The sequence below is a fragment of the Opisthorchis viverrini genome, assembly GCF_000715545.1.
Source record: "Opisthorchis viverrini unplaced genomic scaffold opera_v5_440, whole genome shotgun sequence".
NCBI lineage: Eukaryota > Metazoa > Platyhelminthes > Trematoda > Opisthorchiida > Opisthorchiidae > Opisthorchis > Opisthorchis viverrini.
The window spans coordinates 94,850-156,258 of NW_008752103.1; the positions used below are offsets into that span (position 1 = coordinate 94,850).

A 61,409-nucleotide genomic window follows, 5' to 3' on the forward strand; every position below is an offset into this window, starting at 1 on the left:
CCCATCCACCTTTATTCTTTTCTTTACAATAAGGCTTTCAAATAAGTCATGGCTGTACGGCAGTGAAGCATTGGTGTTGAGCACTGATGTCATGCTGTCGTTGATGATGATGATGATGATGCCAAAGCAACGAATATCACTATTACCACAACATTTGGCTCGTCATGATTTTTACTTGTGAGGAGTTCATGAAAGGCTTCGTAGAATTTTAACAATAAATAGAACGTTAATTTGCTATATATGCTCGGCGACAGCGTTTTTAAGTGTTTGTTCCAGTCGCTCTACCCCTCGGTGTAAGGTCCCAGTAAACACAGTGCCATCGGTGGCTAACGGTGGCTAAAGGTGGCTATGTTTACCACTGATTTTGTTAGTGAATACAAGTGAACATAGCATTTTGTTGCATGAAAGCCTTCTGAAAACAAATGTAACAGGTTACTCTGGATCCCGGAGCTCTATTTACGAAGTAATTTTTGAAACCGATTTGTCTGAATGCACCACCGATTAAATATATCATGCAATTTTTGGGTTGCCACCTTTGGCCGCTTTTAGACACCGGTGGTCCCATCGGTGGTAGGCGTAAAATGCCACCCCTATTTGCCACCTTTTGCCACCGGTGGTACCGCGGTGACGTGTTTGCTGGGGTGTAACCTTTTTTAAATATGATTCCGGGCGACTTACACGGTCTCCACTTGCATGTGATGAGAGTGTTGTTGACACAAATCAGTGATACCTACTGCGACATTCGGTGACTATACAGTCGAAAATGAGGTATTTATCTTGCAGGTCCGATTTGCATGTGACGAACTAGCATGAAGTTGTCGACGAGCTCGTGGTAATAGCATCATCCCAAAGCAACTACCCACTTGGAACCTAATGCGATCATAGTGGACGGCTGAACGAGCCTAGCTGACGCACGTAATTAACATATGACTCTGGGTTCATGATGCCTGATCAACTAGCCACATCAAGCCTACATCAACCCGGTCCACCGATTTTTAGCCAGGACCGAAGGTATATCATCTGCCACAATAGGACCAAACTATGTATCGCTTACCCAGAAGAGATGGCCAACAATACTGGCGTTAGTTGTATGTTTCTTGAGTGGTAAGAACCTTGCCAAATCCATCGGCCACAAACTGTCGAACTTCACACGTGGGTGTTACATACAGCAGCAGGTCTTGCAGGCGTCTAACTCATCTTTGGTTAGCCGTCGATTTACCGGAAGCCTATCATACAAAAACTTGAAAATATTATGATTGTGTTCGAGATAATGAGAAGTGACGGAGAGATGATTCCCCTACCTTCTTAGACAAAAGCCCACTGGACGGCCGGTGCTTTACCTACTCTTTACTGTTAGAAAACACTGTCAGCTAACTAACTCCCTCGGATCCCTCAACTTTTCCTTTGTCTTGCAGGCCACCTGCTGCATTTTTAGTACACCCATTTGTAACACAAAACTGCATTGGTGCATAGATTACTAGATACACGCACCAATACCATAAGCTTAGCATGTATTCATTTAACGCCTTTTCAAACGCAGTGAAGGATGAAACGGATACAGCTCCAAATTTCCCAAAAAACATATGTGAAGGCACTTATCAAGCCATAGAGCTGCAAGTTCAAAGTTGGATGAGCGCCACAAATTTAGAAAGACTAATTAAATCGCAACAAAGTGAAGGTAGAATGGAGTGGTTATTGTTTTGAGCATACACACAACAAATGTAACACTTTAGAGTAAAACATTTCATTTTGTTAGCAAGGCTTTTTTAGCTAAGAGCATATTGCCTATAAGGATCGGTTGCACTGTCGTGCCCAAACAACAGCAGAATATAATTTCTCTCTGTTGTCTGCACAAATGCCCAACCAGAGAGCATTAGCGATGTCTTCGGGTTGGAGGGTTCGCATATGCTAAAGATGTGGAGCCGTATATGGTGAAAACAGCTAGGTTTTTCAGATTTCTCATGGTGCATTAAATTACGTTTCTTCCGTGGCTACTGACAATTTATAAAGGTGGTTATCAGTCGTCCCTTGGAGCAGGTAAATCATATTAAGGGTACCGAATAATCCACGGTAGTTTTTTAATTTTCCGCTTGTTTGTTTATTGCTAAACCATAATGGAATTAAGCTGGCGTTCTACTCCATAACTGCAGTCAACAGGATTGTTTGTTTCATGGTGTTGCTGATGGAGAGTTTCCTTGTATGTAGTTCTTTAAGTTGAAAAATGTCCGCCAAACAGACCGGCCGTCTGGGTGGTGCCCTAGAGTCAATTTCGTCAAATGAGGCTGTCTGACCGCACATGCGGATGAGTTGTTATGGCATCGGATCTACATGATATGGCCATTTTTTTGAGCCGGAGAGTGCAATTCCGATTGCGTGACTCAGTTGATTTAGAGCATCGCGGTCTACGAACGGCTCTGTAGTGTGGTTGATGTGACAGCGACATATATAACCATCGGGGCTTGCACCGTACACAAGTGTGTAAAGTCATAAGGAAACGTGTGATTCGCTAACTGGGTGACAGAATAACTGCATCAGCATTTGTTTTGCCGACAGTTTGAGGTAATTATGAAACGTTTAGGTCAAGATTTTGTTCCCTAAGTGAATTCAACGTGCAGTTCCTACTCGCAGCCTCCGTTTGGGAAACCAGTCAAAAAATCAACCGGCTCATCATCTACAAACCGGTGCTGTAGACACATTAATTCCAGCTGCTACAGTCTTGATCAACATTTGGGAACCAGCGGCTGATCAGCACTGTGAGTGACTGTGATCAGACTGTGATATAGCGACGTTCATCTATCCGTCACCTGCTTTACATCATGTGGTCATGGGCTGACTGGCTACTTAAATGACAACTTCTCGGCTAGATGATGATTCTTTCATCTGAGCTATCAGTTGTATATCGATCCCATGAGAAAAATTTCAAACGCGATCTTTAGGCCTCAAATATCGTAAAGGTCTGCAAAGTGCAATACCTAACGTGCAATTTTCTATCTGAAATTAGACCGCTGTAGTAGAAAGAATGGTGAAATATGCCAAGACGTGTTAGAGTAGGCCGAAAATATACGACCATCAACGCTTGGTAGATGAAATTAATGCGGCAGTCAATAAGCTCGGACAATTGTCCCGTGTCAAAGAGAGGTGACTAGGTTACGATGCATCACGCCGTGTAAAAGCGAACATATCCAGGGGCTCCCTAAGTGCCAAACGCTTGATATGTTGGGCAGAGACTGACGGTGTAATCACTAGGGATGGCTTCAAAAACAATATTTATGTTCCGGATGGACGGCTGGTACAAAAACAATGCAGATGAGGGAGAGTATCACCTGGATGTCAGCCGGTATCCTGACTATTTATGGAAGCATGAAGCAGAAGAAAATTCTCATCCTCTGAGCAGTAATTCTCGATCGACTTTGCGTCTCTCATAGAATTTCCGTCTTTTTGCTGATATCCTGCTGCCTGCTTCACGATACGCAACTCAAAGAGCGCAAGCTTTAAACTTCAGAAAGGATCCAAGGGAACCCAGGTTATACCAAGAACTATCAATAGTTTGATCACTTTCGATCGTAAGTTCTGTGATGTAGCACTCGATTACGACGCAGCATCACAAGTGTTGTCTGTGTTACTGAACATGTAAACCTGGGAACAATGAAAGAGTATAGTAATATTTGTGAGCTTCATTCCGCACATCTGTAGCCATCATTCGTAAGCCAAACTCAAATAATTGACACCTGCCGTTAACACATCGCGTTTGAAAATAACGTATGTAAGCGAAAGAGTTTACTAGCTGATTCAAATGTCCGCGAAGCGGCTCCAGTGCACTGAACTAGTTCATAGCTATCTGAATATCGTCTCCAAGCAGAGAGTACAAGTTAACTTACTGTGAAGTTCAATGTGCTTGTCGTGTATATCTACTTCCGGAGTCAGTTGACGGTTGGTTGCGGAAGCAAGCCACCCAAGAAATTTTACTATTGATGCGAAAAGGTGGTAACTCGCTACACTGTTGCAGCCATTCAACCTGAATAAATATATGCAATTCTGGATTTCTTCCACAGTGAAATCGAGGAACTCAGTGGTTATTTAGTAGTCCTAACTGTGTTACGAGGACCTCGCAAAATATAATAATTCATGCAACACAAACTTGATAGTGCGACAGAGGACAGGACGACGCACATTCAGAACTCAAGCTACGACCGATCGCACACAATTTTCCTGGTGGGTAAAGATATCATGGCAGTTGTGTTTGCAAAAGTGGTAACTGACCCAATGAGAAGTCAGTTATTGAATTGGCCTATCTCGATTAACACACAAGTTGAAACGACCATGAGTTTTTAATTCCCGTATAAACTGAAATCTCAAACAGTACACCCTAACATGGGATGAGGATTTATGCTAATGTTTATCCTTAAAAACTGGCTCCAGTTTGTCATGCCGCTTATTCAAAAAACCTTATAGACAAGAATATATCCACAGATCATATGGCCACTTCCATTTGATGTTAGAATAATAGCATGATGTTAGTCATTACTGATAGTTCTATTAGGTTCGTAGTCTCGGGAATTTTTCGGTTCCTCGAGAGGGCGAAATTTGGGAAACTTCAGCATCCATAATTTACTGAGTCGTGCGCACGGATAAAACATTGGTCAGTCAACACCTGGATATCATAAGCAGCTTGAGAGATTAGCCTTATCACTTTTTCAAGACACGCAAACTCTTTCTCATTATTGATCAACCAATAGGGTTGCAACAAGTAGTTGCAACCTTGAGAGCAGTGAAGTAGTTTTGCTGAATATGTTTCGACCCAGTCACCCGTCTAAACAACGTGACATGCTAATCGACCGGTAAATTCCGCTTGCAATCTAATTGGTCAGCTTTCTCCCGGGGAAGGAAAGGCAAAACGAACAGGACAACGCCAGAAACTACTGCATTCCCACAACGGAAGTAATTTCATAGCTCACTGATATGCATTCTCAACAAAACCAGAAGTTTATCCACATTCAAATATTAAGGCCAGTGACGAGGGCTTACAGAAACCAACTAGAAAGTGAAACACAAAGTACTTGTAATGAATAATCTGTTTGAACGCTACATACCAAAACACCGAGATAGCAGTAGCCGAGTGTCTATAGGTTGATCTTGTTCGCAGCTTATTTTGAATACCATTAAGGAATAATATGATGTGCGCGAACTGATTAGAAATGCGTGACCGTTAATTTATCAAGTGAGCCCGGAAGAACGCTGTTAATTGTAAACTATTAATGAAAGTCGACATAGCGCACGTTGTATGGAAAGAGTTTGATGAGCTGTTATCCCTGTTGCAGGAAATTATAAATATACCCTGCGGTTTTGGTAAATCTATTCTAACGATCAAGGTCATTCTTTGTTAACTGCCGGCTAGCTGAGCAGCGGCTGGCAAGTAAAAATACCTAGTAAACACATTCGATTGGTATCGGGATTTTTGAATAGCGAACGTATTCTCAAGTTAACACACATTCACTAATTTCGCAAAGGATTCGTTTGGATGGAGGTGTATAGAAGCGGTTTATACCATTATTTCCCAAGCGACTCATGAATCACACATCTGGTGCTACCAGCAAGGTACTCCACAGCCAAGTTACATCATAGAATGTTGACAGGCAAGACACACCCACTGCGCAGTCAACAGTTCCTCTAAGAAGCGCAGGTGACGCAAAAGGGTATCATAAGCGAACTTTGAGGTGACCCATGGTGTTTGGCTAATTAGCATAAGGACACAAGATAGAACATTGGGTTGACTGAAACTAGGGAGATCCACCTATCTGATGGGGCCCGTGAAAGGAGAACAGGTTGAGGACAGGTTGTTGAAGAGTTTTCAGCAACCTTGTGAGTAGTTTCCCTTATGAAAATGCACTGCGACATCTGGAATGTCGTACAGGCTGAAGCATGGAACGGCCTTTGTACGGCACATTCAGCTGACGGATACGACAGACGGGAAATTCAGATGAGTCCGGCCTTCTTAAAATGCTAAAAGGTGTATCCGTCAAAATCTGTACAACTTGGATTCAAGAAGGAAATAAGGTTAAAGGAGATTCGGAGATCGCGTCTACTTGACGAGGACCAAGAAGGGTGAAACCCGTCATGGGCTGTCGGAGAGTTTTCAGAAACCTTATGAGTGGTATTTTCTGGGAAAAATTACGTATATACATGTATCACGATATCTCAAATATCGTACCAAATGAAACATGAGGCGGCCTGGTGCAGCACGTCCAGTTGCCTGGAAACATCACAAACGGGAGATTCAGCTGGGTTCCAGGTGAGTTTGGGATTCTAATGTATGAGAGATATGGCTGATGTAATGCATGAGATAGGTAAACATGTGTTGGCTCCCAAAATAGGTGCACGGTTTGCACTTTCTTCCAATCTATCCTTGACGATTAGACTTTAAGACCTTGTAACTTATCAGAGTGTTGGCTCCTATGATAACTTGCTATTAAAGTTGTCTTTTCGCCGTCTTTCTCAGTCGATATATCCTCTTGTGAGATAAGCTACCCTTTTTGGGAAACGGATAATCGCCGTACAGCTATTTTGTTTATATCTGGAATTATCAGTACTGCGTATCTCATGAACTCTCAGAGAGCTTCGAAATGACAACAGTCTGGCTATTAGTTGCATACTAAACCGCTCTGGCCACGAAGGGCTGATTAGTTGTGCGATTAGCTCGAACGTAGACAGGATACAGCGCCACTCATCTTTCACTTACGGGCTCCATATTAATTAGTTATGCTTTCTCGAGTGATGACTTCTCAGACGGAAGGTTCACCTGCCTTGCCTAGGTGCTTCTGACCCATGGGTCCCAGTAGCTTCATGAATATCAGTAGATGTCTTCCTTTGGCGAACAGGCTTCGTTAGTTATTTCATCCAGTTAAGCTGACTATTATCAACTTTATCAACAATGTATTTTGACAACAGCTTATGTCGTTAAACAATTAGTGGGTTTGAAACACGTTGTTTGTTTATGCGTGCATAAAGACCGAATGCAGCAGGCGAACCGGTGCGTGGACAGTGTCTCACAGTTTGTTTTGATCATCCCTGCGAACGATGACGTGAACTGGCATTCCAAGTAACTACGAATTGTAAACACGTCCCCATCTCCCCTTAACGCTCCCTCCTTGCACATCTTCGCGCTACTCGCCGTCACTGGTTTGCACATTGCTCGGTGTGATTACTCGATTGTGTACCTGGTTTCAGCCACCGAAATCGATTACGTAATCCAACGATGCCCATTGTGAACAGCCTTTAGCATCATGATACTGACAGCTATTCGACAGCATAGAAACACTCTTATGAATGTCAACACGTACAAATAATCGTAAGCAGCACTGTTAACAAAGGCTCTGAATCCTTAATTGATGTTCCGACAGTTTTGATGAAAAACTGGAAAGTTTGTTATACCCATCTCAGTTCGTGTTTCGTTCATGAGAGTTAGTAATTTCCAACACGGATTCTTTGCTACATATAATGGACTATTTGAGATTTGGAATCGCTATCTGGAACAGAGTAAAATTTGATCTCGGCATGCAGTGATATATCTTCGCCTTCTGGAGAAGCTTAGGTCAGTTTATTTGGTACTGCATCCTAAGTACAGTTCCAAAAGTCCTAAGGGAGCTACTAATTTATGGTAAAGAAAATGGGAACGCCCACTGTGGTCATTGTACCAGCATGTGTACAGAGTACTTTTGGGCTTTTCTTTTGGCAACATAGACTACACTGAATGGTGTAACATCGCTTTGGGGTCGAATGAAATTTAATGTCACATTGATCAGAACGAAGGCCTCAACTTCTGTCCATCGTTTACTGCAACAGAACAGTCCCTAGCGTCAGCGCATCAACGCTATGGAAGATAAATCCTCCATCTGGCAGTAGAGTCCCTTTAAGGAAATATACTACATACTAAATATGGCACCAAATGAAACACAACGCAGACTTTGCGTAGCAAGTCCAGTTGAAGAACACTATAAAGGAGGTTCAGCTGGAATTCAGCTAAATCTAGTGTTACAAGCTAATGCGTGTCCAAATGAGTGTAGTTTGAGGATTTCATCCAATGTGGATTCAAGGTTTACTTATGGAAACTCAGAAACTGTTTCTATGTGATAAACGCAGGAAGGAAGTAACTGGCTATGGGCTGTCGGAGGGTTTTCAGTAAGGGAGAAAAAAAGTTACACACTACAGCCGACATAAAATGAAGATGACTTCCACAACTAACAGTTTTTATGTGGTTTTGGTCTCGTGGGGACAGTTTGCGAAATTAGTCAATACTTACAGGTTCAGTATGCATCAAATCGCACTATAAAAATCCACAATGACTCGTTGGTTTTGTTGAGAAAATATGTTGGGACGACGGGCATTCGGTCTGTAACGCTACTCGAGCTACAAAATCGACCGGAAACTTCGAAGTCCAGATTGACTCCTTAGCTGGCAAAGGAATCCAAACAGCTGGACAGGCGCCATATGCGTGCAGTAAACGCAGAAAATTTACGTGTAAGTCACAATTACCCACAGGCTGTGTTTTCCTGGTCGTGTTGGTAAGCTCTCATGCAGCTAATTTTTCTCGAGCATTGTTATCGATCATAATTCGTTTTCTCAGCATTTTCAGATCCTGAATGTAAAGCAACCAATTTTAACCTGGAGTTGAGGAAAGACAAGGATAGCTGGCAGTAGATTTTCCTAAAAGTGAACGATCAAACAGAGAATTCACAGAGGAGAATGTTGGTGGCTCAGGTAGCATAGATGGTAGTTGGTTTGTTCACTGAGCTGGGCAATTTGACTGCAAACGTTTCATTACCAATCGAGGTGACATCATCAATGCGCTGTGGAGCGTAGCGATGGGTAGGTGATCGCGTATTGTGTTTATGTTGATATACATGCTGCCCTCGAGCTCTGATCGATGTTGGAGTGACCTCTGTCGGTGACCCCTCTGGGTTCCAGTTTGTGAACTTTGTTGATCCTACTTCATGAAGTTTCGTGCTCCTTGGTTTGTGAACCCTATATTTGGCTCTCCTTGGATATTCCGGTGGAGGAGTTGGTGCTTTACACGTTGCGGTGCGTAAATTGGGTGCATTTCAATGCATCGGTTGATCGAATCGGCTATGGACTACCGTGTTTCCAGAAATACCCTTCCGTGCCTCGTGTCTCCGTATGCCAAAATTTTGACGTTATTTAGATTGAATTTGCGGCCCTCTTGGTCTTCGTGTATAGATATCAATGAAAGGGCGTCATACCTTCAGACGGCCGCGTTGTGTTCCTTCATTAGTCTTCCAGTTTGTCTACGTATAATGATAAATAACATATGAACAATCATTTATTTATCACGAAGCATTACGACAGGTATCAACTTACGAACATTCCTTAGGGCCTAACCACTCTGGTCAAATATTTTGACGGTTGGAAGACAAAAAACAGGATAAGAAAATGTCAAATTAACTTTCCTGTTTTGGGTAAAAGAAGCAGGTTTTTCGCTGTTTTCTGGATACTCATCACTCAGATCCCTACTTAAAAAGGCCGGTTCCAACGAAGATTTGTTCCTTTCAATGGCCATTGAAGCGCAAGATTAGTTGGCTATGAAATCTCAGCATCAGTTTTCCGAATCTACGCGTAGAGTTATCAGGCGAAATCCATCCAAACTGAAGTATCAGAAACACGTCGTTACACTTGGCTTTGCAACTGTAGAGTTTGTGCTTGGTATACCTACAACGTTCATCTGGGAAGGTCCCTGCAAACTCTCTTATGTCCCAGAAGACTACATTAGGTGGGTGAGCGTTTTTCTATTCCTTGCTCTGTTTTTTAAACTTCAGGCAATTTTCCGACGGTGTAACTGCACGTCTTATAATGTTTTGCGAAGCCATTTCTGAGGTTTGTTTGCACCACCTAGTGGTACACCTCAGAGTCAGACCACTACAGAACCCGCATCATCCGTAGATCAGAGTGGTCACAAGATAAGCGGCAGTCTCATTGTCAAAGACAGGCCTTCTCACTAATAAAGACAGGAGACTGAATGGGACGTAACCTTGGCAAAGAGTCAACTTTACCAGTTGCAGTAAAGTTTCAGTGTCTGATTCAATCTCCAAAGTCTGTTGGAAATGAGATGTGCTTATCCGGAACAAACTGGCCGTTCAAAGATAGTCTTCTTCGCCCTTCGATCAACATAGTGTCCAGATGAACGTGGTCATCGGTGTGACTTAGCTTCTGCCAGCCTAACCAAATTCAAATGTGGTTTTCGCTAGCATACTGCGAGGTGGCAAGCAAATTTTAAAACGGACGCCAACCCACCACCCAGTCTATGAAAATTTGGATGATAGCAAGCACTTCATATTTCCGTAACGAGGTTTCCTTTTGTCCAGACGCGAAGTTGTCCTATTGAGGTAAGACGAAAGTGCTTCTTTAATATACGCCCAGTAATTTTTGGCCGAAAAATTCAAAAAACAGCCCTCGGTAGTTTTCAATCTGTTCATCGTTTTTAGTTTATTGCAGCAGTGCCGCCGATTCAAAGTCAAGAGTTTTCTTCCCTGTTTTTATCCAATATCTTCCCAGTCTCTCTTTCAAGCTGATAGCTTTCTTTTAGTATGAAAACGCCACAAGAGTAATATCAAAGGTTGAAATGGCATGTGTGTTTTATTCGCGACCATATCGTCTCAACCTGTCTTATTGATTTTCAAAATTATGTTAACGCGCGGACGATATAGCTATCTTAGTTTTAGTATTCCGTCTTACGTTCAGAAGAGTCGGTTAACACGAGCAAATATCGATTGTACAACTGAGAAATGGCATGTGTTTTATTCGCGACCATATCGTCTCAACCTGTCTTATTGATTTTCAAAATTATGTTAACGCGCGGACGATATAGCTATCTTAGTTTTAGTATTCCGTCTTACGTTCAGAAGAGTCGGTTAACACGAGCAAGTATCGATTGTACAACTGAGTCACCGAAAGGCGAACTGAAATAAAGCATGCAGGAAGACAACTAGACAACTTGAGTTTCCGGATGATCTGTGTAATCTGCATTGATTCTGGTTAGGACGGCAATCCTGTACTCTCTCTGCCTCTTCCTCTGCCTGTGCGGCCGAGTGAATAATGCCGTGGACCAACATTTCGACGAGTCGATGTTGGAACCTTCTGATTGGTTGATAGGTTTTAGAGACGCTTACCTAGAAATAAAGAGTTAAAGTGGAATTTTCTTGGGGTTGCGGAGATGAATAAGCCGATTCAGTAAATCCCCGCACTAAGCTGGACTCACCGAGACATCTGAAATGTCCTGAAGTACAACGTGTCTGCACACCCGAAAGAAAAAAATGCATTTATCCATATTCCTTCTGGAGATGATTAAACACAAGGATGTCAGTACTAAACGTACTGAATTATACAGTGAGCATGCTGAACTTTGACTAGTCACCATCCAAAATGATTTGGCTGAATTCTTGTATAGGACATTCAACACTGCACTTTGGGTGTTGACTGGTCTTCACTACGCCGAAACAAACGTAACTCAGGCCAAAAAAGTCCGCTGGAATTTCGGATTGGAAGTGGTTCGTATCTCGGCAACAACTCACCAGTGGACCATAGAGCAGTCTTGGAAGGATATCTTGGAAAATGTGGGAATGAAGTTTGTTACGCAGATGATCATTTGATAGCAATATGCCACTCCTCAAACCGGGCAAAACCGCCAGCTGGTGTTCAACGGCGGATTGGAAGTGGTTCGTATCTCGGCAACAACTCACCAGTGGACCATAGGGCAGTCTTGGAAGGATATCTTGGAAAATGTGGGAATGAAGTTTGTTACGCAGATGATCATTTGATAGCAATATGCCACTCCTCAAACCGGGCAAAACCGCCAGACTCTTTCTCGAGCTGGATGTTCAACGGCACCAAAATCCGGAGACCACTATAAACCAAAATACCGCCTTATAAGGATTGTGTTTCGCACTGCGTCACACACCGTCACACACACCATCACAGTTTCACAATCTACAAGCTTAGTTTAATTTGAAAGAAAAATACGACCTTCTGGATGGTCATGACGGTTGTGTACATTTGGTCACGGGAATTTACTGGAGTTCAGTATGTATGCTACAGTTCATTGTCGTATAACTGAGTGTAGCCAGAAGTGCCGAAGAAAGTGAACAGTTCCCTATCACCTGATAGATCGAGAATGACTGCAACAAGCAAATAGTATCGAAGGCCGTGGTTGGTTGGCCGTCAATAGATATATTATTGGAAAAGCTCCATTCTGAGTGCTGAAGGGCCGCGTTCAAGTAGAAGTTCCCGGAAGACCTGATCAGCTGAATCTATCAATCACACACGTGTGACGTCAAAGCCGAATGGAACGCATAATGCTCGAACGCGATTCGTTCGTTCTTAGGTCACACGATAGCCAATAGGGGCCGACTATCGGAACGCACGTGCGCGTAAATGTTGACAGAACAGGCCTAATGTCACATCGTCTGAGAGAACAGCACGCTTTGTAAATACCACAGTGAGTTTGCTATCGGCTATTTCTTTTTATTGTTTACGAAATACTGTTGATCCGTTGTTTTGCTTATCACTGCGGCATAATCAATACCTTCGTTAGAATTCCAGGATGTGCGTAAATAAAACTGTTGCACCGCAAGTGGATCCACACAGTGTCTACTCTGAATAATGCGCTATTTTCCAGAATACAAGTTCCATATCTCTGAAGGATAATGACTTTGGCTGAAATGAGAAGGGCCGGTATGCAAAGCTAGACTGCAAACTGTGCGATTCAAACCAAACACAAAACATGATGAATGTTGCTCGACGGGTTGGTAAAATCATGCACCGTGTGGAAACATATTAGTTATTACTAGATAAACAGATGCCTTCATCAACGATCTTCCATGCTCCTGGGAATGGTGGTCGGATGTCAGACAGTCGGTTTCACAGGGCAATTTGTGGTCAAAATTTTACCGCAAACAATGGAGATCTGTTCTGAGAAGACTTGGTGACGCCACCACCTTGGATTCTGGAACGATCTTGGATATTGAGAGATAGATGTTTTTTCTGAAACCAAATCTCTGCTATTCACCAAATGGAATCGTGTGACAATAAGGGATTTTGACGTTGTAAGGCAGAAAATTTGACTCAGCTTATGAATAAATGGGGACGAGATGGCCCAAGTGGTTAGAGCGCGAATTTACTGACCGGAAGGTTCGTGGTTCGAACCCAATCTCTGCCTCTCGGCTTCTCCTGTCTAGGCTTGGGAACTCGACAGTATCCCAGTCCTCGTGTTCCCTTTGGGTGGCATGGCAGCTAGGCACCGAAATGGTGTTACAGCTGAATGGGTTTTATTTTTTGAATAAATAAGTTGCGCCTAAAATGGTACAGCAATCTTACGGTAAAACGCTCAACAATGAGTCATAATTTGCTTATACAAAAGATAGTTCGCAGACAATGGTATTCTATAATCGAATCACTGCATCACTCCTCCCCGTTTTTCTATTCAACTCTTCGAAACCATACAGCTGGAATAGTTATTTCCTGCGTTGCGTTCGTTACCCTTATACCTCGTTGAGCATTTTCTGTAGTTCGGGAGTTGTAACTTATGGACACAACTAAATTCCGTTCATGCGGTTAACAACTAGTGAGTACGTATTTACGAGTGAATTCCTCACTATCCACTGCTGCTTTGGTAAGTACAGGTCTTCGTTTTCCGTTAGCACTGCTGAATATGGCCACGGGTTCCATGTGGATACGTGCGTCCGATGATTAGGGCTGTTGTGAAACCCTCATTTTCTCACGTGATTGCCATCGCCTCTCAAATTGGTGACACTAGTTTCGTGCACGGGACTAGAATGCTTCCCAATTTTTGACCCATAGTTGTCTTCACCCAACTAGGAACTTTTGGTGCAAAACCGTACAATTTATTAGGGCGTCGTGAAGTGTGGCATGGATTATGGAATGAAGCCGATCTACAATAACAAATGACGGGCAACGGCGGAAGGGCAGAGTGCTGTGCGGAGTAATTTGGCGGCCGCGCGCTTGGCGTCTACTTTTTCTACCAGTGTGAGTCTACATCGGATAAACGGCTGTGACCTAGATACCACCGAGCGGAGTAAGCTTGAGCACTAGGCACCATGTCTTTCAGGTCAAAACAACGTCCAAAATGTCTCCACTTTTTCTGATCGAACAGTTAAATGTTTTTCGGGCAAGTGTTCGCTTTTGTATTACTGTGGCCGATCTTGGGAAGTGGATTACGAAAGTACCGTAGCTATCACACTACGCGGTCATGTACTGGCAGGCTGATCGAGTGAAGACTTCACAGATAGGCTTTTTGCACATTTAGTGAGCTACTTATAGACTGATATTGATGTGAACAGATTATGTATCTCTTACTAGAGTTTTCATCTTGTCAGTGAAGCCACTAATTCTGCGAGTTTTGCATCGTTGATGATTTTCAATAGGATGAAACAGATGTACAGTGTCCCTATGCTTACAACATAGATTGGCATCGCACCAACATCAACTTGCGTGTTTACTCGACTGTTCCTGACATTCTCAACTTGTTGGCACCGGTCCCTAAAGCAGACGGCGAAACTCTATAACCAATAGTTACCCCACTATTTACCACATTCTCTACATTCTGCCGGACATGTCATTTGCCAAATTCACGTGAAAAACATGTCGTTTCTGATAATACTGCCAAAAACTCCTTAAAGGTTCACTGCCGGTTCCATCCTCCCACTTCGGCCACTCAAGTAATAGTTACCCCACTATTTACCACATTCTCTACATTCTGCCGGACATGTCATTTGCCAAATTCACGTGAAAAACATGTCGTTTCTGATAATACTGCCAAAAACTCCTTAAAGGTTCACTGCCGGTTCCATCCTCCCACTTCGGGCCACTCAAGTAGGCGCATTTCCCGAGTTTTCGTCGGGCTCATGTTCTGCTTGAACTCAAATTTGAGGCAATTCGCGGGTGCACTCGTTTGCGTGATATTTTTGTAGCTAGATACTTATTTTGCAGGGCTTCGATGGTTACAAATTCGCAGCAGACCCCAGACGAGAGTAAGTTGTAGCGACTTCACTCACAACGAATGCGGAGTTGGGGCTCATCAGGCTGGAAATCAACTGTGGCGTTTATAACATGCTTGCATTGAAGCTGCCCAACACCAGTTGCACAAGTTAGTGACGGTCATCCCTTTCAGTCCAAATGCAGTCTTTTCCCCAAACCGGAACTAGGCAAATCGTGAAGCAATTTCTTCCAATGAAACTCCGACCAATAGCTATGTATTGATTTTCCTGTTGAGAAATCCATACAAATTCACAACTTGTGAGAATTTGACACGAATTTTCTTACTTAATGCACCTGTTGGTTCATTATGAGTTTTCGAAGGCTTTCAATCGATAAATCCTATGAATTTGTTTTGACTGAAAGGTGAACCTGTTTATTCTAGAATCCTCATTTTGTGTTGTTCAGTGTGCATTTGACATGTGAACGAACAGATATCATATGCTTAGAAAATGACCCTCTGGAAAAGTCGAACTTTTTCTCGTCACTATTCTGAATGGTTACTTGAGCACCCAGTATCATATGACCATAGTACGCAAAATAGTCATCTAGCAACTCCCAGCTATTAGAAGTTAGATGTGGGTTCTGGAACGTCTACTCTGTTTGGATAATGACATAAACACGATATTTGCTTGTTACGATCGTTCAAACTTAAAGTATTCTTGCTGTTGTTCATTATGATGACATCCACAGGGAATCCGTCGTACCTACTAGACTGTCGTGCAGTCACACTTAGAACCTGACAACTTACCCGACGCCCAGTAGCTAGCAGTAGTCAACGAATCAATGACGCTTTTGATCAGAGGATGTAGTTGCAGTGATCCAGGACATATTCAATAAACCTTTTTTCAGTAATCGTGAAAACAATATGGAAGAATGCTTGGATTCTTCAAGCTAGTGGATAAAAAATGCATATTATTATCCATATAAGGATGTTACAGGTGAAAAAATGGAAAATTGTTTTTTATTTCCAGGTGATGCTTTATTTTACGAGGTGAAAACCCCACAGCCTTGCACAAGAGACGGCCAACTTAACTTAACGACTTAACACTGCTCTACATCTTGTGAAGAATTTATGAGGACACCATCCAGAAAGCTTCTGAAGAGCTTCCTATACATTGTCACACCATCAGGTAGCTAAATATAGATTGCGAATAAAGATCCAGGGACGTCGGCAGCACACTCTTCTCAATAAGTATGTTGAACCGGTTGATGGAATCTAAGGCACACTTGAGTCCAAGAACCACCAAGATTGTAGGACGCCTATACACATGGCATTAATCTAACACTTGGCGAAGTATGAAGATGTGGTACACACAGGCTACTCAAGGCGGGAATTGTGATCGATGTTTTCGCGTTTTATGTTCACGAACGTAGGATGGGTTACAACGGGGTCAAGCTAGTTTCTCTGTGATTGCCACACTTGCCTCGAATACCTTCTTTAGAAATGCACAGTTCCTTCCACAGAGCTAGAAGCAAATAAGTCAGACAAGCACGAGCTGAGGATGTCATCAACAACTATGAAAACAACGGGTGGGTTTTGATAGGATATAGAAGCTGGGGGCGTTTGAGGGGGTTCCAAGTCAATTGTCTAGTGCTCTTTTGCGGGTCGCCACTTTTGCGAGTGAACCACTGAATGTAGCCATTTGAACTGTCGTTAAAAATGTTGGACCCGAAGATCCTGGTGTTCTTCTTTTTTAAAGATAGGCAAACCGTTCACCCCACTGATTGTTGTACTCGCCGGAGGGCTTTCTGGACCGTTGCGCGTATCAGCTAGAATACTTTTCGCAGATCCCCAGAGTTTCTCTCCTCTTCCACGGATCTAGGAAGCTTCTCGACCCACACAGCTAATTTTTCTCACCTGCTGCTTGACAGTTCTTCAATTTGTGTTGTACTGTCGACCAAGAAGAATACATACCCAAGCATCAAGCAAGTTTATAACTTTGTTCGAGATCCACGGCCTAGATCTAGATAGGTCAGGGTTTTCTTTATCTAAAGAGCTTGGCATCTTGCGGGATTGCGGATGGCATTTTACAAAAAAGATGAATAGATGAAAAGATGAACAGAAGATGAATATTCCTGAAGCGAATTCGTTAAGAGGTTTTTGTAAACCTGATTCTTATTAGTCTCAGAGGGCTTCTGAGTGACCAGGTGAGATTTGCGCAACTTATGCGTAAAAAGCACAGAGAGGAACAGAAACGGACAAGCGCTTGGTCAAACTCCACATTGGCATTCTACAACGAGGGACAGTCAGCTTATTCTCTCCGGTATGTCAGCAGCATCAAAAAAAGTAATTTTACAGTCAGTTCACGCACAAGATATACCAAACATGTGTGGTACCGACAGTTACTAATGGCCATCTGGATAATATCGTTCTGTAAATTTTATCCGAATCGGATAAACTCTCGACAGCTTAGTTCATGGGCAAATATAAACATGACACATCGGGCTGTTTGGGGAAAAATCAACTTCTAGGATAGCACGTGAAAACATTGAGTGTGCTACTCTCACGTGGTTGAGGCCTTATTGAGGTGAAAGTTAACTAGAAAAGAAGCTATACAACAAGGCATCGTCCACTAGCAACTTACCTTTCCAGATTAGCTTCTTAAGTTCACTGCTGTGACTGCACGTCGCGGTCATTTGCAAGTGGTATAAGCTTGCACATATTCATCGGCTTTGTTCAGTTACTAGGTTGAAGGTCAAATATTATCTCTCACAACGGATTATATCGCGGCCATTTATCTTTAGGTGAGAATAAGAGCTAAGACGTTGGATGTGAGCTTCAGTGTAAGGGCGGAACTTTGCGATAGCGAATTACCCATGTTTTCCGGAAGATGACGCCCGGGAGTGCAGCAAATGCCCGTAAAACAGGGGTACATTGGAAGTGAAAAAGCGGCGCCAAGCTGAGCCACTTAGCTCAATTTCAAATTGCATTTATGTTTCCTGCTACCAATATTGCAATGGCTAGGCAGTCTGGAATGACTTAAGCACAGATTTTGTGGAAGAGTTTCCGATTCATGTGTATACTAATTAGCTAATATTGTGGAGTAAAAAAAGTCGGAGACGTAGGAATTGATTTTATTTTCATTTTTCTAGTACAGGGTGTCTCATAACAGACGCAAAATTTGATTGGGTGAGTAAACGTAGCCAATCGTAAAAGTTAACAAAATCTTTCATTGTTGATAGCCACATAAAGAAAGTTTTGTGTGCAAGTGTTTGCATTATTTTCTATCTACGATAGATGTCAGTACGCGCATTGAATTTGTGAAACTCTGTTATTCACTTGGACGGAGCGCCACAGCTGCACTTTGTGGTTACAAAACCAAACATGGTCTCATCAAAGATCCCTTCACCGTGTCGACCAGTACATGCTTGATTGCGAAATTTTAGTCCACCGGATCTGTAGTGGATTTTCCTGGCAAAGGGAGAAAGTCTCAGTGATGAAAGTGCGCCCATTGTATAGAATGCCGTCGAGCAACTTCAATCTCAGAGCACCATGGCATCTTCGTCATTAACTCAGGCGTATAGTTGTCCAGCATAGTTGACCAGTATAGTTGACCGGTATTCCCTGCGCCAGCGTGCATCGTATTATGAGACGCCACCTTCATTTCAACCCGTATCATTTCACTTTATTACAAAACATCACGGAAGAAGACAAGGAGCAACGTGTCACGTTTGCTAACTGGCTTCCGGACAATGAAGCTGGAACGATGAAGCAAATTTTCTTGTGGATGGCATAATCAACAAGCATAATTGCATGATATGTTCCTGTAAAGCTCCTCAAGAGTACCTCACCCATAATCTCCATTCCCCTCATCTCTGTGTGTGGATGGGATTCTCCTCAAAGTGCCTCCTGCGTCTCTTTTTCTTTGATGCTACGGTTTCTAGCGACAGTTACCTTCATATGCTGCAGACGCATTTTATCCTGCAACTCAAGCAGCACAAGAAGTCATCGACCGTCTTTCAGCAAGATGGCGCTCCACCCCACTACTCAAACCAAGTGAGATCTTACCTCCGAGAGCAACTTTCTAATGAGAGAGACATTGCTTGTGGATTTCCAAACTTTTGGTCGACAAGGTCACCCGATCTCACACCTCTGGATTATTGGTTTTGGGGAATGATCAAGGCTCGCCTATATCATGAAAATAAACCGAAGAATTTGGTGGAGTTAAGAGCAAGAATTGAAGAGAAGTGTGCACGAGTGACGCTTGAAGAAGTTAAACATCCTGTGTCTCACACTTCATACAGCCTCCAACATGTTATAGAAGAAAGCGGCGGTTTTTCAATATCTTTTGCAATGCCAGTTTGTTCACAGTAACCTCCATGAGGCATGTATGTCCACTTAAAAAATAAATGTTTGAATTGGTCTCAAAGTTTTAGCATGGAATTTTTTTTGCGTCTATCATGAGACAGCCTGTAGTTGCGCACAATCTTTGCCAAAATCTCTTCCCCTTAAGTTGATAAACGCAAACCAAATATAAACTGGGGTCATCAATTTTGAGCCATGATTGCTGTAGTCACCATTTAGTTGGCTTGAGTGGGACAGATGGCTTGGGAACTTCGTAGGCGGCCCCCTGTGTCATCTGAGGGACTACCACTGTCTAAAAGTAAACGAAACACTCTAAGCCCTTGAGTCGGTCGCATGTCTGTTTATGTCTGGCCGGGTGTTACTGGACAAAGCCTCTGCAGCACACATATCAAAATGTGGGGCTTCTGGGATGAGCCTAACGGGTTGTATCAGATCAAAATGATTCGAACTGGTGACGCAAATGAGCACGCAAACAGAACACACTTCCTGGGTCTAAGACACATTTGGTTCCAATTTGAGCTGCTGACACGTTCTACTCCGTCCTTTATGGTAACAGAACAAATATCAGAAATTTGCACCTCATGCAGTATCTCTCATCTCCATCGACAAAGACAGGCTATATCAGCCTTACGGTTATTAGTCTAGCCAGGCTCAGAATCCTGACCACATTTCCAGTGTATCCGACAATGGAAACATTGACAGCGATCAACGGCTGCATGGTTGCTCTATGCTAATACACAAAGGGAAATGAAAGAGACATCCACGACTCAGACACTCCTACCCAATTGATTACATCTTGTGCCGTTATGACACCGAAAGGTTAGCATCAGATGGAGCATGCGGGGAGTCGATCTTGGAATGAAGCAAGACATCCAGCTTTACAAGCACTACATTACCAAAACATCTGAAATACCTGCGAGTCAGGTTGCCACATCAAAATCAATGGAGCTATCTCTTGACGAATTTCAGATCATCCGGACTACTAAAGGAAACATGTCACAACTTGAGGCACTGAACGCTGACGACAACAGCTAAATAGACAGAGAAATTATGCCGCGGACTTCCTAATAGTTTTGATGAAACCGGTCAGCAGACTGAATAGCACTTATCTGGAAAGGATCTACGGACAGTGAATGAATGTTTTTTGGACATGCCTTACAGACTGCTCATACCGTCCTGAAGCTCCTAAAATCCTGTGAGGTCTGCGGGTTGGTATCCGTTTCGGGATCTGTCCGCTATATCAAACTACTCCGATGGATCCCTTTAAGGAGCTATTCGCACCAGGTTTCCGGTGTAAGCAACTGGACTCGAGGGAGTAAGACCGAAGGGTGAACAGAGAGACTGGCATGAGGCCGCCAGCGTTCTCAACCAATGGCCAACAAATGCCACATTTTCGTGAAAATATAAACAGTTGAAATCCTCTGAAGCGCGCAAAAGGTAGCTCAACAGACTGCACGTTCGCCAAGATTTACCTAAGCCACACACGCACGGCTGGCTCTTACTACCCAATAAACCCTCCGGTCTGTACGGTGGTCACAGAAGGAACCTGCTGACGAGACATTCTCATCTAGAAAGAATATGTTACATGAACGTTCGACTAACGGCACTGAACTATTGACCACCGGATCATCGTCTATTAGTCTATTAACTCATGGGCGAAAAGAAGCGCTGTTTAATTCACAGAAAAGCTTGCCTTTTCAAAACATGAACTACGAACATTGATTCACATCATCCTGACACTCGGTCACGTGTCATCATGTGGCAACTTCTGATTGAGCCAGCTTCTTGCTTTTTAATATACACTATATGTTGACGTGCGTTGCGGACTTGTTTAGATGCTTTTTCCCGCAACCACTGCCATGAAAATTGTAACAACATGGGCAAACATACTAAGTTTCAAGCCATTTTGTTTGATAGCATTGTTGTCCGTCAGAACTAACAGCTTGACTTTTATGTAACATCATGATGTAACTTCCTAATAGTCCGAATTCCAAACAGCTTCCAGCAGTATCTGGAGGGTCATAAGCCAGCAGACGGCGATTTAAGATAATTGAGTTCCACACGATGTTCAGTTTCCCCTACCAACAGCCTGTGACGTGACAATGCCTGCTGTTCAAACACTACAAACACAGTAGAAAAACTGCCGGATCAGGGGGACTTGTTGGGTGGAGGGACAGTGTTTGTCGAACCGCTTGAAGTCACATTGCCTGAAAAGCCGGTGAAATACAGACAAATGCAGGAATCTGAATGCAGCAGGTGCAACGCGAATATCACATTTCTAACTTGTGAAAACGCACGTTGTGCGTTCTTCCGGAAAGTCTGCTTCATGGTGCTGCTGGACTGAGATTTTGTGCTGTCAGTGAGGCCAGTCTATACTGAAAAGCCTAGAAGCAGTCTACAGGTGTTTTAACCTTATTGGGAGTCATCAGCAGTGACCATCTCGCTAAACCCCAGTGGGCTTCGAATCTTCTGTTTACAGGCTGGTAGCTGGAACACAAACGTTCGGCCACGAGCTGCTAACCAGCAGTGTGAATAACTCACATCTAGACGGAAAATAAGATCGCCCATTGTTTAGTTAGTTATTTCACACCACGTGGTCAAGTACTCACTTGCTCCTCGAGTGAAGGCGCCTCAAATTGAATTTCCACTCGTCGTGTGAATTATTCTTTCTTCCGAGCTACTTATAACTTGTTGTCGTAGACTACTCAATGACCGTGGTTTGTGTCACGTCACATATCTATCGACTGCCTAACGACTACCAATTTTTCTCTACTCCTGTCGATATCTGCCTTGATTATGTTTTAGATCATCTCTTTTGCAATATGAGTACAACTCAGTTGGAACCACGGGTTCCTCGATGGTACTTTGGTGGTTTGGCCAGTGGAATGGCAGCCAGTGTCACACATCCCTTGGATCTCGTTAAAGTGCACATGCAGGTGAGTTGGCAAACCATTCGAGAATCTTTGCAATGTTCTTTAAACATGTGGTTTTTTACGAAACGAAACTGGTGAGAACTTTGTTCATTTGATGTCGAAAGGATTTCACGTTTTTGCAGGAATACTAAGTTCTGTTTTTGAAGTATCCGGCATCGAGAACTGCCGGTGAGATTCTGAAGTTTTCTTGTACAGAACGTTGTCGGTTCAGTAGATGTAGTATAAGTCTTGTGGCATTCACACGACCAATTCCACTCAAACTGGTGAACCCAACTAAAATATATCATTCAAGAGGGTGTAATACATTGGGCTCTTTTTTATCAGGCTTTCCAGTCGAAGTGAAACAATGTAGTTATGCCGTTTGCGCTAGGACTTCCCGTCTGTTTGTCTGTTTTACTGTCTGCACATCTCTCTGCCTATCTATCTATCTATCTATCTATCTATCTATCTATCTATCTATCTATCTATCTATCTATCTATCTATCTATCTATCTATCTATCTATCTATCTATCTATCTATCTATCTATCTATCTATCTATCTATCTATCTATCTATCTATCTATCTATCTATCTATCTATCTATCTATCTATCTATCTATCTATCTATCTATCTATCTATCTATCTATCTATCTATCTATCTATCTATCTATCTATCTATCTATCTATCTATCTATCTATCTATCTATCTATCTATCTATCTATCTATCTATCTATCTATCTATCTATCTATCTATCTATCTATCTATCTATCTACATGTATAATCTATGTATTTTGTAGCGTTATTTAGATCCGCTGTCATGCCCTATGATTTGGCGGTCAAATGAAACCGGTGTGTGCGGATGTGTGTTAGCTCTTTGCGCATGTACGTGTGAATGTGTGTACTGTGCCTGGAATGTGTCCATGTTTATTGTTGTGCTTGTTGTGATGCGTCACTGTTGAGAGTTCTGCTTGAAATATGGCCACTGCGCCCACTAATGTATGCGGTATGTCCAAGCCAGATCGAAGGAATGCTGGCTAGTTAACGTGTAGTGCTTCAGCGAACACCCTCCCTGAATCCTGAACTCGTACAGCATGACCCCTGATCCTTTATGATCATCTTTGGTATCCCGTGTTTTGCCAAGCCGTGATGCATTGCCACCCCGTTAATCGTAGTCACAGGTGACTTGGGACGGATAACGTTTGTCGGTGGTGTGGTTAACATACCGTGCGTCGATCCACTCAACCACAGGCAAGTCTCCATGCTGACGCCCGTTAATCGTAGTCACAGGTGACTTGGGACGGATAACGTTTGTCGGTGGTGTGGTTAACATACCGTGCGTCGATCCACTCAACCACAGGCAAGTCTCCTTTCATGCTGACGTACGGTCATCGTCCATCCCTCCTAGTAGGTTAGGAAATCGGGTTGTGATCAACAAAACACTTGTCTCTGAAAGAGATAGGAGAGAAAAGGAGGATGGCACTTTGACACCTGGCCAGACGCTACTCGCATGTGTCGCCAGTAGTATGCATCCTTACGCCGGTAGCGGCTATGTTGCTTACTTAGGGTTTGGATGGTCCATGTGGTGGTGAAGCTGTACCATGCACCATCGGACTTCTGGAAGTACCTGGTTTGTGGATTTCGGTCACAACGTTAGGTCAAGGTTGGAAGGCACTTGTACGATACGATCTACACCGATTACCTTCTCCCAAATGATTTGTCAGATATTTAAACACTCTCCTCTCATTTAATAATACCAAAATTACCCTAATCTAAATTGCCCCAAAAGGCTTGTTGGCCTGGTATTCTCTGACCACTGTTATTCACTACGATGGCTGCTTCCTCTTAAAACGTCTTCGTAATCGCGATGAAATCCGTGGGATTTAGAGAATTTGAAGATCCCAGACCGTCTGATACATTATGCAGAGATTCTGGCTACCGGAACTTTGTGACTTTGGTAAAATGTATTAGTGGTTTCTCCAGTTCCACCGAAAAAGTTTCTGAGGAACTAGAAATTACTTTTTACTCCGATAACTCATCGGGAATTTAACCCTCTTCTATATCACAAAATAGACTAGATGGCTTAAATACTGCTCAAAGTTTCTCTGAAAACACTAAAAAGCCAACTATGGATTTATTTCTCCGGTCGTGGGCTACCGAAGGGTTTCCAGCAACCTTATGAGTAGTGTACTACGTCTAGTAATTTAAGAAGTATAAAATGTTGTTGTGGAGAAAGCTACCGGTGGTAAGAGAGCGGGATGAGATCCCGGGCTAGGTCACCCGGGGCCATCAGATTTTCACTCTGTATCTAGGATCGTCCACACTAGTTATTTGATCATTCGGTCACGAACTAAGAAGGCAATGTACTCGCAGCCGTTTGTCTACAGAAAGTGTATGTACATGGAAAGTATCAAAAAGCATTTCCAGTTAGAGGGGTAAATCACCCTCTTGCTATGCACTAATTGACTGCAAACGTCTACAAGTAGATGACTGCGCTCAATCTTGGCGGCGTGTGGTGCACGTTTCTATGTTAACCGAGACTTTCTTGCTGTTTCGGGGAAATGCAGTGGGCGCGGTACGTTGACCGCGCTTGCGGTCCATTCATGCCAAACAGTATTCAGCTTGGTGTGTCATTGTGTGCAACAAGCTATCACGTAACTGAATCATCTGATCGTGAATGCAGCTTGCGCGGTTTTACATGGATGTCAGTTTTAACAGAAACTGAATGAGGGACGTTCAGCCGTGCAGGCGCGATCGCTCTTGGGTTATAATCCTCCTATGGCCTCATTTTAGCTAATCGTAGCCCACTCTGTTTGAGTGTTTGCACACTCAACCACTGGAAGAAGCACCATAATTATCATCGATCTGTCATTAACCGACATGGATTAGTTGACTGAATAGCTAATGTCATCATCACAATTTACCTGTCCGTACACGTACCCCGAACATTGTTTAGATAATGTTACACCATGCCGGCATAGGTGAGTAATGTGTACCTTTAGAGACACAGCTGCAACTATCTGTTCACCGGTTAATGGAATTGGTGAATGACTTAAGTGTAGACGAGCTAGAACAGGCAACTTGAATATGGCTAATTGTGCGCGCTGGAGGGGTGGAGGTGATATTTCGGCATGGTCATACACAGTGTAAGAGAAAAAATCACGTAATCCATAATGGTTCCCCTCGTTCAGCTGATGGTGTCCTTGTAAATCAATGTATCGATTATCGGGACAAGCGGTTTCTCGAAAAAATTTGATTCGCTGCGACCCAACTCACCACCAGTGTCGTTACTATCACACAATGCGACGTGTACAACAAACACCATCAGGATGTGTTTAACGGGCCTGTCTACTCATTGTCCATAAGATAGTGAAGTGTGATAGACAGTCACACCTTGATATGGTCTTGGAGCTGTCTGAGAGAAGTAAAGCGGCTGATTAATGCCAGTTCCATTTTTCGTTCGGTTTTTAGAGACCGTAGGGTTGTTGCTGAGATTGTCATCAATTCGAACACAGGTTGGCACAGGTACAAAATTGTGTTGGAATTTGCCAACAGTAAGGGTATAGTGACGCTAAGGGTGGGGATCTGCTTGGAAGAACATGTGTCACACGTGTACACTTTTCGCTATTGCATGATACTGACCTCGAGATAGCTCAGTGGTTAAGGTGCTGGAAGATTTCTGGTTATAACCCAATCACAATATCTCGTCTGTTCCTGCCTAGACTTGGGCAACACGGCAGAAAATATTCTTTCGGTTCAGATAAAAGTCTGCTATTTTCATGCCTTGCTGGCATCTCAGTTACTCTCCGAAGGTTAAAGCGAGAGATTTGAACACAACTTGCATTCTGTCGCTGAAAACAATAAAGATATTGGGCTGTTGGTTAACTAGGTGGAGATTACTAGAGAAACGCCTGGCTTTTTCTTTCCTCTCAAGAACGGACATCCCTTGTTTAGGATACAGCTTAACAACACTGGTTGGTAATAATAATCATAATAGTAATAATAATTCATCTATAACATCCTTTCGGTGCCTAGCTGCCATGCCACCCTAAGGAAGCACGTGGCTGGCATTCTGCCAGGTTGCCCAAGCCTAGACAGGAGATGCAGAGGTCGGATTCGAACCACGGATCTTCCGGTCAGCAAATTCGCGCTCTAACCACTTGAGCCATCTTGCCCCACTGGCTGTCCCATTTTAGTCCATTTTTTTGGAAAATCCCCATGGGTGGACAACAAAGAAGGATTTAAAAGTTTAAAGGAGACAGACGAGTTAGCGGATGAGACATACACGAAACCATAAAAATGTCCTTCGTAAGCACCACCAACTGAGACGCGTATGGGATACTGGAATGGTATATGCAGATTGTACAGTTGTAGTCTGAGATACTAATAAGTCTTACCATTTTCTTTCTTCTGAGGAATTGTTACTGTTACTGGGATCGATTGCCAGCCCAACTGATAAGTCTAGGGGTCTTAGTTTCTTGTCTTAAGACAACCACGTAGTGATTTCATCTAAGAAATTCTCACCTATTTAGGGTCAGGCGCCACGGTACTCACGATCATCATCATCATCACCATAACCATTTTTATTATTATTATCACCATTAAAACGACCTTCATCGTGATCACTGTTATTATTCATACTAGATGAAGCATTGCTATTATTTCCAGTGTGCTCATTCTAAATGCTGCATCATCGCTGCACTGTGTGATTCGTTTGAATACTACCCACGGTGCCGCTGGTGACAGTATACATGGTGGCATCTAGTGACCTTCGTTATGGGTGTGAATTTTTCAATAGCTCTTATTTTCAACGAACCGATAGACATCGACCACAAGGAAACAGCGATACCCCTTGAACCAAAGCCCCTTCTTGAACTTTCGATCTGGACGCGTGTCAGTTCAACTGGATTCTTGAGCCCTCAGTCTGATTTCACTGATATAAGTTTGACAGAAGTGCATGACCGTCAACATCATTTATTTGTAGCGAAACAGTTCTAATTTCTACTACAATTCCTTTGCCTGAATTCAGACACCAGGTGCCAAAAACCCCACCTTCCTCCGCGTGGCAATCCGTGTGGTCCAGTCGGACGGGTTGCTGGCACTGTACAATGGGATATCGGCTTCCCTCCTCCGACAAGCCACCTACTCTTTGCCTCGATTCGGGCTGTACGAAATGTACAAGAATGCTGTTGGCCCTAATCGAAAAATAACCTTTCACGAACAGGTAATTTTAAGTTGCTTTTCATTGTGAATGTTTTTTTGAAGATGAGACTTTCTGGTCTCATCACCTTGGTAACAAAGATTGCCCAAGATCATTGCACAGCCTCCTCGACCTTGTGTGGTGTCGCTTTTGCTCGGAGTTTTATTTTGTAAAACACTCCAAAGGGCAGTACATTGTCATGTTTTGGGGACTTTTTCAGGTTAATACCCATGTTAATTTTTCTAACTGCCAAAGGTCGTTATCCATGCTTAAATTGTTGTCTTAGGCTTCATTTTGTTGCTCGCGTACATAAGCGCTTTGCGATACATTGGATAATCCGTTCAGTTATGATTTTGTCTTTGAGGGGCAGCATCATTCTAAGCCTAACCTACCAATTGTTTTCCTGCGTTCTGAATCCATGTTTTCCTTGGTACCTGGGACGTCATCAGTCCAAAAGGTGTATATCCGTTCTTTACGGTTCGAAACAATAGCCACCAAGTTTTGCATCTATCAACACCCTGTAGGCAGAGATGTATGGGAAGTGGAAGCAAGTAGGGGGTGTTCCTTTTTTGGACTGCATTCTACTCGAATGAAAATCAGTGATTTCGCGGCGTACAGCACTGTTGAAGAGCGCCTCAAGCGGTCCATTATCTATCACCTAATGCTATATGAAAAGTGCACTTTGGGAAAGGTAAGACCAGGGGGAGTCGAAGACAGTGATGACTGAAAACAGTACCTCCGAAGAAAAAGACCACATAGTCTCTTTTGAGGTGGTTGGATGCGAACTCCGAGAAGATTATCAATGATCGATTGAGGGTTATTCATTCTGCAGTTTAATCCCTTGATAGGATGCAACTTAATGCTGCATTGGGAATGCTGGTGAAGTATTCTTAATTCATTCTTTTGGAGTCCGATTGTGCACCGGTTTCTCCCATATTTGTCTTTATTCATGAAATGTCAACGGCTTTGTATATTCTACAGGCACTTAGACAAACTTTACGCCAGAATTCGGTTACCATAGGTCAAACACGTACGTTTAGTAAGTACAGAACGCAGGATCGTTTTTTCATTGATTCACCAAAAGCTTTTTTCCGAAGAGATCAGCAAGTCCTTATGTTTATCATAATTCATGAGGTGGCTGAAGGCGGACCGTATGAAAAACCGTCTGGTTCACATTCAAGCCACTGACTCCAGGACGACGTCTGAGCCAACCAGATCGCACCGGCGGAAAAACAGACGTAACCTGATCCATGGAGGTTATCTGACGTAGCTTATCCCGATCACTCATAACCTGTATATATTAGAAAAAGCGATTGGAAATTGTGAGACATTGCAGGGCAAAGTGTGACAATCAATTTGACGCCGCCCGTGCAGTTTTAACCAATTGGCTGTCCGGGGTCAAGTAACTTGCCTCCTTCAGCAATATGCTGCAGACAATTTAATGCCAAAATGCGTTCTCAACAGAGTACCTAGTTTATCATTGCAAGCAGCCTTAGCAGTGTATATCTATTTTTGAAGTCGCACCATCTCATGTTGAAAATGACTGTGTTTCTGGACACCAAAAGCCTGATAGTTTATTGTTCCCCAAAAGTTTGGCTTGCCACATCCAACTATTCTCTTGGGCCATTTTACTCCTGATTGTCTTGTCAGTTGCTTTCATCTGGCCGCTGTCCATAAATTTGTTTCTTCCCGATCTGTACGAATAAAGCTCGCGGTGGCCGGTGGCTCCGGTTTCATCGGCGGACTGTGTGGCCAACCAGCAGATTTAGTAAATGTTCGGATGCAGAATGATATGAAACGACCGCCAGCCGAAAGACGTAATTACAAGCACTGTTTTGATGGCCTTCTACAAGTCTATCGACATGGTGGAATCGCCGAATTGTACGCTGGTGTATCAATGATGGCGGGTCGATCGGCCCTCATGACCGTGGGACAGGCAGTTGGCTACGATCAGTGGAAAGCCTTTTTACTCTGGACGGGATATTTCCAAGACGATCCGGTGAGACAAATGCCTAATAGAACTGTTTTCTATTCGAGTCCCTATGACGCTGAATTAAGCCACCAAGGATAGGTTCATCGTGAGTTCTTGTCAACCAAAAACCACCTACTGACACTCGTCACTGCTTACCGCTGACGGGCGTTGGTGAAATGCGAAAGTAATCAAGCCACCAAGGATAGGTTCATCGTGAGTTCCTGTCAACCAAAAACCACCTATTGACACTCGTTACTGCTTACCGCTGACGGGCGTTGGTTCGTAGGAGTTATCATATGTGGCTCCATGAATGAGGCGTCTCTCACAGGAATCTGTCATTTGACTCGGCTTCTTAGAGTTACACTCCAAAATGACCTCATCCGAACTCGTAGCACTGATGACCTTTTCCGTCAACAAAGTTCATGGGGATTCATGCGGATGATATTCAACCTGACGCTTGGTTCTGGGTGCAGTAGATGATCACCCTTGATAAAATCCTAGGATCAACAAAAATTTTCCCAAAGATGCCACTCAGCAGATTCGGAATCACCTCACGGTGAAGAGATATCGACGGTACATTTAGTAAAGCGATGACGACAACGTGTAAATCATGAAAATATATTTCGTAAGATCACAAAGTGCAATTGTATGGTGTAAAGTGCCAGATAGTTCAGGCTTTAAAAGTGTACAACACTGGATATCCCTGAATGTTCTGGTTGGGCGTTTTTTTCAAAAACTGCACACTTCTCAAAATATCCAGGAACAACTCGCGTGAAACACATTCAAAGGAATAAAAAAAATTGCTACACTCTCCAGGCTAAGGGCAACCAGGAGGAAGCTTGTCAACTAGTTAGCTACAATGTTGATCAACTTACATACTCTCATAATAATATCGGAAGCTACACCACACGCCTTTCTGCCAGAGCCAGTGGAACAATCCAGGAAATATCCGTATTAGACACAGACTGGTTGACAAAGAAGCCCGGGATCCGAATATGTCGCCCTTAGGATAAACTGTTGCGATATTCATCCCGATGGCTATGGCCCCTGCACACACTGATAGAAGGCTTCTGCTTGTTTTAGAGGCGCATGGTAAGTCAGGCTAGATGAGTCAACTAGATTAGTATGGTGATTACTTGTGACTGAACTGCTAGTGAGTTCCAAGTCAAGGTGACCTCGATTGCTGATGTAACGTTTGAAATCGAATTGCCCAGATAAGTGAACAAACCAGCGACCATCTACTCTACCTGAATTACCAGCAATTTTCTCTGTTGAAGATACTTTATTGATGAAAGCTTTCGTCAAAGCGATCCAACAAACTATGGGTGATACTGATCCATCAACTATATTTGACAGAAGTAAAATCAGATAATTCGAAAACAAATGAACTGCAACCATATCAGGTCTACTAAGTGGTTAAAAAGAGAAACAGTGATACCTTTTGAGCTGATTGGCGCCTCTACTGCTGTGAGTGAACCTCTTCTAAAGAATAAATCCTTAAGGAGAAGTATTTGAAGAGGACGTCACCCCCGAGCTTCCTAACGGTATATCGTAGAACTAACAATAGGTCAAGCACTGTATTGAATAACGTCAGGTATACAAAAGAAAGATCACGGCAAAGCTCGTCCTGTCTGTATATCCAAAGATTTAGATCACACTCTCTACCAGGGACTCCAGCTAGAAAATCGAGTGACAATTTAGTAGAAAGGGCAAGCTGACCGATCAGATGGAAGAAAGCTGTCCAGAGACAGACAGACACTCGCATTCTGTCAAACCTAGTTGACTGGAAGAATGAAAGAAAGGGTGGGAAGCATTTCATCCAGACAATACATTAACATTAATTGAGCCTGATGGAACACACTACTCAGAAAGTTGCTGAAAAAGTCTCGATGTCCCAAAAACCGGTTTTGTCCTTATTGAGGCTCATCAGGTAGATTTAGTCTATTGCGCTCTGACTAGGGCAGAAATATACTCAGAATAACACAAGCCTTTATCGAGTCTCACTGGTTTTGAATCTTGAGAAGGTAGTGGCCATTAGGCCTTCGCTGGGTTCCATTTTGGTTTCATGACTGCGGGATATTTGAGAGGACACATGAACTTTCTGCCCTATGTTTTGATACACTATCCTGTTGAAAGCATGCCACAAAAAGTTGTCCCTGTAGTTATTCGATAGCATCCCCATTTATCCCGCCCAAATCCACTGGTCTCTTGTTTGTAGTTCAGATGTTGTAGGCTTGCAGTAAATGTTGCATGACAGTGAGTGTGCGCAGTGAGTGTACTACGATGGTTCAAATCAATGTATTATCAGACCGAGCTTTGGTTGACTTGAAATAAGGGTTCGGTTTTCAGACAGGCAACTGGATGTCATTTCCGTCTCAAATACCTTCCATGCGCCTTCCATTCCACAGTCTACTCACATGTTCGCGGGCGTCGGAGCTGCCGCCGCTGCAGTCTTGCTGACTCAACCGTTTGACGTGATGAAAACTCGGATGCAGAATGCCCCCAAGGGCCACTATAGTGGACTACTTGCTGTCGCCAAGGATCTACTGACCGGACAGTCACAGCCATCTGGATCAACGCCAACCTCCCCCTTATCACGAATACTTGGGTTCACTGCTTTCTTCAAAGGAATTACACCCGCTTTCATCCGTATTGGTCCCCACACAATCCTACTTTTCGTGTTCAAAGAACAGCTTACCAAGTATTTTGGATTCAAAAAACCTGTCCAGTAGCAATATCTAGGATAGAAAAGATCCGTAACAGTATTGACCTATATGTGATTTTGCGTCCTATGCACTTTATGTATCTTTTGTTTGATTATCAGAGATATGGGTTTTTAAAAAAATGACGAATGTGATGGTGTTTATTCTAATCCAACGGCTTCGAAAGATTCGTAACTGGCTAGGAACAGATTATTGTGATTTTAGTAACTGAAAACATTTTCAGTGGTAGCGTCACGTTTTCCTGAGCGAGTTAACCGTGAATTTGAGAACAAGATAGTCTATGAGTGACGGATCGTCTATTCATATCCATTTGATCAGTAACCGACTGTTCCATCCTCATTGACCGGCCAGGAATACTGTTCAATCCAGATCACACAGAGTATCATCCGTTATGACCTAATACGATGATTCACCACGTAACTTAATTTTGCGGATGAATGTAGCAGCTTTCATGTTTCTAATCCTTAGATTGGCTTCAGTAGCATGCTTCATCACAGTCGCAATGCTACTAATAAAAGCGAGGCATTACAATGTTCCAAGCTGTTAGTCTCCAAAACAGGCAGCAGGTCCTGATGTCTTTTTATGAAAATAAAACGTACTTTCTCTGGGAAATAAGGCATCTCCATAAGTTTCACTCATTTGGCAGGTCCTAAGCTTACCTTTGTTTATCGTCAGATGCTTCTGCCCAGCCCATGTCAGTCGGCTTTCAATTCAGTCTGACGGTACATGATTAAATTCAAGCAGAAGTACTGAGCATCACTTATTCACGTAACCCTTGCTTGAACAGTCTTCATATTTCCCTAGCGTGGTTATTCTGCTTAGCAGATACTGATTCCTGGAGAACGGTGCTCAATTTTCAGCCTGTCACCATACCAGGTACGTCAACTGCGAACCTTCATGTCTGATTCCATATTGGTGAGCTATAATAAGAGCCAAATTCAATTACAGCGTTCCTTTCAAATTTGTGGACAGTGGGAGGGCTGATGAACCATGGGTCACGTGAACAAAAATGCAGCAAAAAAGTCAATTTGGATTATTTCAACGTTTCCACTGAATATGAGGTGAAATTTTTGACAGACCGGGTTTTCACTCAATGAAAGAGCGTCTCATTAGCAATTAGACTTTGTGGGATTCCCAAAGAGGGCTGACTGGTGAGTATTGTTCATGCTTGATGCCGTTTAGTTACTCAGTCGATAGTTCTACACATCGCTACACTTCATTAATTAAATGGAAGTGGAACCCTTATGAGCTTTACAAATCGAAGATATTGAATTCCTCAGAGAAGTTACTGAGCTGCCAGTGGTTTACTTGGTATCTCAGCTGCGTCATACTGACCTCCAGTGACGCTAACCGCTTGTTCTTTGAAGGAAGGTTAATAAAAGCAGCTGGAAAATTCTCGATCCAAGCTAATAGGGCAGTAGAGGACAACGGCTAGTGGTCGGTTTATATTAGTTCCCCCGATCCAAATGTAGGACGAGGAATAGAAAATTGAGTAGCGGTCAAGTGGAGTGGCTCCGCTGCAGCGGTTGGTAACCTACATGCTTTGCCAGGTCCAACCCCTAATAATATCTAGGCAATTCATTATTATTTCGGTTGATTAGTTCATGCTACCTAGAAAACAAGTGAGAACACCAAATGAAGGAGAGAACGATTAGATCAGTGAGAGTTTATCAAAAACACTGTCGATAGTAGACATGATTGAATACAACTTGGGTCAGAGTTGGGGCAATAAATCGATGAACATCCACTCTTGTTTTCGCTAGTTACGCCATCTTCGATATAGGATGAATCCAATACCGATAAGGACACCGGCGAGCAGCAACACTCCAATCACTATGCCCACAATCGTGCCAGCGTTTGACACATCACTACCGCCCCTTCCGTTTATCAAATCATCAATTGTATTCAGATGTGGTGTATCAGAGCTCTGACATATTTTCAGACATTCATTCAATGTTTTCACGTCTAAATGACGAATGCTGCAGATCTGTTCGCATCTGCAGACCGATCTGGCTTCCGGACATTCACCATCTCCTCTTTTCGGAGGTTTCTCATGTGGGCGACCACCGAGCTGATGCTTCCAATAGGCTCCCCATCGACCGTTTTTGTCATCTTCAGTGGTGAACTCGTCCAGTAGCTTTCCAAGTTCGGTTGCTGTCAAATTGTTCAAGCTGTATTCTCCGGTTGCATTATATTCCACCTTCCAGGACGGCCCATCTTGTGTCAAGTTGAGGTAGAATTGCCGGTAATTCAAAACCGCCCCGGTGTCGCGATCATAGAAGAACTGTCTTATTCTAGGGTTGTTTGAACCGATACCATCGATGTGGCGAGGAGTGACAGCCGGTCCAAGGAACATGGTCCCGACTGGATGATCTGTTGAGGAAAGGCAAATAAACGAACTTAACGAAACGACTGATTTCCTACCAGTTGGTTATACACAAGTGACTGTAACACCTGATGCGGGGATCTTCACTTTGGGATGTCGTTAAATGCATTTCCAGACCCCTCTTTACATAGACAGGCTTTGTGAGTCGCCTCTTCTGGGGGAGGGGGCAGTTTGTGTTCCCACTGACTACAAGCTTTTTGCTGCTTTCAGTCACCGTTGGCTATCCATTGGTTTGAAGTGGTTTAAGAATTTCCATCCAGTGACGTAAGTGATAGCTGGGCTGTTAGGGTTGTAGTTCCAACTAAGAATGTGTCAAACTATATGTCCAGGGTTTTGTAGTCTCCATCTGCTCTCAAATATTTCAAAGAACTCCGTGAACTTTCTACGACAAAGCTAAGTCTTTTCTTGTGGGTACACTACTCATAGGGTTTCTGGAAACTCCTCGACGTCACGATAATTTTCACATAATTTCAGGCTCATCAATTAGGCACAGTCCCCGAGTTCCTGTCAACCTTGGGTTCCACGTGAATCCAAATTGTGCAAGATTTGCGAAGTACATCATTTGCACGGCAGTTTGTTTCTTGACGGAAGAATCGATCGAACTCAACTGGATCTCTCGTTTACGATAACCTCGATATCTCGAATGCTATCTGAAACATGAGACGGCCTTTGTGCACAAACTCTGCCGCTTTGCTCTAACTTAGAGAACAGTTCATCGGATCACGGACTTTCAGATTTAATACAGGAGTTACAATGTGAAAACTGCGATCAACGGTATTAGCAATTAAAAAAAACCGAGACTATATGTGGATGGTGTGATTTCTGGTAAAAATAACAACCGACTGTCAGGAACGAATCAGCAGCTGATCGTCATAGTTCAAACCCTCCGAGCAATGGACGCAGAAAAACGCTAGAAGTTGAGGATGCAAAGGTCCCCTAAGCACCACAAGATCAATTACAAATGAAATTATTCTGGGAGAAAACATGCCAAATTAAGATCCTGAGGTACATCAGAGATCAGAGAAATTGCGTTCCATTTGAACAACATTTATCCTTATAGAGGAGTCCTGAAAAAAGGGTTTTTCCAGGTAGAAAGCATTGAAGGTTACTCAAGTGATTTCGCAATAGCTGGAAGGACGATACAGAAATCCAAAAGCATTTAGACAGTTGCCCAGGAAAGGATAAGACGAGAAGCGGAGTTTGCTGATACAAGGCACTTAGCCGGAAACTTAATGACTAAACACATCGGAATCGAGCCTATCTCCCACACCGTGCAACACAAAGGAATCCAACAAATGCCAAGGCGAGAAGACCGAGAGGCCAAATCTCAAGATTTCATGGACATCCACCAACAGGAATAAAAGCCAGCCGACGGGCCACTAGGAGTCCCCATCCAAAAAGGATCAGTGATCTATGACCCTTTACCAATCCATGCAAGCGCGACAAACAGGCATCTCCAAACTCAATGCACTTCCGCTTGCAACGCGTTTGTGATTTTACTTTGACTAATGGTGAAACGTTTGTCCAGCTTAGCAAACAAACCAACGGAAAACAAAAGGGAAGCGACTGGGTACAGATTGAATCATGCTGGAAGCCGAACAACTCAATAGTAACTGAGAAAATCAGGAACGAATCTTCACTGTGACGGTCGGCACACATATCGGAAGGTCAGAATAGCCAGTACAACAAAATAATAAAGCAAGTGAGAGGTGGACCCCGGAATATGAACATGAACCGGTGAGCAAATAAACAAGTCAAGATAAGTCAGCAATCCAGTCAGAAATCTCAGAAAACAACAGAAAAATTCGACCTTCAAGATCTTATTGAAGAATGTCTTAGCTAGCAATCATTCCAAACTCAACCCAACGCTGTCTCAGTTGAAGTACCAGTCGAAAAACAGAATAACTGGTTGTCATGTGGCTAACCCGTCCTAACTTGCCTATCACATTGTAGCATCTGGGTAGCAACTGAACAATCAAATTTATCCTGACAATATCACTGACTGGCGGTGAAGCTTTGCCTTCCACAGTCAGGCTCGGTGAAAAATCAAATAATGAACTTATGCTGCCCACATTTGTAATACTAAGACTGGTAAATGCATTTTAATGTATAAACTTGCATATGTGCTAACAATTCGATGTCTTCACAATTCCATAGTGTATCGACAAGATGGCCCCGGAAGCTCAATACGCGATGACCAGGCGCCAGTGTTCTTTACTGTTTGGTGGAATATCTTTTGGCTACTGATGATTCAAACAGTACCATTCGAGTAAATAGATTTTATTTCGGATTCCTGACCGGTTAGGCGAATAAAGTAGAGATGACGGAACGTGCGAATGTGGCGCATTCAGAGGACGCAACTATGAATGAATTTGTAACTCGAAGTTGCCACAAAGTCAAGCAAAGTTGTAAAATGGTTGTACATGCCGGGAAACCGAAGTAGTCTCATAGGACGCGAAACGTACTTGCATCGGCGAATGGCCTGGTGTGATCTACGACCAAATACCATCAATGATATAGCTCAGAATCGTCTAGCTATTTAGCGATCAATGATATAGCTCAGAATCGTCTAGCTCATTACAGTTGCTACAATGAACTAGTGCCACAGCTATTTAGCACTTTTTGAAGACAGCAATTCGATGCGCCCAGAACTCATCTGAGTGGTTTCAAAGTACAGAGTACAAGGGTTTTCTCTGTGTATTCGAAAGAGGAGCAGGCTAACCAATTCGCGGTGCATAATGTGAACCCTTCGACCGAGAAATGGCTGACATTTGTCTCGCTCAAAAGCAGTTTGGTTACACCATTTGCCAGCTCTCTTTAAGTTAACTGGTGTCTGCACAACCTTTAGTCTTGAGACGCGCACTGATGAAAACTCCCAAGAGCTGTGCAAAACTTTAGTTTCTCGGTATCATGGGACTTACAGATAGAATTTGAATATCGGTTTCTAGAAAAAACAATAGTTCCGGAAGAGATTTGGCCAAGTGTTTGGAATTTATTGTATTAAGCCTAAATGGTACCAACTAGGTGCCATGAATCTTATTTGAAAAACTGTCAAAACTGGTAAAAAAAACTGACTGTACCGCTAGAGTTCATTCATCCAGCACCAAATTTTTTGTCCAGCCAAAGCAACCAAAGCTCAATATTGATTGTTTGTAAAGAAACCATCCAGATAAGTCCATCATGGTCTAAGTCCACTGCAATCAAATGGATTAACCGATGAGGTAAATTGCCAACATCTCCACGAGGTACGATTGACAGACAGAAACTATATCTTACGCTAATTTACCCAGGGAGATGACAGAAAGTTTCATTGCAAACCCGGCTCTACTGTCAATCGAGCTCGAATACCCATACTAATCGAGCAGCCACAGCTTCCAACATTTTCTGTTTGATGAGCTCCATTAACTAATACTGAGGACTCTTAAGTAGGCATAAAATAGATCACTAAACACTGGTATCCTTTCAGTGCCGACGATAACGGCAGTGAACGTTCGTAGAAAATCACTAGTTTATTCGAAAGGTGGCGTTACTGAGTTTGAAAAGTCAGCAGTAGATGATGGAGTGAAGCGGCTAGATTGAGAGGCTATGATTAGGTGGTACCACTCACTGCCATCAGAGACACGCAAATTTTTGTGAGCATTTAGATCTCCGATCAATCGAAGTCATCCCACAAAATCTCGGGAACCACGGTGCGCTGAAATAAACAACTCTGAGGCCAAGAAAGCCAAATCCCTTCTAGAATTTCATTCGAAAGAGAACGACTGTCTTCCAGGTCGTGATAAGAATGAAGTTATTGAGATGTAAAAGTACTTCGGTGGTGAACTCAATCATCGTTGAACCGCGGAATCCATATCACTAGGTCAAATGTTAACTGGATTTTTGACTCATTGGAAGTTTCATTTTGTCATTCAAATTATCCGTCTCTCTGAGCTACTCGCAGATCGTCGGTAGTGTGAACACATTTGGGAAATTTCATTCGAGAAACCAATCTGTGGTAAAGCCCGCAGAAACTACACAGCTGTTTAATCCTTATGTAACCCTCAGTAGTGCACCTATTGGCTAGTAGACTAAACACCAAACCGTTCGCCCACGATAAGCTGATCAGCTTTGTGATCAAATCACACTAAGGCAGGATATAGCACTACTCATCGTTCAGTCCAGAATTCCACATCATACAGGCAGATGCTGACTGCTGCTTGACTGACAAGTGCTCACATAAAAGTTTCACCCACCGGTTGAATTGCTCTCCCTCTTAAGTTACTTGTGAGTTGTTAAAGACTGTTCTGGTTGAAACAATGAGAACGAAAATTTGTCAACTTTCGTCTCAAAATGATTTATCAGGATAATAATTCGCGAAGAAGCCGCGCTGTGTTGTCCAGGCTAAAATACGTAAAACAAACAGTGCTACTTCAATCTATGAAGGGTATCTCCTCACCAATGGCTCAAAACTACAGCCAACTTTGATAGAAACTTACATTTCTCATCCAGAATAACTCGAAAAGCATCAATGTGCTCGTGTGAAGCAATTGTTGTGATGATAACTGAAGAGTAGTTTCGAATAAGTTCGACCAACATTTCGTTATACGTCTCCTTTAAATGGTGATAGTCGTTGGCACCAATTTCAGGACCTCCGAAGGGCACGTGCATCGCGAGGATAACCTTTGTGAGAAGCACGATATGACAAATAAAGTACAGGCAACTTTAAGAAAGAGGCAATGACTCACTTTCTGAATAAATGGGTGATCGGTAGCGGTTCATGCTAAACTGTCGAGCTGGGTCGCGTAATTTGGGTTCCACTACTTGTGTTTCTGGTGTGTCACAGTGTTTACTGGACATCGTGAATAGTAGAGAATTCGAAAAACCGGCGGCAGTGAACACATTATGATTGAACTTTGATCACTTATTGGGTGGTTTCAGAAGCTAGTGCTCGTCAGGCTGAGTACAGTGATACACTGAGCACGAGTGAGCGCCTGTGTGTGTACCGGTGTTTTCGTGTACGTATCAATGCACTTGTATACGTGCGTATAAATATAATACGAAATAGATATAAATCGATCTGTGGTGCCATATGTAAAAGCCGATAAAGTGTGAGGTCAAGAGTGACTGTAATGAACGATCCCAACCGGTCCGTCCTCAGTTGGATGGACACCAACTGGCTTTCGAAAACGTTTGGTAGATTTATTGCTGTACAGTGTTTTGCTTTTGAAACAAAAGCTTCTGCAGGCCAAGTGACTAGGTTCCGAGGTTGCCCAGCAATAAATCTACCGATGGTTACCAAAGGTTTTCGAAAACGATGACTACTCAATCGGTCCCGAACATTTTTCATTTAGCTGACTTACTTTGATCGCGTTCTTCCTGGCGTACTCGAGGTTGTCCATTATCCATTGGAACTGATTCAAAGGGTCAACGATTCTTTCATCGACAAGAGAATTGTTCGTGTACCAAACCAAACTGTTTAACCCCAGAACTATTAGTGGTTTCTTATTGGGAATCGTGTATAGCATATAACAGTCTGTAATGGGAAACATACATTGAAGATGAGGTAATAAAAATTTCGCTGAGGGATATGAGGTTAAGTGCAATAGATATTAACGTTCTATGTTTCCCCAAACACTTTGCAGAGAGTTTCTTTTCTTCTTAGAATCATCTGACCTCACATATGGAGGCAAAATAATTTCACATACTTCCGAGTTGTTAAATATTTCACAAAATTTATTTAGCACACTTGGGCCACTTTCTTTTTAAAGATGCAAATGGATATCTCTCTCTAAATAAGACCTTAATATGACATCTGAAGACTCACAATCAACATGCAAGTGACCTCTTTATGTACAAACGTGGTCCTGATGGTTCCGAACGGCTTATTTGCAATCTGAACAGTTACAATTATTTTATCCTCATGAGGCACGACGTTTCAAAATCCATTCGCCACATTTTCTGACGGATGGAAGACTTCGCAGTAAAAAACATCCTCAGACAAAGACCACATAGCCTTGCAGCATACGCGATTTTATAAACACTGGGCGTACAAACTGCGTTGAAAAGTCAGTGGTAAAATTTGTCCACGCACGAGAACCATTCTTCTAATCTTTCCGCAACTCTAGGTCACCCACCATGTGTAACTTTTTATGAACTATTACGAATAAACTCACTGTTTCATCAGGAACGAAGCTTTCGAGGCTAACTAACTCTTTTCACACAATCACCAACAGATCGCTATGTTTTATGGACATATACGGAGGGTAAGAGACAAACACACAAAATTCACAAGATGGAGAGAAAACACTTGGTCCAGTTCATGTGTCTAGCAACCAACGAGTACGCTTAACTGACTCCTTCTGTTCTGACTAATAGAAGGGCTGTAACCAGTCTTGTCTGTTTGCACAGTATGAATACCTGCATTCTGGTGCCAAGTGCTTCAAATGTACTTTCAGGGCGAGGGCAGTTCGCCATTTGCTGTTCCCAAATTATATACAGATTCCACAAATGGGATGTTAGTTCCAGATGCTATCTTTGCTGATTGTTCAGGGTAGTTTTATCTGGAGACAGAAGCTGCACACGTGTGCGGTTCACATTAGTCTGCATTTTTATTTGGGGACCCGCCCTCACAAACAACATTTTACACTCATGTAAGGGCTGCATGTTCAGTTACCACCGGGCATGGTGTGGATGTTAACAGAAACCCCATCCTAACAAATCTGAAGACGGTACAAAGAACGTAGTTAGCTACAGCGCAAGTGATGTGGACAACTGGGGCAGTGAGAAACCGATCATCGTGGACCGATAAACAGCAGTATAAAGTCTTCATCGGCCATGGGAATCCGTGCGTAAATTATGAATGCCAGTCAACTGTCACTTGCAATCGGTCACAGAATTATTCAAAACCCACTATCTCTCGAAGCTAGGCTGAATGTTAGGGACAGCATTGGACGATAATTTGAGTGGCTGGATCGAAATAAGATTTTCCAAGAAAGAAATACAATTTCGGTAGAAATAGAAGCGTTTAAACATGCATTCATATCAATAAGATAATTCTATCAAGGTAAGGCTTATCCATTCACACTTATTCTCATTATTAAGCTGGAAGATATTAGGTTTTCCCAAAAACTACTCAACATTGAGCTGGGCTGAGCAGTTTTCCAGTTGAAGAGGAATATTGGTATCACAGGCATCTCATCAGATTCTCATCAGGTTCATGCAAGGTAACAGTTGTGATTGAAACCTTGTTGATTGGATGTCAATTTTCAATGCACTTTTTACAGTTTCTGTTGAACTAACTAAGTCACCTTGGTGGGACTTTGAGCACACCCCAGACGGAAGAAAGTATTCTGAGAGTCAGTCATGTTCTTGTCATTGTACCACTCTAAATGGCGCCCTGTGCATGCAGGATGAACATGTCAGGATGAATGAAAAGGTGCTGAAGGCTGGTGATTTATCGTGACGGGAAAAGGACCCAGAAAATGGCGTGTCATGTTGATAGAATCAACTTTAGCAAGCGTACCAGAAAATGTACAATGCACTTCCTCGGCTGACTAAGAGTTCCGATTAACTGCTGAGATTAGCGTACCACTCACAAGCTAGATTCAGATCATAACCATGTAGAACTTTGCTAGTTACACTGAGTGCCACGGCTTTGAACGTTGTGAGGGATATTTCTTTTGCTGCGAAATCCGGAGGGTAGTTTTGTTCAAGCGATCTTGGTGCTATCGAATTTGTTTGGTTTTCTAATTTATTATAAAGTAAACGTGGAAGAAAGACCAAGCAAACAACAGACCCATGGCTCATGGTGTTTTTCTGTCACTAGTATAGAAGAAGGAATCAAGTAAATGAATGGACACTCATTTAGAATGCAATCGTCTTCGTCAGAAAAGGGTATCTATGAATCGATTGGCTTGTACATATTAGACAGCTCACTTCTATGGAAAATAGACTCTTTTGTTTCGAAACCTCCAAGAATCCACGGTTTCCATAATGACTCATTGGTGGCAAGTTCTGTGCACCATTTGGTCCTGTCCGAATCATGCAGCTTTGGCGACATTTTATTGGGTGGGTAGATGTCGTGAGTACCAATCACCGGTATGATGGGTATTTGATCCGTCGGGAAGGCATTCCTAAAGTGCAGTGATAGGAAAGCTAGACTTTCCCGCAGATCCCTGGCAGTGGCAGCGCCACCTTGTGGGGCAGAGCCTCTGAAACAAGAAAGCCTTGTATGAGTAGTGCATTTCTATCATCAGCAACCACAGTGAAGAAGCATCTTGAGAGCTCATTGCAAATGAAAGTCACAGTGAATAACAAAGCATTTGCTCAACAAGTGTGTTTCCGCCAGAAATAAGTGACCAAATAAGATAGACACCGGAAGACCTGTCTCTGGTTATCGCCATATCATATCTACTTCAAGTACGGTTAAAAAAATTTAATGGACAAGAAAGATATTTTGAAAGTTTACTACATTCTACACACTCGCAATTGAGACTTAGAGCCAACCTACGTTTTTATGAACTCACCCTTCTTAAAAAATATGCGGTAAGTGTTGATGACGATAAAACTGGCAAGGAACATCCTAGATCCTACTGCACATTACTGCATAATGAGAAATTCATGACCTTAACAGTTTGTCTGTTCACAACGGTCGCTCAGTGGGGTATTTCTCCAGGTAGTTTGTGAAAAGGCGGGATTGCTCCTGATTCAGTAGCTGACACAGAACCCTCTAGGCCGTTTTGAAATGCATCGGGCCAGCAATTTCCCCTGAAAAAATGGATTTCTAAAAAATTAACAGCCAACCGAAAAACTGAGCGAAATAGTACAGCTTTCAAGGGCTTAGAAATCGAAGTTTGCTTTCGTCATAACGGCACCGATCGTTTTCAGAAAAACAAGCAAACCTTATAAATTCGACTGGGTATCAAACCCCACCAACTTGCATGCTCGGTCATACTGATAGGCAAGGAGATAGAGGGTTCGCATTTATTCTGAACACTAAATTAGTCCAGTTTTCATACAGAACCCTATTCCTGTCTACTTTTGCTTTGTTTTGTCAATGCTCTAAGCCACATTTCAAGAAAATCGGCAAAACTTACTTAATCCTGTTATTTTTGACAGAAGCGCGGCTTGATTATGGTCCCCACTCGCATACAGCTTAATTGTCGATTCTGGGTGCTTATCCGTTGAGGTCGGGACGGATTTCGTATCTTTTGGGGTAAATGAACACAGCCCTTGCTCTTGGAGGCTTATACTGGCATTCAGTTTTGCATGTGTTTAGGCCCTCCTAAGATGATTGCTATGTCAGTGCAAGTAGCTCCGGAAAAGAGACGCTCCTTGGTCTTGAGATTCCATGAAGTTACGTCTTAAACCATGGGATAACTGGATCAGACCGTCTCATTGCTGCCAGTTTTCTTGATCATTTCTACACAGTTCCAACTTAAACTATTCAAGTTCTCAGCACATTCTTTTCAGAGGGATTTACAGTGAAGCCCTGTTCAGTTTCGGCATACTATGAAGAAGAATCCCTAAACAGCAAATCTGCTACTGGACAAATGTGAAACGCGAGTAAGTCAGGTATGAAAGTCCTGAAAACTACAGAGTAGTTTGGGATATGCGACGTTACGTCTCGCTCCCTCACAAAGAACAGCCACTTCCGCATACTACTCAATGACATGTGGAATCTTTGCCCTGAAGATGCCACACATCTATAGATCCTAGTTCCGATCCCTCGTCGGTATTGGACGGTCATTTTCAGCTGTGTAGTGCGTCTTTCATTATGCTTCAAATGCTTTGAATAGGTTTTCTTCCGTACCTATGTCTAGGATAGTCTGAAACTGAAATACTCGGGTTGAAGTCCATTTATGTCACAGACTAAGTAGTGAGGTAAGAGACAACGTCGTTTCAAAGTGCCATTTTTCCAAGTGCCTCACAGACACTATACCAAAAGGTGATGAAATTGCTCAACTGTGATTTTTCCCTTCGGTTCAACCATATGAAGTTTCTTTAAAACAGGAGGGAAATTTCGCATACGACAAGAATCAGCCTCGCATTTTCGGTTATCTTGAGTTTGCTTCCCTTTTTTATGCGGCGCCATTTGTATCGGCTAGACTGTACTTTTCTTCAGGCTGGTATTCCACACGAAGTGAACTACTGACTTGGTATTATCCTCCATGTGATTTTTGATCAGTCAATGGAGCTTCTCATATTGGCATGCTTTAAGGAGGAAAATTCGAGCAGGGTTTCGCACGCTTGGCTACCGAGTACGAACTGTAAACTTTGTTCCATGCCCAAAGCAATTCTACCTGTCTTTCAGCAAATCTTACTTTGCACTGAGGTACAAAGTTAGTGGTGACTCATAGTCTTTCTTCAAATCTTCCTCAGAATAGTTGGCTGGAAAAGAGTCCACGGAAAAATTTGATTGGGTGCACATCGTTGCAACACACACACTGCTGATTCCGATATTCATACGGGTTTTCTTAATCCACCATTACCGCAACAACGATTCACGCACCGATATTCGGTGCCTTAAGTAAATCAGCTGCTAATGGCTCAGAATGAGAGTACCACTCATCCGTGAGTGTTAACTACTATCAAAAGCGTCCCAAATATGGCCTTAAAATATTGCCTTTCAAATGCTTGTGGAGCACACTTGTCGAGTGCAGCTCTTGAGCAGATATTATTCGGATTAATTAAGTGGCCTCAAGAGTGTTTCTGACGTTCCCATTAACCTATCCCGTGTCTTGAAAGTTGTGCATTTACAATTGGCCAACCACTCCAGTGAATAATATGTGTTGAAGATTTGAATGCGCTCAGCAACAGTACAAAGGAAAAAGAATACGAGGTGGATGTATTAGCGTTTCACATGCCGAATTCGGTCGTTAAACGGCCAGTACGTATCATCACTACGTAGTATGAAATCTAAGATGGTTCTTCCTCCTATATCATGGGCATGATGAAATGAATCAGCAGCATAGCAGCGGGCCAATACACTACTCTGATCAACCAATCAGCCACGAAAGACAACGCGTCTCTATCATCAAGCCTTAAGACTTCCTCTGAGGAGAGCCATCCCACTCATCTATGCTATCAACACGCACTATTCGATTGATCTGAGTCATAGAAAAGAAAACCGGAAAACCAAAGGTTGTAGTCAGGAAGTTTCCACTCAGTGTGTCAGAGCCCAAGCATAGATTTTAATTGGCATTACACGGAACATGACGTGATGGTGGCATGCGCACTTAAACAAAACGTCTAATAAATCGTGCAGTATTCTCAGCAAATATCCGAACTCGCGAGGCTGGACACTCAGTCATGGAACATGTATGATCCAGAAGAAAGACAAAGTTTTGACGAAGAACACATGCCTGCGGGTGGCGAAAGGCGAAGATGCTCTTGTGCAAAGTGACGGAATAATTAGGGTTTAGGATCTTAATGCCTCATTGTCGTAAACCTGAGAACTCCTCATGACTACCTGTCATCTAAAGTAATATGGGATAAATGTTTCAAGTACTCAGCGGGATCAAGAACTAAGAGCAAAAGATGCTCGCCGTATAGATAGTATTCACTTGAATGTTTGCAAAACTAAGGGCAATTGTTAGAAATATGATAAATTGCGCGCAATCCAACTTTGTGACAAGAAAAGCGCTTGGAATGATTCCGGTTATTCCCGAAGAATTCCCGCCCACATCTAGCAGACAAAGCACTCGAGTTATCTAAATAGTTCAGCCCAGTCATATTGCATGCTCCCATTAAATATCGGAAAAGAGTTGCCTGCTGGGTGTGTGAAGCTCTAACGAGATTAGCCTCAACCCAGTGGAAAAATAAGCGCGTTCACAGGTACGATAATTCGGAACGCTAGTTTATTGTTTTTGTCCCCATGTCCATGACTGCGGATTTTAATCCGGCCACAAAACTGAGAAGTTTGTTTCAGCTATCATAATACCTCACAAGCTTTCTTGAATGTTGACGTCCGTACAGATGTTCCGGACAGCTCATTCAATTGTCAGGGTGTTAATCACTCATCTCGTTCGTTAGAAGACATGGGTTCGTGCATTCTCATGCTGTGGATACCAGTCTCCGGACTTTTTCTTCGAAGATAATTGTGAAGAGTCATCCAATGGATGTCTCGATGTGATAACTTGTTGCGATCTTTCCGTTCGGTTAAACTAACTGACATTTAGCAATGTTGTGGAATGTTGGTAGCTCGGGTGCGCTCTTTGGTTGTTGGTCTGTTCGCCGAGCTTTGCAGTTGGATTGCAAACGTTTCATCACCAATCGAGGTGACATCGTCAGTGCAGGGTTGAGTGGGTGAATTCCTCCTGTTCTGCCTGTGATTATATGGCTTCTAAACAATATCTCGTAGTTCTGGAAACGGTCTTCGTGTAGTTTGATTGGTCTCCTGTGAATCTGACGTGGTCTCATTCTCCTGTGTCTGGTTGGTTCGTTGGGTACATTCAATTCGACAGTTCTGTGTGTGGTTGTTCTGCTGTGATTCGGCCGGGTTCTTCTTGCTTTGTGGTGTGGTTTTATTCCCTGCACTGACGATGTCACCTCGATTGGTGATGAAACGTTTGCAATCCAACTGCAAAGCTCGGTGAACAGATCAACAACCAACTGACATTCCCCCCTCCCATAGGGGTAACCTGCTAAACCACAGTGGATTTTCCTTAGTCACATCGGTCACTGTTAGCTTGTTGTGTTCCTGTTATATCCATGGCAACCAGGCCATGCGAACCATCCATTAGACGTAACTTTTTTCGGTTGGTGATTACAAGACATGGAATTTGATAACAAGACTCACTGAGCATGTATGTCCTAGCTGAGTAAAACCTTTATCATCGTCAGTTTCAAAGTTCGAGCAGCTTGAAGACAGGCTGCAGTAGTAATTGGAGCTATTTGGAGTTAACTCGTCAACTTAATAATTTGGGATTGTATGCGACTTTTGCTTCTCTCTTCCAAATGGGTTTTGCGACAAACTACTTGTTTCCTCGAAAACAGAACTAAAGTACTTGATAACGAAGTGTACCTTGATGTAACTATTGCTAATTTAGCTATCATCCTACGTGACAATACTTGTTGCATCCACAATCTGCGATAACGATTCAAGTGTCGGCCCATTCAATCCCCTCAAAAAGACGTTCTACACCGCACTCTGCTAGATGAGCATTAATCATAACCGACAACACCGCACTTACGACCCTGTGAAATAGTTCAAATTGACCGCAGCACGGGATCATTCATAGTTGGGCCCGACGAACTTATCCTCTAGAACACAACAGTATGTAATGGAGGTTCTGTCAGCAATATGAAACAAGCTCTAAATCAGTGGACAGGTGCCTGAGGTCTTTCGTTTTTAAAGCCCCAAAATATAGAACTTTAAATGTGGGATTGGGGGAAGTCTAGTGACCTCACAATTGTTTTGCTCACTGTGGGTCTGGTCAGATAAACTAGAGATCGGGCCCTCTAAAGGTAAGGGCACGGCAGGTAACGAGACCCCTGAAGTGGCCTTTAAATATATATATATATATATATATATATATATATATATATATATATATATATATATATATATATATATATATATATATATATATATATATATATATATATATATATATATATATATATATATATATATATATATATATATATATATATATATATATATATATATATATATATATATATATATATATATATATATATATATATATATATATATATATATATATATATATATATATATATATATATATATATATATATATATATATATATATATATATATATATATATATATATATATATATATATATATATATATATATATATATATATATATATATATATATATATATATATATATATATATATATATATATATATATATATATATATATATATATATATATATATATATATATATATATATATATAAATATATATATATATATACTATGGCGATGGGGACGGCCCTCCTTAACAGAGTAATGCAAACAGTTTTCTTTGTGGTCATGAGATTCCTAGCTCACGAATGAAGCTGCTTGGGAGCTGTTTGGAAAGTGTGGTTTCCTTGAGGGTTTTTTTGTCGACTGTTGATGTATGGGGACCAACTACAACGTATCTATATGAATGAGGTTCCATTAATTTTAGTGATTAACTTGTTTATCTTTAGTTTCCTCAGCTTCCTTGTTGAGAAACCGGGCATTGGTCGAATCACAAAGTCTTCTGTGCGAGTCAATACTGACCTATCGTTTTTGCTGGGGCCAAACTACCAGGGCACAGAGCTACCAGACACTTGTTTTCAATGCGTTTCATTGGATCGATGCCGACGTAGCACGTAAAATAAACTGTAATTTGAAGAATGATTCCAATGTAAGATGGATGATGGGTTAGAGAAACCAAACAGACAATATGAATGAAGTTAGGGTGTATGAGTGTGGTTTGGTTAGGCTTTTCTGGACGCTTAGATAAGCAGCTCTAAAGAACAGTGAGTTGAACTGAATGAGTTGATGGCGTTTGATTTCTATTTATCATTTCTCACCATCTAATCAACCTGGGCCATAACAAAGGAATTACAGCCGACTGACTAGAAAAGGATCTAGCTTGTGTATGCGACAATCACTGAACGAGAGGCTTCGATGACTGAAAAAACGGTGGTCTCTTTGGCTAAAACAGAGAGGAAACATTTGTCTGTTGGTTGTCCAACCTAAAGAAACGCCTAAATATTCCTACGAGACTGAATAATTTTGATAAAAATTTGTAGTATTACACATTACACAAATCCGTCCTCAAGCCAGGAACTTACCCTCCCCAAATGACAAAGTCGGGCTTGTTTTCAGCATATCCATAATCGTTTCCGAGTTCGATTCCGGTGAAGGCAACTATCGGACTGGTGTCTTGATCGTACCGCCCCCAACTTCCACTGCTGTTCAAAATGCCATAAGACATGTTGACATGGAAGTCGGTGAAGTGCCAGAAGGTTCCTAGGTGAGGTTTCAAAAAAACGGAGAGCAAAGAATCAAAGCAGACCAAGGAACGTGGGGCGTGTAAACTAGACTCATACTCAAATGGATATGACTGATTTCACCGCCTTGACAAGCAGCGCTGAGTTACCTGTCTACATAACCGATGGGGGGTCGCAGATGGGAGCATTCCGACCATCATTAAAAGCTATCTCGAGCTAGCATCACACAAAAGCCGAGCCCCATGCTTTGAGTTATTTTACACTTACCGGCGCCGATGCCGCCAAGTCCGTTTAGATTGAGTTATCTGTTTTAGCAAACGATGGCCGCTTTATGTGGATCCCTACCTTGCACGTGCCGCAAATTGTCACAAAACCGGAGCTAGATGATTTTATCGCCGGAAAAGTAACAACTTCTTTTAGTAGTGAGAAGCATTAGGCAGAGTTGACAAGCTTCAAGTTTTTTTTAAAGGATTTAGTTTTGCTCGGAAGAGGCTGATACGTAAGAACTAACCAGCTGCAAATCAGACTTCGCTTAGTTCACCTATATTGGTTGTTTCTATTGAAACATAGAAATTTCTCAACATTGTTTTCATATGCGATGACACTTTTACAAAATCCAATTACTTGAAACAGCCTAAGTGCAGCCACTGGCCATGTGGTTCGGTAGACAAAACTAAACAAGAACTTTATTTCTCAAGCGTTGAACTACTAAGTGCTGACGTTCATAAAAGATCCAAGGTTTGAACACCGGGAAAACTTCCTAGGTAAATAGTAATTGGTGAATATATATATAATATTTGAGGAGAAAAGCTGCATCGAGTTGTTAATACCGACGTTCCAGATTTCTATTCACCGCTTGGGACGGCCCGGTGCCTTTTAATATGGAACGGTTGCTATTGAATTTGGCTGAACCTGGAAGTGTTGTTTCACTTGATCAGGCGTTTCTAAAAGTAACTTATCTGAACATCAAAAAGGGAATAATGTTCATGATGGACAGCGCAACAACAGTGTCCAGTGTGGTGCTTCGCTGTCACACAGCCATAATTCCTTTGCGATCCTTCTCGCAAAGAAAGAGATAAAAATGGATGAGGAAGGAACTTAATGCTAGCTTATTACATTCATTCCAAGGCGCCTACACCTGAGACGCACCCATACACGCTGGATAGAGACTAGCAACAAGAACTCCATTGGCGTCTATGCGCAACCATACACAAATTGACCACACGGACCCCATCCTGGAAGGTGAGCCACGTCGGCAGCCAGGCCAAAGGTTGATCACCCAGAATCGGGTACTGCAAACAATGATTCGGTATCCGCAGTACGTGGCCTTTGGTGCTGGGCATATTCCTTGACTGAAATCCCTGTTGCACAACCGAACACTCGTTAGCTAATTGTATCATTGCGTACTCGCTAGCCTTAGCCTATATGAAATATGGCTCTGAGACATTGGTAGTCGAAGACCTGAGGGCGTCTCAGTTCAGCTGTTGGAAATAGCCGTCTCCCAGCCGCAGAACAACAAAGCAACCGGTACTGTGGCCCGACAAACACACTCCTTGAGATTTAGAGATATGCCACCGCCACCATATATGTCTCAAACTAACAAACGCGACCTCGTCTATCACACCACAGTGGGAACTAACACAACTCCCAAGAGATGTAAAAGGCTCCACAATCTTAAGTACCTCTTCTTGGATTGTGATGTGTGGAGTTAGTACATAATCAGGAGCACGGCCTTAGACTCTGTAGATGCAAAAGCATGTTAATGAGCGCATACACCGGGTGGAGTTCCTTTGTCAGAACGTTGTAATGACTCGTTTGTCTGCTGCCTCATTATTTCCATGGTAGACTTTTGTTCCAAAACTGTGTGTAACTAAACGTAACGGACATACGTAATCACCGCAATCTCCTTTTGTGGAAAAAGGCTACTGGGTCGTCTTATAATATTGTCGCATCCTTTTGTCTTTTCCTGGCGTGTTTAAGATAGTTGCTGAAAAAGACGTTCTATTCACCGGAAGTGGTTTTACTATTGAATATATGAGTGGCGTTATGATCTCGTCAGTACAATTATATCTTCGTGTCTTCCGGTACGAAACCTGTGAACAACAAAGTAGGTCGTAAAAACCTCCCTTATGACCTACAAACTTCAGTCAACCGTATTTGAGATAACTTGAATAGAATAAGCTATTCTTTCACTGAACAACTCAACGTGGAGACAACAAGTTAACGTGAACTACGCACCAATAGATACAAACTTTAGAAACCCCGAGAAATCAGCGGTTTTTGGAACATACGGAGACGCAAACCACGCAGTTCTGCATTACCACAAAGTGCGGAGTCAACAGAATAGAAAGTGTGCTTTCAAAACACAGTGGTACATGCCTGATGAGCTGGACCCATGAATTGACTTGACATTTTTCAAATCCGGATAGAATGTCATCACTGGGTGAAGAGCCTGACTTTAGCTCTATCTGGCAAGAGTACTCACAGTTTCGATGAATCCTAGTACGCAGACATGTGGTTAGCTACTTGAGGTGCAAAATGCCCAATAGACTTTCTGAAATAAGCCAATAAAGCCACTCTACCTTTATCACTTTTCCTATGTGTTGCGTTGACAAAATCCACCTAGCTTCGTTGATTTCAGTAGACAAAAGATTTTGGTGCTTTCTGATGATATATCAACTTCGACAAAATTTGAATGATATCAAGGCTCTAACTTCAGTCTCGTAAGCTAGCACCGTTTTCTAAAGTTGTCCCTGGACCATTTACAAAAAGATACCTTCAGTTAAGTGGAGGTACCAGTGAGTCTTTGAATATGGTCTATCTCAAGTTAGCGTATTTCGTCGGTTACGTACAAATTGAGGATAATGGAACTTGGGTTAGTAGACCTATATACTAAGTCTCAAGAAGTGTGAATTTGGTGGTTAACTGTCGAAAGATTTTCGCAAACTTTTGACTAGCTTGTTCTGTCAGAAAAGAGACTATGGTCCCTCAAAGCGGTACCAAGTGAAATTCGGAGTGTCTTTTGTGCAGCATGCGCAATTAAAGGACACTATACACAAAAGATGAATTTGAATATCTCATTCACACTAGCCTAATTTGCAAGTGTATTTCATCAGAAGTTGACTATAATCTTGGCAGATTTCACACAAATATTTTTTTCTTCTGATGACCTTGTGGAGTTAAACGACAAATCTGATGACAAGCAGAACATAGATACTTGGGGAGCACACTTACCCACATTTCTGGAGGTAGCCCGAAATCCGAGAAACAAAACTACGAAGAGACATCTGAGCAAGACAACGCCTTTCATGTTGATGAGAGAACTGTTTGAAATTCGTAATGTGGTTTCCAATTTGTATGAGTACCGGTTTACGGAGGAAGCTAATGTTGGAGTTCAAAGTACATGTTAACCAATGAGGTTGCGTAGGTACAAGTACATCACGTAAGAAGCTACATGCAGATATAGATTCTAAGAAGGAAGGTTTGAGAAGGCACAAGGTTCACTTATCGATTGCGATATATTGGTTAGTCTGGTTGCGGCATACCAAAGTCCCCGTATTCGGTGTAACCGGACCACAAAGTTTATTTTGTGAGGCGCTGTAAGGTGTTAGTTGATAAAGCTATATACATTACACACAACTAACTGCGGTTGCTCAGGTTTAAATTTCATGATGGACTCAAATAATAATCAATAACCTCGTATACACATTCACACGCTCCTAAGTTTTGATCGTCAGTACGAAAAATCCGACGAGTTTTTTAGGCCGTTTATGCAAACTATCGGTTCGGATGGTGGTATTTGTTGAGGGGACCCGATCACATCAAATTTAATAGAAAAAACATTGTATCAGGAAGGTCAGAACGCCCTCAGAACGCCCGGAACCTACTGCTCTACCAAAACCTCAACAGGAAAGCCGGCAGGCATCCAGGCCAGTCAATCATTCAATCAATTCAGCAAAAGCTGATGAGTGTTCATGCACGCCACAGAAGCGCGGCCGAATGTGATCAGCGTTCAGGCATTCCATAGAGGCACGATCGATGTTGATGAATGTTCACTAACGCCTATCAAACAGCCTGGATCAATGTCAGAAAGTCCTCTTTAGATAGCGTGAGGCCGTTGTAACTTTTGCACTGGCACTCGCACGCACTCACGCTCTTGCACTCGCTTGTTCAAAATATAATTGTTGTGTTCCCTTCTGTGAGTCTTTTTTCAGACACTAAGCACTGTAGCGGGTCAGCAGCAGATACCACAGATTGGCGAATCAGCAGATATAATACACTGGAAGAAAAGTGCTCAAAAATCTGGTGTCTGTTCTCTACTAGTTGCCGGTTGCTTTGCAAAACGAACCGAAAAGACATTTGTCAACTCAGCCTACAACACCGAAAGATCGTATATCATATTGCTGCTGCGTGGAGATGGTAACATGCAATTTCGATTCCAGTGCAGTTACCGAACCTGCCGGTACGGAAGTCTTTGAGCATCTCACTCAGTCATAATCAGTGAGACATCGAATGCAGCTCAAAAACTAAAATATGGGTCCAGAGCAGATAACTTATCAGTGTGTTGAGCGGGAAGTGCTAAATGTTTTTTTCCGACGACACCAGCCAAATTTGCAGAACTTGGCAACAATGAATCACTGGAATCGTGCGGTGGAAAGTGACGCTTTAACCCGAAAAATTTCGATGAGATGCTTCGAATTTTCCATGAACGATGCACTAGGCAGAGGCTTCTGTAGAATTTAAATACCCTATGTTCGTACTCAGTTTTCTTACAATAATACGCAAAATGCGCTTTATTCGAGCAGTCCCATCAAACTTAAACTAGGTTTCAGGGCAAAAAATGCTTCGAAATCAAGATAACCGTCCGAGTAGTAACAGTTTTTGTAAACTGCTGGTAAGCTCTGAGCTCTAACAGGAGTGAAACTTGGATATAGTACTTCCCTCATTCAGTCTATGCCCGTCGGAATAGCTGTAAGGTTCATGTACGGGTCGGCTTTACACACACCGAGTATCATTAAAACTCTTACTGTCGGCAAAAAAGCTGGAAATTGTTAACCGCGCCGTGTATTTTTGAAGTTCTTTGTCCACGAAGGACGGTAGAGTTAAGATTCAATTCAAGGTACATGTACACCCGCGGCTAAAACGAATGTGGTAGACTGACACTGTCATAAATACTGGGTTTATATGCTCAGAAATGAAGGTCTCAGACAATTGACAACCTATCAACATTTCACGTGATTCTGATGAAAACACTATGAGCAACACAGCTTATCCGCGGCGGATGTTTCAGGGCCTGTCTGAAAAACCAGTTTATGTCGACTCCATTGACCAGGACAGCCAACGGTTATGAAACCCTTTTGTCTCCACCTGGCACTCAATTTCAGCGATACTCGGAGGACGAAGAACAATTGATGCACTAATCAAATTAAATGTCGACGCAATTCGAGAAACTACTATATTCTTTGTAGATCCTTGTCAAATTCTAGCCAGGCAGTTAGCAAGGTTTTCTGCTGATGCCTTTAACCAATGTTTGGCATTTTGAGTGAGTGGTTTTGTGCTACTTTTAATTTTCCAGCAATTAGTATACAAACTACAAACATTTTCGTGAAATGTTAATCCTAGTCAGACACATTCACTCCGATAAAGGAACTCACCCGGACCAGTTAATATGTTCGTCGTAACCTGAAGCTGGCTTTAACGATGAATCACTGCAACACCAATGCTTGTAATCTTGATCCCATCTTCATTAGAACGCTGAAAGACTAAAACCATATGGAGGGGAGGGTCTGCTGAGAAGTACCTTCATTCAGGTCTCTTCTGTATTTGTTTCGACCTGACAGTGCTTATGGAATCGATAAAATCTAAACAATTCAGCGCATGTTTTGCATTCTGTTGGGTACATCAGATATGCTCACTTCGGTATTTAAAGTATCCTTATTGCGTAGTTGATATCAAACTAGACCTGTGCATTGCCGAACATTGATTCATAATTCACGAGAAACTCAACCGCACTCCCTGTTGAATGTTGTTCTACCGGAAGCGGTGCATAAAGGCACCTCAGCTTTCAGTTGGAGTAAGATTTAAGATACCTATTCTCATTCAACTCATGCTGAAAAACTTGTTGAAACATTCTTGCTGAAACATTTTGGCAATGTGCAACTTGAGTTATTTGACACTCTTAGTTTTCCGTTATTAGTTGAACATTAAGCCACTCGGCCACGATTAGGAGTGTGGCAAGATTTTATTTGGCATATAGCACCACCGTCCCGTAGTTCCTTACTTCATGTCACGTGCCCCAGTGTTGCTCGGCTCCTTGAGTAACTGCTTGTGCATTCCCTCCTTGGTAAACACCTAGTAAGAGCTGGGTATATGTATTTTTACTTACAATGTTCATTTATTGTTGAGCGTCGAAGTTTTTTGTGCTGACGTGGCGGTCAGTGTGTTCAACTATGAGAAGATCGATGTTTGAGGGTGATAAAGGAGAGGATAGGAGGAGGATATTATTTCGCACACTACGACTACATATGTGTAGAGGGCAACATAACAAAAAGTAACAGATTACATAAGATGCATTGGTAACGTCGTCTTCCAATAATTCAGTGAATAAAACTGGTACGACTTCAAGAGCACACAACCGCAGCCTGCGCCAATTGGTCAACTGAGCCTCAAGAAAATTGGGTCTATTTGATTGGTTACACTTCGTGATGTTTTTGAACGGTGATTGCAGCTGAACTCTGTACCTCTTCTTCATCACCTTTCTCGCAAGTGGAAATGCTACCCTGGGATCCATTTCACCGACGGCAGGCGTAAATGTCATTTATCCAGTGATCTCCCAAGTGGTCCATCCCATTCAGAGACCATAATCTGGCCAACGTGAGCAATGTGAGCAAGAGCTCAACGATGATCTACACCTACGCAAAATTGCACTTTGACTAGTGAGAAAAAGTTTGCACTGAAACTTCTAGGCTCAAATAACAATGTAACCGCCAGAAATTCTACCTAGGCCACCTACCTCCGCTTGTATATATGAAGGCTAACCCGGTGTTTACACAGCATGATGATTATGAAACCTCTTAGCCAAGCCTTACAGGTCCTGCTGGACAGTAAAAGCGGCAATGTCGCGATTCAAAGAAATGCACCCCACAGTACCCAACAGTTTTCCAAAAGTCAAATAACTACAAGACTTATGGGCGCAATTTGGATAGAGAAATTGGTGTGATTTCATTCATGCATTCGGTGCTTCGTATAATTTTTGTCTACTCCAAATATTTACAAGACACGAAGAAGCAAACTTCGAGAAATCAGGAGTAAATTTATCACTTTTCACTTGAGATTCCTTCTTTTTGTTGAACCCAGTCTATGCAGGAAATTTTTCACCCTTGCTGATAATCATCAGAAGTGCGCATCTCACAAATCTCAAGTACATTTGAACGCGCGACCATTCGACTAGTGGGTGAAGAGAGGTTGATCGGCAGTGCGATTAAATCACATGTTTACATATATGGGATACAGCTCCATATAGTATATATATATATATAATCATGCGATTCATAACACGTGACCAAGAGTTGCAGCGTCTTTCAATGTGATTGATATCTTCCAATGATGTGTTGGTGGAATATGTTGGCAGGCTATGGAGCAATGCTAGGTGGGAGAGATCGGTGACAGAAATTTGATTGTTGTTGTAGATAGTGACGACCAGCAATCTCGCTTGATCGATGTCCTCATACCCATTCAGATCGCCATCGCGAAGGATCTAGATCCTGTATGAACAACACGGGTTGGCCTCAGCCCGTTACTTCTGATGGTCTCTTTCTGGTAACAGACTATGATCACTGTGTCAGCTGTGCTCTGTACAGGTGTCGAGTTGGAGCCTAGGAAGGATCATTATGACCGCGCTCTCAATTTAAAATGTAGACTAGACAACATTACTTGGTCAGGTTTATAGAACTCTGGGAGTAAGTTGTCTGCTCTACAGTGAATTCAAATGTGCATTGTCACCTTACTCAGCCTACAAAGCAAACAATTCTCTACTGGAATTTTTTTCGTGATAAGTTTCATTCTTCTCAGATGATGTTGATGAGTTATATACAGGTAGCATGCTAACATGCCCACTGTACTGTATCCCAGCATCAAAAAGGTTAACGGTAATGCCTGAATCTTTGCAACATGCACGGGAATATCTTCAATACCACATCAGATATTGGGTGCATGGATTGGTATCATTCGCGGCCATACAATGTCAGCCAGTGCGGCCGGTGTGATAATTTTGTACAGCTCGTACTACCCAGAGAAGTAGCTCTTTCTGTATAGTCCAACAAATCGAAAAGTGACATTGTAATTTTTTTGGTAATGTTCTTGTTAATGTTCTTATTATGCACTTGACTTGTAAAAGAAGATAGTGCCGTGCATAGCTAGGGACCACATTTCCGAGATATCACAAAAGACGGTCAGATCAGTTTTTAAATAAATACTGTATCGGCGTCACTTGAAAATCCTCAACTCCCTTTCATAATTCGAATAGCACCAATTCATATACTCAGGTCCTTCACTAACTGGCTGAAAAAAGCCTTTCTCTAATTCGTACACGAGTTTTGAAAGGTGTGTAAATCTCAACCAGTCTAAGTGTATCTGAGAATGATGAGCACCTAGGTACACCCATCATATACCCAACCATCCGAAATCGGAAGCTTATCTATGTTAGTATTCATGCTAATGTTGGGATGTCTATGTTTCGGCCTTAGACTTTGAGATATACTCGAGAAGCCTTTGCAGTTTATTTCATTTTTTGGTATATTTAATTTACATTGCTTGGGACTAATGACAAAGGCTTCATATTATGTCAGTGGTGTCTGGATGGTTGACATAAGCGTGATGAAAGTGCTGAATTAGGTAATGCACATCTTCCGGTGTGTTGCACTCCATAACTCCTCACGCATTTGTGGATTCAGATAACTGTGACCAGAGATATCGTCCTCTTGATAGCTTCAGATGACGAAATTCCGTTGCATGTCGTCCGCATCTGCATTCGTACTTGCTTTCCCACAACTTCATAGCAGTTGAGATTACTTATATTGTTCTTCAGGATATCTTTGGTTAGATACACCTCTGGTGCTGAGAGTACAGAGCACAAGTGTGAATCAACAAATAAACGCATCAGCTCGCTTGAGGAAGCGTTGGTGTTACTTGCCCACACAGCTGTGGGTCTCCCTTCCGTTACAAAACCTTAATCGGCATCGTAATGAACAGGTGTAGGTTGAACGTTTTCACAAATCTTATAGTAACTGTACAACGATTCTAGGTGCACCAAGATGGAAGAATATTGGAGTTTGAAATTTTATTTGAAATGCCCAAGAATGGGTCTAGGACAACTTGTATATCCAGTTTTACCCATTTTACACAGCATCAGATCATTCAGGAAAATCCAAGAACAGTGAGTTTGGCTGGTAGTTATGTTTAGTTTGCCCAATTTTCATTCGATCACACACTTACCATGCTCATACAAATGCCATTTTGTTCACTGTTGAAGTGCTTATCAGATCATTGCCTAACCTGCTGAATTGCACCTTACCCGCCTCTTCTGGGTTCCATTCATTCATTCTGGGCTATATGGAATCAAAACACATGTCGATGCCTGTCTTTCAGGATGAGCTTCGATCGCAGGACTTTTTCTAAACTTATCCGTGTTACTACAAAAGAAGGGGCACCACAGGAGAATAGAATACAGATTGAATAGGTTTTTGCCACACAGCTGAGCTATGCTTCATTCATTAAAATCTTGTGGCAACTGAAGAATTTGAGGTTGGATATGTAATCAAGGATAAAACATTCATCCGTGAAGTGCATCTATGTGAAGGTCTTTCGATCCCCTTGTCATTGGTTACAAGATGTAAGAATTCATTGCATTCGTGGTCAGAGTAACAGTTCCAGAATTCACGGTCCAGACTGATGCAAGTTCATATACTACTGCACTAAGTGAAATCTTCATTTACGTCGGAAATCATACAAAGAAAATCTCCTGATGTCGCTGCAATATGTGAAGAGGCGCGTGAGAAAACGATGGTTTTTGTGTTTTCCTTCAGAATCCTCACTTTTGCTGCAAGTGATTCAGCAAAGAAACTTCATGATAAGTAAGGTTTGTATGCGATAATTTGCCTGGTCTTTTGATTACTTCCGTCTCTATAACCAGCTGAGTCTTATGTTAGGAGACTTGGACCCCGACTCATATTCCGCATTATTGTTTTGTAAAACCGTGAATGAGCCTTCATCACTATTGAAGGATAGCATCGATGGAGAGACATTGCGGTGTTTGGTTCCACGCAGTAAATTGAAGGTGGAGGGGTTTATGTGGAGGGGTTTATGTGTGTGATCATAAGTTACTCATTGTTTACTGTCTACAAAAAACGGGGAACCTCGGTGTCCTGAAACTGCCGGTGTTTGTTCAATGACTTCCGCCATTCTAGATTTGGAATGGGTGACGAACATTCTGAAGAAACGACTGAGCAAGTTGACAACTTCCTCTCTCTAAAGGGCTCTCCATTGATGTTAATTTTCATAGCTACATTGGTTTACAAGATGCTGCAAGGAGTAGCTTCGTTGAACTGGACAGTAGTCTTTCGCGGTGTTTATCAAGCCCTGCTTACTCGAGACGATAGCACATCCATATATTTTATTCATCGTTCCCCTTAAGATCATAACAAGATATAAGAATCGAAATATACACTTATTTTCATACCGATTTAATTTTAACGGAAGCTCACCTGGAGCCCAGGTAAATTTCTTGGTTCAAGTAGAACGGAAGATTGACCGAAACTCGGGGGCCACACATACGTGATGAGCCCCAATAAATGTGAAACTGGTCGTGGGCTGTCGAGAAGTAGTTTACTACGTCCCTACAAGGTATGAGATTATTGATTAGATGTTTTACTTCTGAAAGACAATAGCGGATAATCCGTGGCCAGTCATTAAAGTGCACTACATGTACTCCTCAGAATGAAGGATATTCACTTGGAGAAGGGAAAATATCATTTGTACAGGAAGAGTATTTAAATAGGAAATTCATCAAACAAACAGCCTCTGGAAAAAACCATTTCCCTAAAAAGCAAAATGAACCTAACAGAACACAAGTGTGCTCTAACAAAAATTGCTATAAAAATACAAGATGCTCTTGTCCACTTTTTCGGGGTATATAAATTTCCTTGTACAGCCGTGCAGACCAAACTACAGCGAATCGCCCGTACAATTCGGAATCGTACTGCTGATGGGTGCGATCTCGGTATGGTTTCAGTCACTACAGCATTGACAAAAGAGCCGAGTCGTGATGGCCATTAGAAACCACAGAAGTCTTGGTTGCTTTTTAGTATGGTAGTTGGCGAGATTGGAGTGTGACGACTTTTTATGGTTTCTTGCGGACAGATGAATTTGTGACGCTCGGGGAAGTGCTCAGCCGTCGAGACATATTTTGGCTATGGATGAGATTAACTTCACCTTCGCTTCCTCCAATGGGATATGAATTCCTCATTCAGGTGCTGCAATCTGAACATCCACAGAAGGTTTCTATCTCTTAGCCCGTCAGTCGAAGGTGCAGAGGCAATCTGCACGCCACCATGTGACTTTGCTACAGCCAGTAAAATGCACATCCCTAGCCCAGTTCCTCTGATGACTGAATAAGTTTTCTGAAGGGGATGCTGCACCAGCCAGCTGGATGTACGAGCTTGTGTTATTTCTCACCAGCTCGCCAGCTGCTCAGCTTCACAGGCACATTTACGAGTTATTCGAACACAGTCCGACGTGCACGAAACCATTCACTGAAGTATTATTAAGTTGAAGGGCACAGCATAAAATTCTGATTTGTGATATAATTCGTTCAAATGAGTCTTTGATAAACGTTGGACCTATGGTGATG

At 42.4% G+C, this 61,409-nt stretch overlaps 2 protein-coding genes across 2 annotated transcripts; one reads left to right on the forward strand and one right to left on the reverse strand.

Moving 5' to 3' along the window:
* Nucleotides 1-12,462: 12,462 nt before the first annotated feature.
* T265_11081 (hypothetical protein) lies at nt 12,463-32,418 on the forward strand (the record flags this gene model as incomplete). Its single annotated transcript, XM_009177640.1, has 5 exons — nt 12,463-12,502; nt 22,172-22,302; nt 27,309-27,503; nt 29,188-29,478; nt 31,860-32,418. 4 exons carry the CDS (start codon nt 22,189-22,191, stop codon nt 32,181-32,183), a joined length of 924 nt encoding a protein of 307 aa, XP_009175904.1.
* A 1,395-nt stretch (nt 32,419-33,813) lies between these two features.
* T265_11082 (hypothetical protein) lies at nt 33,814-52,903 on the reverse strand (the record flags this gene model as incomplete). Its single annotated transcript, XM_009177641.1, has 6 exons — nt 33,814-34,547; nt 39,036-39,219; nt 39,900-40,072; nt 42,475-42,749; nt 49,346-49,523; nt 52,739-52,903. The coding sequence occupies 6 exons, from the start codon at nt 52,812-52,814 to the stop codon at nt 33,934-33,936; spliced, it is 1,500 nt and encodes a 499-aa protein (XP_009175905.1).
* Between the last annotated feature and the right edge of the window lie 8,506 nt (nt 52,904-61,409).